At 58.7% G+C, this 68,329-nt stretch overlaps 2 protein-coding genes across 5 annotated transcripts; one reads left to right on the top strand and one right to left on the bottom strand.

Moving 5' to 3' along the window:
- The first annotated feature begins 16,355 nt into the window (after positions 1-16,355).
- Positions 16,356-33,683, top strand: LOC111152673 (WD repeat domain 61). 3 transcript variants are annotated; one of them, XM_022511231.1, is made up of 11 exons: positions 16,356-16,395; positions 19,034-19,083; positions 19,850-19,877; positions 21,451-21,556; positions 21,946-22,118; positions 27,923-28,071; positions 28,223-28,316; positions 29,104-29,197; positions 30,615-30,707; positions 31,420-31,498; positions 33,439-33,683. In XM_022511231.1, the coding sequence occupies exons 2-11, from the start codon at positions 19,072-19,074 to the stop codon at positions 33,526-33,528; spliced, it is 918 nt and encodes a 305-aa protein (XP_022366939.1). In that variant the 5' UTR covers positions 16,356-16,395; positions 19,034-19,071; the 3' UTR covers positions 33,529-33,683. The 3 variants fall into 3 exon arrangements, with proteins under 3 accessions (XP_022366939.1, XP_022366941.1, XP_022366940.1); XM_022511232.1 differs by having other exon boundaries at positions 16,380-16,463; XM_022511233.1 differs by lacking the exons at positions 21,451-21,556; positions 21,946-22,118 and having other exon boundaries at positions 16,361-16,395.
- Positions 33,684-33,756: 73 nt separating this feature from the next.
- Positions 33,757-48,933, bottom strand: LOC111152672 (DnaJ heat shock protein family (Hsp40) member A4). 2 transcript variants are annotated; one of them, XM_022511229.1, is made up of 8 exons: positions 48,623-48,933; positions 47,401-47,539; positions 42,106-42,286; positions 40,497-40,601; positions 39,279-39,506; positions 38,243-38,473; positions 36,075-36,175; positions 33,757-35,985 (listed from the first exon to the last, which is right to left on the bottom strand). In XM_022511229.1, exons 1-8 carry the CDS (start codon positions 48,700-48,702, stop codon positions 35,770-35,772), a joined length of 1,281 nt encoding a protein of 426 aa, XP_022366937.1. In that variant the 5' UTR covers positions 48,703-48,933; the 3' UTR covers positions 33,757-35,769. The 2 variants fall into 2 exon arrangements, with proteins under 2 accessions (XP_022366937.1, XP_022366938.1); XM_022511230.1 differs by lacking the exons at positions 47,401-47,539; positions 48,623-48,933 and adding an exon at positions 44,202-44,443.
- Positions 48,934-68,329: the final 19,396 nt, after the last annotated feature.

Genomic DNA, 68,329 nt, shown 5'->3' with positions numbered 1-68,329 from the left:
GCTGACTCCCCGTATGACACCCTTTTATGGGTTGCACTGGGTCGCTGACTCATGTGCTGAAGTCCCACAGGAGGTCGTTACTGTGGAACCTGGACCCCAGTGACTGACGTTCTTTAAAGAGGGAAACGCGGACACACATGCAGGTGCACGATGACAGGAAGACATGCGGGGAGGAGACGGCCATCCACACGCCCTGGAGACCAGACGCCACAGAGACCGCACGCCGCAGAGAGAAGCCCGGGAAGGGCCTTCCCTTCCAGCCCCCCGCAGGAGCCAGCCCTGCGACCTCTGATTTTGGAGTGCTGGCCTCCAGAGCTGTGAGTCGGGGCGTCTGTGTCGTCGGAGACCCCCCGGGGGTGAGGCTGTCCCACCAGCCCTGGGGTGACTGCTGGCCGAGGTGGGCCTCTGTCCCTTGGCCTGCGTGTCTGCCCCCTCCCCGCCCCGGGATGCAGGAGCTCTGGAGGCTCCTGCACAGCGTGGCCCACGGAGGGGCTGCAGGAGGGTGGAAGGACCCAGCGGGCCTGGCTGATGGTGGGCACCCCGTGCTGTCCAGCCCTGGAGGGCCGAGCTCTGAAAGGGGCTGAGCTGGAAGGGACCCCCCCACCGACTGACCGGGCCCTGCGGTCTGGGGACCAGCCATAGCAGAGTCCCCTAGGAGCTTGCTGGAAATGCACACTCCCAGGCCGGAGCCTGACCCAATGAGTCAGAGTCTGCTTTCCAACAAGATGCCCAGGCATCTGTGTTCCGCCAGAGGGTGAGAGGCCCCCATTCCTGAGGTGGACCGCATGCTGGGACCTGAGGACTGCAGGGCAATGCTGCTGTCTGGGCACTGTCCCGTGAGTTGCCAACGTAATTGTCCCCGGATGTGGCTTGGGCATCAGGTTTTTAAAAGGTTCACAGGCCCTGGTAATGTGCAGCCAGATTTGGGAACCACTGGCCTACTGTAGGCATGTACACCAACTCCCTTTTCAGTCGAACGTGTACAGAAAATACCAAACTAGAGCCGGGGAGGAGGGGTCCAGGCAGAGTCGCAGAAAGACCCAGGCCGCCCAGGGCCGGGCCCCTGCAGATGGTCCCTGACTGGTGAAGGCTGACCAGAGCCCTGTTGGGTGAGCTGACAGCAGCTCTGGTCCTTGGCCTGGGGCATTTGAGGCCTAGGAAGGGCTTGGAAACGCCGCCTAAAGCCCGACGAGGTTACACGACTGTCCTCACGCGCAGGGATCTCCGGCGGCTGTCGGGGTTCCTGCTGGAACGTTCTCCTGCTCAAAGTCATGGGAGGGGCCACGGCCCGGAAGCAGTGGCTGACGCGGCGTCCCCGTGGCGCGACCCCAGGTGTGTCCCACTCTCTTCTTTCTTCTAAGATTTGATGCTCACGCCATCTCTACCACCAACGTGGGGCTCGAGCTCCCAACCCCCATGTCAAGGGTCTCAGGCTCCCGTGGCTGAGGCGGCCAGGCAGCGTCCAGTCGATGCCATCGTAGCCAGAGCTTTCGGGGCTCCAAGGTCGGCCCTTCCGCTGACTTACGTCACTGCCCGTGGCTGTTTCTCAGGAAGGAGTTGAGACCGTAGGAAGTGAGGACACGTCCAGGAAAGAACATGGGCTCTGGGGGCCTCGGATCCAGGCCAGACACCCTCACTGTGTGACCTCGGGCCGGTGCTCAGCCTCTCTGAGCCTGGCTTCCGAGTCTGAGACCTGGAGGCGATAGGGAAGCCGGCTGAGCTCACACGGTTCCGCAGGGTCACGTGACATGGCGTGTAGGCAAGTACGCTGTGAAGGGCAGCGCCTGCGTCAGGCCGATGCCTGTGCTGTGTGTCCCGGGCGGGGCGAGGCCCAGGGGCAGGCCTGTCCTCGGGACGTCGCACCCTGCCCTGAGTGTGGACGTGCGCACGCGGGTCCGGGCGTCCTTCTCCGAAGCCCTGGGTGTGTTTCTGATTCTGCACTTCGCAGACCTCCAAAACCGGCCGGGTGCCCCGCAGCCCAGCGCCTTCCTGTCACCAGAGAGGGACGTGAGGAGCCCACAGGCTAGATGAGGAACCAACAGCCTCACATCCGTTCCCGTCTGGCTGCGCCTCTTAGTGAGAAACAGATGCTCTTGTCGGCATGTCTGGGGCTCAGAATTCGGGGAAAGGGACTGCGGGTACTGGTCAGAACCGCTCTCAAGTCCTGTGTGCCTGGCCCTGCATGCGGCTGCTCGCCGGGCCCCCGAGCCCCAGTGAGTGGAGGCGCCATCAGCGTTGGGGGGTGCGGCGTGCAGAAGGACCCCCCTCGGGTCGGCCACGCACCCACCTTAGCCCGCAGAGCCGGTCTGGAGAAGCTGCCCTCCTGGGGTGGACGTGCCCACGGGGCCGGCCACGTCCACTCGCCCCCCAGCCCCCGAAGCCCACCCGTGCCTCAAAGCAGCCACTGCATCCCAGGGGCCTGCAGACCCTGTGGCCACTTTCGCTCTTCCCAGGTTGCCTGGTCGTTGTTTCAAGGGTTACGTTCAGGCATGTCGTCGTTCGTGGTGCGTGCGTGGGCCGGCCTTTGTATGCGTGTGTCTGGGCGTGCGCTGGTGCGAGCGTGTCTCTCTGCTCCGTGGGGTCACCATGTGTCCAATGTCGTCTCAGTGTCTGGATGGTCACGCCCCGTGAGGGAGCTTTTGACGCAGGCTTCCTGCCTGTCCATCTGTCCGCAGGCTGTGCACGTGTCCGCTGTGTGTTTGCACCTGTGTGTCGGGGGTGTTCTGTCCGTGTGGCTGTCTCTCTGTGTGTCCCTGACTCCCCCGCCCCTGAGCCTGATTCTATAGGGGAAGAATGGACACTGGGCCCTTCCCGGTGGCCTGTCCGGTCGTGCCTGTCCCTGCTGTGGGCTCATTGCCAGATCAGCCCCTCCTATGCTCAGCTGCCTTCTCGCCATCCCCAGAGCCTGCGGCAGACACACCAGCCGCCGTCTCCCAGGCCAGGCCCCAGCCCTGAGCGCTCCCTGTCCCAGACCCGCCCTGTGCAGGCAGAGCAGACGGGCCCTTGCTCTGAGCTTTATACGTGGCGAATTCCCAGCTCTTCCCTCAGCACCCTGCATTGGCTGCGAGCCTGTCCTCTGTCCCCTTCCTCCCCCAGTGTCCCCGTGTCTCCCCACATTCCCTGCTCTTACAAACCCCCACTCTTGCCCAGCCCCCATTCTCCAAGTTGGACCCCTCATTGCCTGCCGGCACGTCCTTCCCTGTCCACCCCTGGTGCAGTCCAGCATCCGTCCTCTGCCTCCCATAGTCCAGGCTGGACCCAGCACAGTCAGTGGGAACAGAGGACAAAGACGGAACTCACCATCTATCTCCTCCCTGCACAGGTGCCAGGTACAGGGCTGGGTCCTGCACTACAGAGTCATTTAATCCCTACACCCATCCTGCAAGGCAGGTGTCTTCCAGGCTCCTGTTCAGGTAAAGGAACCAAAACTCAGAGGGGCTGAGGCTCTGGCCCAAAGCCACACAGGAGTTGGGGTTGCTGAGTCCAGACTCCATCCAGCAGGCAGCCTTGCATTTCGTGGGTGCTGGTGTGTGTGTCTGCAGGTCCTGCCGGCCCAGGGGTCTCACGCCGGCCGGGACCCTGTTCCGTCTGTTCTCTGGTCAGCAGAGGCCCGGGCACCATTCGGTGAAGGTTTGCCAAGTGAATGCCTGCTCCCACCAGCGACAGGCTCGGCTTTCATTAGTCTGATTTATACAAGCACTGGGATGCCCTGGGCTGCGAGGCTGGGGGACCGCGTTGTAATTCATCAGGAAATACGGCAAAGCTTCCAGCTTCCCTCTCAGTGCACAGGGAGAGGGAAATTGATGGCCAACAGCCCTGCTCCGGGGAGGGCCCCCCGCCTGGCTCACGGTGCTGGGCGGGCGCTGGAGAGGCCCTCGGGCTGTCCCCCACGTGGCCCATCCACCTGCTGCCCGGAGGTGGCCCCCGGGGGGGGGGGGAGTTCAGCGGCCGCTCATCGATCCCCCTGCTCAGGATGCCAAATGGTGCCTTTGAAAGTCCATAAAGGCAGAGACGTCCATTCATCCCTGATCGGTCGCCCCCGCCCCCCGCCTGCGGCACGTGTGGGCACAGCACAATGCCTGCCCGTCACGGGTGCTCGATCACCATCCCACAGTGGCGGTCTTGCCGACTGGAGCAGCGCCCACCCCCTTTTGCCCCGTCTCAGCCCGCCGTCTCCAGGACAATGCCGCGGGGCCTCCTTAATCGAGATTGACGGATGTGGGGGCTGCGGGTCTCCAGAGTCCCCCGGGTCCCTCCAGCTGCCCCAGCCTTCCCAGATGTCCAGGAGCTGCTGTTCTCCTCTCCCAATCAATGAGGCAGCGGGGGAGCCCTGGGAGCCCCACCTGAGGGGCCTCGGCCTCAGGCCTCGCCTGGCTGGGTCCTCAGACCATCCGGCCCCTCCTGGGAAGGCCTCCGACCTCGAGAGCTGGGCCCTGGCTGGCATCTGCGTCCTCTCCCGCCCCCACCCTCCATGAACAAGCTCGGTGCCCCCTTCCTCTGTGGTCGCCCGGGCCTGGGCGGTGAGTGATGAAGGGGCTTCCCTGGCCTACGATAGTGATTGCATTAGTGCTGATAATGCGAAATTAATCACCATAATGAGCCCTGCCAGGCTGCTGGAGGAGCCCCACGGCAGCCCCGCATTCCAGCAGCACCATACTTCCTGCCAGCAAGCTTCACCGCGGGGCTCCCCTGGGCCCTGCAGGATGTGAATATTTAATTAACGTCCCTCTCCTGCTCACTGGAGTGTTTGTAAATATGATTCATGGGCCGTATTGTTACCTCAGCTGAGCATTCCCAGCCCCCCTCCGCCTGCCAGCAGCTCCTGGGCTGAGCCCCCTCCCAGGGTTGCCCCCGCCAGGAGCCCATGCGGGATGTGGTCTCATCCCAGGGGTGCTGGGCCTGGACACCGCCCGCCTTCCCTTCCACGGAGCCTGGCTGGAAATCACAGGCCTCATTGTTGGGACCAGCAGTTGGCTAATGGGCCTTTGTGGAGTGGTCCCCCTGGAGTGCTCCCCCAGGAGCGCAGGCCCACTGGGACAGTTGTTTCCCAGAGCAGGGTGGGACCCCAAGGGGAGGCACGACTCCACCCCCACCCCCACTTGGAAACAAACATGCACAAGAAAACAGGGACACTCCCTAGGCGCCTTCCCACCAGTGTGAATGAGGCAGATAGCCGTGCTCTGAGGGGGTCTGACGAGGGCTCGGGGACCAGGGCGCTTTTCCAGGCTCTGTTGGGGGCTTGCTGACTGGGCCCGGGTCATCAGGCCTCATCAGTGTCTGCACCTGTCTTGTGCGTACCAGGGTTCGGAGAGTGTGGGGGAACCATGAAGCTTCCGGCACCACTGAGGATGTGGGGCGGATGGTCAGGGCTGGGTGGACGGGGAGCCTGATGCCCCAGGAGGGGGCAGGACTCGTTTGCAAGCCCAGCCGAAGAGGACACTGACTGCAGCAGAGTGTGGAAAGGAACCGTCCCATTCTCTCAGCCCCGTCCCCGGTTGGCTCGGGGGTCATCACAATGCGGGCCACAGGCGTATGTCCCCGCCGGCCACGGTGGGCTCACGGGGTGCTACAGCCAAGGCTGCTGGCTGCCCAGTGGGCAACAGGGGCGCTGGCTGTCTGGGCACAGCCTCCGTCTTGGATGTCGGCATGGCCCTCTGGGTGCCCCTGCACCCCAACCAGAGCCCAGGCAGGCTGACCGTGCGGGGCACCGTCCAGCACCAGGACCTGGCTCAGGGGAGCGGACGGGCCTCCCCTTCCTCACAGGACTGATCCTCGTGTCCCGCAGCTGCTGCCCTGCTGGGCCTCTCGTCCTCATTCTCCACAAGCAACCCCCCCCCGCCCGCCAGCTAACACTCCTCTGAAGCACCCCAGCCTCAGAATCGGCCCTGGCCCTGGCCCCGGCCCCGGGGCCCTCGTGATCTGGGCCCCTGCATCCCCCCTTGCTTCCTCCCCCGAAGCCGTGTGCCCTTCCCCGCATGCTCTGTGCCACTCACCCTTCTGCCTGCCTGCCAAACCCCCCTGCAATGCAAACCCAGGTCTCGTGCCCCCGGATCCGGAAGCTTCCCCACCCTGGCCTCTGGCTCCTGCGGCCCCTGTCTGTCCACTCGAGGAGCCCTCCTCCTATTCACACGCCCGCTGTCCTCCCCGGCCCAGGGCGTGCCCAGAGCAGGCCTCCCCGGTGCCCCGTGGGCCCTAGTGTGTCGGCAGGAGGGTTCTGAGGCAGTTCTCGGGCTGGTGGCACACACATGCTGGCATCGGTCACAGCTGTTCTGGGGGGTACATCGTCCCTCTGTCCCCAGGCCTTCGTCTGCCCATTTCCTCAGGCCTGGGAGCCGGGGGCCCTGACGAGGGGCTAGAAAGGCGCAGAGGAGAAGGGAGAGCTGTGGTTTCTGCAGGCCTCGGATCTAGGCAGCGGCCAGGGAGCCCGAGGTCAGGGGCAGGCAGCTAGGCAGGCTCCTTGTGGGGTGCAGCAGGGGGTCGGGGGGTCGGGGGCCTTTGTCTGAGGCTTCGGATCAGCCCATGCGTCCTACCTTCCCTGCGGGTTGGGGGGAAGAAGCAACAACGGGAGGGCGGGAGGCTCTGGGGGGCAGCGCCCAGCTTCTCCAAGATACCAGGTACCCGGGATGTGGTTCCTGCCTCCACCCAAACTGCAGGTTCCCTGGGCTGCCTGAGGAGGCCCTTCCCTGTGTCCGTCCCCTCCTCGAAAGGCCACTGTCATCTCCTCTGCCCTGACGAGGCTCTGGTGTGCTGCTCCCTGCCACGGTGGCCTGGAGATGGGAGAGTGGACCCTGTGCAGTGGGCGCGGGTCCCAGCCACTCACTCTGAGGGGCACAGATGAAGGATGGGGGGTGGGTGGCCGGTCATCAGGGTCATTAGAGCCGCCCACCCCATCCCGTGGGGGGACTCAGGCTGGCTCATCACCGATGGCCCATCCGTCTTGTCCCTGCCTGACGTATGCATCACCCCCAACGGCGGACACACGGCTTCACCCTCCATGGGGGTGGGGGTTGGGAAGGGAGAATGAAGTCCACTTGGGAAATGACAGGAGGCTGTGAGGTCACAGCCGGAGCCCAGGGGCACCCCGGGGGATGTGGGCTGCGTGGCTCTCCTGCCGTGTGGCTTTGGGCAGCCTGAGCCTCCCCTCCAGATGGTTTGGGGACCAGCCCCTCCCTTGATTGGTGTTTGAAAGGTTGGGAGGGGCAGGGAATGGAACACCAGGGCTGTTAAGCTGGAAACAGTCTCTGCCCTGCAGGTCTCTGCGGGGCCCCTTGGAGAGGGAGCCTGAGCTGGAGGCTCACCTCCCAGGATGCAAGTCCTGAGCGTGATTTCGGGGTTGGACGCGGTCAGGAGCCCATGAGCTACTGCATATGCCCCGGTTGTCTGGGGTTTGCTCACCTGGACCCCGAAGGCCTTGCGGTGCTCATCAGAGACCCTCCCACAGGCATGACCCCCCCAGGGCCCAGAAGGGTTTCTCAGCTCCGAGAAGCAGCCTCAGAGTCCCAGAGTCCCAGGCTGCGCCAGACCTGCACCCCAGGGGCGCCTCCGGAGCCCGAGCTGCTGAGGGCCAGGACACCGCCCACAAGAAGCCCCCCTTCATCCGCCTTCCCCTGCGCAGTGTGGCCGCCGGGGCCTCACCCCCTCCCCAAGGCCCCAGTCCCCAGTCGCCAGCCTCTCCTGGTGGGACATGGCCAGGTCCCTTCCGCAGCCTGGTCCCCCTTATGCTTTGTTAATGTCCTGCTCCTTAAAAATAGGTCTACGTGGTTTTTTTTAATTTCTTTAATTTTTATTTATTTAAAGATTATTTATTTATTTATTTATTTGAGAGAGAGAGAGAGAGAGAGAGAGAGATGGAGATCACAAGTAGGCAGAGCGGCAGGCAGAGGGAGAGGGAGAAGCAGGCTCCCCGCAGAGCAGGGAACCCGACGCGGGGCTCGATCCCAGGACCCCAGGAGCATGACCTGAGCTGAAGGCAGAGGCTCAACCAACTGAGCTACCCAGGGGCCCCAGACTACGTATTTTAAAAATTAATGTATTTTACAGAAATAGCAAATGCAGAGCAGAAACTAAGCCCAGAGTTTGCATCGTTAGTGTCCCCGTCCAGCCCCAGACTGGCTTTGGTGAGGTCAGATGTGCATGGTCCTGCACCACATCCTCCTCTGCCTTCCAGAGAACCCCCAGTTCCCACGCTGCCTGTCGGTGGTGCCCACTCTGCTTTTTCCTTAGTTTCCAGCACGGGTACGGGGATGGATCAGAATCACAGAGCTGTCAATTGTCTCTCAGCAAACTGTAAATTCAGTTCAAGCCCAACCTGAACACGGACAGGAGACTTTCCATATCTGACTGGTTGGCTCTAAAATTTACAGAGGAGTAAGCACACAGAGTAAGCACCGGGACTCCAAAATGGAAGGACAGCGAGGAGGAGTGCGTCCCTCCACGTACAACGCACAACCATGCAGCTGTGTTATCTTAGAACCAGGGAAAACGGCAGACGAGTAAACCAGTAGGGGCTGGCGGCTGCGGGGCCGCAGCCCGGGAAGACCTGGCCCCCCAAACCCAGGGCGCTCACTGAGCACGGGCCGCTTGGGAACGGGGCACCTGTCTTGTCCTGGCTCGGCCTCCAGCTTCCATAGCCAATGTGGAAAGCTGCATCCCCACAGCCACGTGTGTTTACCTAACAGTGCGGCCCCTCCTCCTGGGCACTGAGGACTGACCCACCTTCAACCCTATGAGGGGCGCTGGGAGGCACGCGTGCGTCTCTGCAGGCTTTTCCTTCTGTGTTTCAGATTATTTCCTGAAGACACTGTCCCAGGACAGGATTACTGTGTTAGAGGGGACAACCAGGGGAAGGCCCTTGGCAAGTGTACCTGCAATGCTCTTCTGCGGTGTTGGCCCCTTTGTGGCTCCCTCCCTCCCTCCTTCCTTCCCTCCGTTCACTGGGCACCTCCTCCTGCCTGAGGACTGGGGACGCGGGTGAGGCGCCAGTGTGTCATCCAGCGGGAGGGAGACGTGGAAGGAGGGCTTCCAGGGGCAGTGAGTCTGCAGGGGTCAGCGCTGGAGCACTGTGCCATGAGTCCGCGGCCCCTACAAAAGCCCCCAGCGGCAAGGTAGGCGTCTGCGCCAGCTGGTCTGAGACCTTGGCCCACCTGGGCTGCACGCAGAGGGAACCGCCGGCTGCACAGACTTCCTCAGCTTCAGGGGGGATGCCCGGCAAGGGCCAAGCAGGAGCCCCACCTGACCGGTACAGCAGCGCTGGGTTTCCTCGTCGCTACGCACCAGCCCCCAGCTGTCTCTGCTCAAACCTGTTTGATCTGGTTCTGTCCATGAAGGTAAGCACAAGCCACTTTCGACCCAACACCAAGCCGGAGGTCAGTCCCCGGGTCCCCGAGGTCCATCCCCAGCTCCTGATGTCCCTCAGGCAGCAAGCACCGCCTAGACAGGCCTCATTCATCTTCCCGACCATGCCTGAGACAAAGGGCCTGATGTGTGTGCAGATGGGCCTGCCCCCCACCCCCACAGCATCCCTCACAACCAGCACCGATAATGGGCCTCCAATGAGTCCCCTGTGGCCACCCATGGCCTGGGGGGGCAGGGAACACAAACACGGGGGCTAATGACAAAGCCAGCCTCTGGGGAGGGCCTGGGGGTTGGGGGAGGATTGACCGCAGCCCCGCGGAGACCCCATAACTCATTTCTGATGCGGATGTATTGCTCCTCTCAAAGACCACTTGCCCCGGACACGGAGCTGCCAAATTAATTGACAAGGGGTGTACCGAGGCAGCCACCGCCAAGCGGCAACCCCGTCCCCAGAGGTCTGGCTCAAGGAGCGGCCGGAGCTCCTCCTGCCTGCCTGGGCTCCAAGCCTTGTGGGTCGCCACGGAGGGTCCACGGACATGGGACCAAGGACACAGAGTCCCGGGGACAGAGGTGCCAGACGTACCAGCAGCCGGCCCAGGGCCCGGACCCCTCCCCTGGCACGACCATGGAGGCAGGGACAGAGCAAATGTGGACCGTGGGGAGCTGGTCAGAGCTGGCCACTGTCCAGAGGCCCCAGGACCTGCATGGGGGCGGCCAGAGGGCTGCACACAGGGCAGGGGGCCAATGCAAACCCGCCCCTGTCTCTGTCCACCCGTCCTCTCTTTCAACCTTGGTTTCCCTCTCAGCAAAATGCAAGCTGGAGACAAGAGCCGGTGATCCCACCAGCAGTTCTGCTCACGGAGGCTTCTGGGGGCCACACACAGGGCACAGTGTGGCCCACGCACCTTATTCCTTTCATCTTGATAACACCCAGGGAACCGCGTCCCTCTCGCAGTTGAGAACAGGGATGGTTTGCAGAAGGGGCTGAACCTGGTTAGGACCTGCCAAACACAAAGTGCACGTCCTGCCTTGGGATGCCTCTGGACCCGGCTCTTGCTCAGGCACGGGGTTGGGGGTGGGGGGCAGGGAACGAGGGGGGACAGACTTCCCGAGGCCGGGTTCTGGCCAGAACGGCAGGTTGGGGGGCTCCGGAGTGGGCAGGCCCACCCGCCACCGGGCCCAGGCCCTGCAGAGGGCACGTGCCCAGGGGCAATGTGTCTCCCCAGCAGCGGCTGCCCCGCCCCCCACCTACAGGGCCCCCTGAAGCCCTCTCCTGTCCCTGCCCACAACAGTCACCATCAGCCCCAGCCCGCTGTCAGCCTGGACATCACAGACTCTCTGAGCACTGGGGACAGGCGCCCTGCTTAGCTCACCACTGGCCACATCTAGATTTGTGTGCAGGGCCTGCAGGGAAGGGGCCGAGGGAGCCGGTGAGGGAGGTGGGCCTCAGGGCTCCTGTGTGGCCCCACAGGCACACAGTGACACAAGTGGACTTACAGGCAGTGGTCAGGGAGCCAGGTCTGGGTGCAGGAAGAGCCCAGAGGCCGGAGGGGTGGGGCCGCCTGGCTGCTAAGCCCTGAACGCTGGGAAGGGGGCCTGCCTCGGAGGGTTCTGCTTGCTGGGGGAGCAGGTTCGCGGATCTGTCCTGACCCTGCTCTCAATCCTCTGACTCCCCCAACTCTATAAACGAGAGGCCCTGCTTTTAGGGTCCCTTCCATGCCACCTGCTGCCACCTCCTGCAGCTCTCCAGAGGACACCTCTTCCAGGCAGCCTCCGGGAGGGACACTGCAGGGTGGGCTCACCCCTGGCATGCTGGGCTGAGGCCGACGGTCCCAGAATGTGCCGCGCCCACTGGGGATGCTGGAGCGGACACACCACCCGCCCACCAACTGCACTAGGTCCCGCGTGTCATGCTGACAATGCGGTGGCAACATCAAGCTGCCCCCAGGAGCCACGTCAACGCCTCGGAAATCAGTGAGTGCTGTCACCCAGGTTGGGCTCTTTCCCTCGAGAGCCTGCTGTTGGACCTTCCAGCACAGGGAGGGGGCAAACCCTCCGCACTCCTGGCTTTGTGGGGGCTCCTGCCCCCCGCTGGGGGGCTGCCACCCTCGCTGGTGCCTGGCTCACCTTCTTCTCCGTCTCACCCATAGCGCGCCTATAGCCCGAATTACGATCAAGGGGCGGGGCCGGCCCCCAGCTCTGCAGCGGAGCTCGAGAATCTGTTATTTTGAGCGTTTCCCGGTGGTGTCGGAACCACACTGAAACTGCAGGTAGGGTGCTGGTGTTTTGAGCCCTGTTTGCTAGGTGAGAGGACGGAGGCCTGAGAGGCCCTTGCCTGGGATCCCCTTAATGACTCAGCGGTCAGCAGTCCCAGCCTCTGGGATCTGCAGGAGCTGAGGGCGGGAGCCTGCGGAGCGACTGAGAGCAGGCGGTGACTGCCGCCCGCTGGTCAGCAGCAGGAAAGACGCGGGCTGCTGGCTCGGCTGCCTGGGCCCCTGTTCCCCAGCCCAGGACCTGCCCAGATGGGCTGCAGGGGCCTCCTGGTTCAGCCTCCCCAGACCCACTGGAGAAGGAGCCACAGGAGCCCACCGTTGGCCCCATAGCACTCCTGTCCTAGCCTGGCCACACCTTTTCTTCCTGGGATCTCCTGCTTCCCACCTTCCCCTCTCCCAACACCCTGCGATTGGGAGGGGAGTAGGAGAGGGCCATCCCCCAGCAGCCTGGGTTTCAACCCCACGGTGCACCTGCTGGCCGAACGACCCTGAAGAAGTCACTTTGCTTCTCTCAGTGTCGGGATCCTTCCCATCAGTCCCGAGAGGGGACGAACCCTGCGGATTAAGGCGGCGGGTTGAACATCACAGGCACTCTGCACACACGAGCTTCTCCGGCCACCGTAGCTCTCTGAATGTTTAAAATGAAAACAAAAATGTGGAGATTTGGGCATCTCCAATGTGGGATTTGTATGCCCCAAGGGTGAGCAAGACCATGCACTGGGGTACAGGAAGAAAATGTTAGACCTTCAGATTATACTTACTTTCATTTCATCCTTTTTTAATGCTATTTTTGTATTTGTTTTAGAATATGCGTATTAGCAGAATAGTATATACACATAGTTAATAAATAGTGTACACATGTCGAGGTGCCTGGTAAAAAATTTTAGTGATAGGTATGTGGAGTCACAGCTTTGAAGGAGAGAATCCCGATCACGTTCTAGAAGTTTCGTTGTGAAAAAGTGCTCAGAGCAGGTCATTTCTGGGTGAAGCCCGGGAGTCGTCCTGGTGGTTGGCTTCAGAGGCCCGTGCCCTTAGGTGTTCAGGGAGCCAGTGAAGGAAGGAGACCCTGGGCTTTCGGGGCCTTCCCCAACGGTAGGTTGTGTGTTTCGGACTTTCCAGAAAAACAACAGCATTGATTTCCTTGTATCAGCTGTAAAAGGAAGTTACTATCATTACATTACCCCCATTTTAGGGATGAGGAAAGAAGGCCTAGGTTAGCTGAGGCGTGCAGCAGCCTAGACTGGGCCCAGGAGCCCTGGTGCTAGAGCCCGCATCAACCCCTGGGTGCCCAGCCCAAAACAAGAAGGGCCGGGAGCCTGTCCGTGGGGGCAGGGAACACAGAAGGAGGTGCACGTCCCTCCAAGAGTGGGAGTCTTGGGGCGGAGGGAAGGGTGGAGGCCCGAGAGGGAGGGGCACCAGTGAGATACTGCAGCTTGGGGAGGGGTGCGGGGGCAGGGTGAGATCAGCCTTCGGCCAGAGGCTCCTGGGAAGAATGTGGGAAAGAACATGGGAAAGAGGGTGAGGTTCCTGACATTAGGTCTGCCAGACGGGGTTCTGAGGAGGGCCACGGAGAGCCCCACACAGGACAGACACCCAGCCCATGGAGTTCCCCTGCCCTCTGCCTGTTCTGAGCAGAAAGTAGGACCTTCCCCTGTGCCCCACGCCACACCCACGGATCCTTGTATTTTCTTGGAAGCCAGCTAAGGCTTCCTGGAACTGGAGCGAAGGCTGCTATTCCTCCTGATGTGCTGCTGAGCTCCCTGTCTTTGAAGGTGTGCAACCAGAGGCCAGATGACCTAATAATGGGTCAGGCTCAAACCTGATAAGGAAGATAGATGTGGGATAGATCTGGAAGGCTCCTTCCCCTCTGGAATGCTCAGACCTGTGACTCTGAGTGGCGAGGAGAGCTGTAGCAGGGAAAGTGCGGGAGACGGTGCCTGCTACAGCCTCCCCCTGGGTCCAGCCTGCTTAGAAAAGCAGCTGGCCTCACTCTGGGAACAACTCCATCCTACCTGTCTGTCCCACCTGTGCTTGGACCTGCCGCCCAACCTTGGCCTCCAAAGGATCTGCACCAGAGCTAATTATTTCACAATTAGCTTGGATTTTCACTTATTTCCATTCTTTCCCTCCTGACCTGCGAGACCACAACTCATTGCAAACATTTAAACGCCAGTTACACTGGCAACTCTCTCCAGATCTGCTCTGCAACAGGCATTCAGGGGATCCGTGAGAACTGGGGGATGATAAGTACATCTTTATTTTCCTTATCCTCTAACTAGAATTTAATACTTCCTGTAATTACGAATGCAAGCAAGAAACTGCAGAATTATTAGCAAAACCCATCACTTTGTTGCCAATACAAACCGTGTAGAGGTTCCTATCATAGCACAGCTGTTGCCAATTGCCTGAAGTCCTGTTTATGCTCATCCCTACCAGGTGAAGTTACAGATGTGCTTAGCCCTGCAGCACGGAGAGAGCACCCCATTCATTACCGTTCCACAAATATTTTTTTTTAAAGGTTTTATTTATTTATTTGACAGACAGAGATCACAGGCAGGCAGAGAGGCAGGCAGAGAGAGGAAGGGAAGCAGGCTCCCTGCTGAGCAGAGAGCCCGATGCGGGGCTCAATCCCAGGACCCTGGGATCATGACCTGAGCCGAAGGCAGAGGCTTTAACCCGCTGAGCCACCCAGGCGCCCCCCGTTCCACAAATATTTTGATAATGTTTTTGATATAAGTGGTTTCCTTTATAAAGGAATTATAAATTTATAAATTTCCTTTATAAAGGAATTTCATTATAAAATGAAACCCATGCATTTCATTTTATGCACTTCTAGCCATTATATTGAGACAGGATTCTTGGACTTGATGAGATGCCAAAAAAGTGATCAGTGTGCTTTTAGAATAATCTAGAGGTGGGGGATTTACAGTTAATGTGCAGAAAAAGAAAAAATAACCACATAAGCCCGAATCATACAAATTAAAATTCACCTTACTTACACAGCTGGAGGCACTTTTTTTTTTTAAGATTTTTTTAATTTACTTATATGACAGAAAGAAAGAGAGATCACAAGTAGGCAGAGAGGCAGGCAGAGAGAGAGGGGGAAGCAGGCTCCATGCCTAGCAGAGAGCCCGATGTGGGGCTCAATCCCAGGACTCTGAGATCATGACCTGAGCCAAAGGCAGAGGCTTAACCCACTGAGCCACCCAGGCACCCTGGAGGCAGTTTTGATAGCCACAATTTTATCATTCTTAAAGTGAGAGTCTTCAAAAATGCTTCTTTATATTCAAAAGCTAAAAGTCAAAGTAAAGTTGGCCCAATTATCCTGGTTTGGGAGTGGTCACATCTTTCAGTTGGTCAAATCAGTCTATTTTCAAAAACCAGAGAAACCCACAAATTTTGCCAACAAACACAAAGGGGCAGAACTAAGCGATGGGGTGTACAGAAAGGCAGCCGATTACTCACAATTTCTCTGCTAACAGCCAGTGCTCTGGCTCGATGTAAAGGCCTTTCTGCACGTTAGGAACCTCAGTTCCTTCAGGGTTACGAGTTCAGTTTTCTGTGGTTTGAGCCTGAACAGGCTCAGCATGTAGGTCAGTGTAATGGGAATTGCCCCTAGTTTGAAGGTATAATTTGTACATTCTTTCTTGGCCTTAGGAGCAAATGTCCTGTGGTCAGATATAGCCAGAATGGTTATAAGGACAGCTTGAGTTTTAGGAGGCACCACATAAGAATTTTTTTTTTAAAGATTTTATTTATTTATTTGTCAGAGAGAGAAAGGGAGAGAGAACGAACACAGGCAGACAGAGTGGCAGGCAGAGGCAGAGGGAGAAGCAGGCTCCCCACAGAACAAGGAGCCTGATGCGGGACTCGATCCCAGGACGCTGGGATCATGACCTGAGCCGAAGGCAGCAGCTTAACCAACTGAGCCACCCAGGCGTCCCACCACATAAGAATTTTGGCAATTAAGGACGTCTTGAAGCCTGCTCACTTCAACCCAAACTTCAACTAGTGACCTGCAGGGGATCCACCGGGGCTGGATGAAGTTTCCGCAGGCCAGGAGTCACCGAAGGAATTACGGAGGGCCAGACAAAGAGTCCTGGGAGACTTGTGTGTGTATTTGGCCAATTTCTGAGCAACGCGGCCTCCTCAAAGAGCCCCCAGGGGTGAACTTTGTATCGTGGTGTGAATAAACTTTATATCGTGGTGTGGTGGTGTCCTGAAATTGACGGTAGACCTGCAGACCGCCCTAACAGACTAGACCCCTGAAGCCCTAACTTCCACCGAGAAAGGACTGGGAGTCTTCTTGGCTTTACCCCAGTTTCCATCAGGAGAGACAGCAACCTGCTGACAGAGCTGGCCATTCAGGGTCAGCCCAGACAGCTGAGGCCCTGCATGTCCCTCCATCCCTGCGGGGGTCACTCCTGCGGGGAGGAGCGGCCCCCGTCTCCCTCCACCCCCAGGGGGGACACTCCAGCAGGGAGGGGCGGCCCCCATCGCCCTCCACCCCAGGGGCGCAGAAGGTCAGAGGACACACCCAAGGGAGCAGAAGCCTAGAGCCTGCAGGTGCCGAAGGGGAAACCTGCGGCGGCCCTGGGGGCCGCGTGGCGCCGCGACGGTAGGGGGCGCTGCGGCGCGCGCCTGCGCCCCGGAGAGGGGCCGGGGCTGCGAGATGCCCCGCCCCCCCGTCGCCGCTCATCGCTGCGCGACGCGGTCGCCGCGAGACGCGCGTCACAAGTGCGGCGACCGTGCAGCCGGCAGGACGGCGGTGAGTTGACGCGCGTGGACGTTGGGGATGGCGGTCTGTGGGGCCCCGGCGGACCGGCCAGAGGGCGGGTGAGCGAGGGTGCGCCGGAGGCGGCCTCCAAGCTAGTGTGCTCAGGGATGCTCCGGGCCACGGGCCCGGCGGGGGCCTCCTGGGCGTCCCCTCGCCCTGGCTTCCTGTGGGGGCGCGGGGCCCGAGAGGAGGAGGAGGGATCGCGTCTGGCCTGAGAAGGCCCTGGGCAGCGGCGGGGCGGGGGCCGGCGTCTCCCCGGGAGAGGCCTCTGACCGTAAATGGAAGTTTCCCCCGGGTCGGCCGCGCTGCCTTCCTCGGTAGCGAGCTTCCCGTCGCCGGACAGGGGCAGGCGCGGGCCGGGTTCCCTGGACTTGCCGTCCTGGGGGTTCCTGACCCGCCTGGGTAATAGGGCGCGTATGGCGCTCTTCGGAAGCCGTGAGGAGCGAGCGATGACTTCGGCTGGGGAAAGCAGGGAGACTAACGTACGGAAAGGGAGGAGGAGGGCTCCGGGGCTCTTCAGCTCTGAAATCACTTGTCATGGGGAGTAATGTCGCCTGGTCACCTGTGCTCTGGCGTGTGTGCACCGTCTACCGTTACAGCGATCCCGGGGAGGCCTCCTTGAGCTGTGAGGTCGTGCGGAGGGTGGAGGCGCTCGCAGGGGTGCCTGCAGGGTGGGGGTGGGCGGTTCAGAGAGCCGGTGCGCGAGCTCGCGTGGACCCAAGCCTTGGTTTGAGGATGCCGCTTCCTGCCAGCCTTCCTGCTCCCCGCTGGTTCCCTCCGCGGCGAAGTACAGATCCGGACTGGAAGGGGGGCCGGCAAACCTGGCGCGAGCTCTTCCCTGCCCTCCCTGCCCCGTTCTTGGGTCGCAGATGAGCTAACCCCGCCACCTTCATCAAGATCTTCACGGACGGGTTATTCAGAAGTTGTTCTTCCCCTTATCCTTGGAAAGTCTTCGTGGTGGCCTTTTGGGGTTTGCAGATTTAAAGCAAGTAACCTGAACCTGGGTGCCTTCGTTGTGTGGTCTCTTCTCTCCCTGGATGGAATTGGGGGGCAAGAATGTGGGTGAGAAGAACGGCACTTGCAGGTTCTCTAATCTCCAGTGGAAATTCAGCATTTCCTCCTGTCGTGAGTGCAGGCAGCAAACCCGGTGTCGGCAGCGTGACTCTGTCAGCGACAGAAGTCACAGCTGCGTCGGCGGCTCCGGAGACTGCGTGAGCGCAGCGCCCCCTGAAAGGGCAGCGCTGAGACACGCTGCCAGGCCCTGTTCTGTAGGGATCGCAACGCAGCTTCACCTCCGTTTGGGCGGCGTTCTGCTTCGGCGTGCGGTCCGTCTGTCTTGTGTCGGGCCCCGTATTGGCAGGTTTGCCTGCACGCTGAGGTGTACCTGCGGCCCCGAATCAACACTCGCAGCGCTTTCGTGGTCTCGCACGGATACGTGCACGGTGGCGAAAACTTGGGGTCCCCTGACACATGTCAGCTGCAGCAGAACAAGGGGGCGCCCTGCCTTCTTTGTCACCTCTCATGTAAACTAGGGTCCTTTTTCCGGTCTATTTAGTGTCATGAGTTTTTCATTTTTGTGCTTTTTGTTTGCAGTATCAGCGTTAAAATGGCCCCCAAACCTGGTGCGAAAGTTTGTGTTCCTCGGTGCGCCTCCTGTGAGGGGCCTGCGGGGAGATCGTGTGTGCAGTCAGCTTGTTAGGCTTAGGGAATGCTGTATTGGTCGGGACCCTGCCCCAGTATCTCTCCTGCAGCCGTGGGGTCCGTATGCGCTAGTTTGGTGTCCTGGTGACTTCACTGACAGAAGAGCCTTGAGTAACAAGCGTTGGTTCCCTTTCTAGTCCCGTGCATTTACGAAATCCTGAGAAGGGGTTTACAGGCATGACAGGGCTGCCGGAGGGTCTAGGGCACACACACGAGATACGAAGAACCCTTACAGCCTGAGAAGATATGACTGTTCTTTTTTTTTTTTTTTAAAGATTTTATTTATTTATTTGACAGACAGAGATCACAAGTAGGCAGAGAGGCAGGCAGAGAGAGAGGGGGAAGCAGACTCCCTGCTGAGCAGACAGCCCGATGCGGGGCTCGATCCCAGGACCCCGAGACCATGACCTGAGCCAAAGGCTTTAACCCGCTGAGGCCGCCAGGCGCCCCCGTACGTCTGTTCTTAAAGGAAGTTTGTGTTTGGCTGAGCCCAGTCCTTGAAGACCCCGGGAGCTGTGTGTCTCATTCACATGCCTGTTGGCTCTCGTGGGCATATTTGGCCGACATCCCTCCGGAGACTATAACCACTTTGCTCCCACATACTTGCTTCTTGAGTTTTGACTAAATAATATTTGCAATTAAAAGGACCTGTGGTTTTGTCTCTCTGAAGAGCAGCAAGGGCTGCAGACTGGTGCTTCCCGATAGTCAGATCTGAGGAGAGGAACACGTGGCAAGGGGTAGGTGTAAGTTGAGTCCCTGGGCTCCGAGAGAGAAAGGAGACCTTGCTGCCCTATAGGGCTTGTGAAGGGGGCCGCTGGGGCCGACCTCTGCTCTGGCAGAGGGTTGCCTTGTTTTCTTGATGAGGGGACCTCCTGTATCGCTCTCCGTCCTGATGACGCCGCTCACTGAAGGTCTGATGTTTCCACAGAACCGTCTGGCCTGTAGCCTTCGTCCTCAGTTAAGGAAATGACCAACCAGGTAAGGCCTGTGGTGAGGCACAGAACAGCATCTGGTCTCCCTGGCAGGCTGGAGGCCAGTACGAGGGCTGGGTGTCTTTGCAGGAGACCATCATCTCCTTCCTGCTCTGCTCGGGAGTGCTGGGGGACCCTGGGAACCTAGTGTCTGGAGGGTTAGGTGCCGCACAGCACGCACGGGAGGAGGCTATCTAAGTCTTCTCCAGGTTGACGGAGGGATTGCGGAAAAGAATTTGTTCTCAGGGGTGCCTGGCTGGCTCGGTCACTAGAGTGCGTGACTGTTGATCTCAAGGCTTGAGTTCAAGCCCCACGTTGGGCATAGAGCTTACTTAATTAAAAAAAAAAAAAAAGCTTATATTCCAAAACGAGAAGAAAACAAAAATCAGAAAGGGAGAGATCTTTGCAGTAAGATTGGGGACAATGGGAACAGATTAGGCAGGCCGTTCGTTTTATACAACTACAAAACTTGGGCTGGAAGCTGGATGCAGAGCCTCCTATGATCCAACCAGGGAGTGCACAGAATTTATCTGTCCCCTCGGGATGGGGGAGAGAGAGAACAGTTTCTGCAAGAACTGATTTTCTTCTGGTGTGGTCAGCTCTGCAAGTGTTGGGTGAGAAGGAATCAGGGAGCTTGCAGGATGGGCATGGTGAGGACGGGGGAGTCGCTCACGCACTGGGGGTGGGGGGTGAGGTGGGTGCCAGGGGGTGTTTTCGGGAGGGGATTCTCTGAATCTGACCACTGGTTTGATGAGGCGTCCGTTCTTTTTTAGTACAGTATTCTCTTCAAGCAAGAGCAAGGTAAGCAGCCTGCCAGCAGAGTCACCTGTGGGAACTCTGTCATCGTGGCGTCTCGGGTGTGCTGACCGGACAGGCTGGCCCCAAGTGACTCACTTTGCGGACCAATCAGCAGACGCAGCTGAAAACAGATGCTTACAAGCAAACTGCAGCAGAAGCCCCAAACAACTAACTGGGAGGAAAAAGCAGGAGTCACATGAGAGACGCTCGGGCTGAGGGGTGTTTTCCCACCTGAGAAAGATGCCGCTCGAGCTTCCCAGCTACCAGGGTGAAAGAGGGAAACATGAGAGCCTCAGCACTTGCCCTGGGGTCTTCGCAACAGCTCCCCAGCTCGGACAAGGGCAGGGGCTCCCGCAGCGACCATGACCTTGCTGAAAGTAGGGGACGCAGCAGTGTGGGGAGGGCTGGGGCTGTCCCGTCTCGGGGTGCAGCTTGCCTGGGGCACGGGGCTTCACGCGAGCCTCATTTCTTCACACCTGGAAGAGCTGGGCAGAGCCTGGGGGATTTGTGGGAGCACCGCCTAAAAGCTCTTGCGGTCTGAGCAGCCGCCACTTAGGTAGTGGCTAGAAGTTTAAGCCAGAAGCTTTCTTCCAGGTTAGCTCAGAGGGGTAACTGGCTAGTCGGGCGTGCCAGTTGGCACCCCGGCCAGCAGCTCATGCCATCCCTGTGGCGCGCTGGCGGACGTGGCTCGGGTGGGCGTCGTCCTTGAAGCCACCGTGCTGCGCGTGAGTCACGGCTGCTCAGTGCCCAGTAGTCACCGCTTGGAAAGCTGGTCCTCGACTGTTGCTACGCGGCGTGAATAGAGCCTCCGTGTGCACTTGGCACGTGTGTGGACCTGTGCCAGGTCTGCGGACCCCACGGTGAGGCCTCCGCATTTACGGTGCACTTTAGTTCTTAAAGAGTTTGGCTTTGAACCCCAGTTCTGCTCCTTAGCTTTTGACTCTGGGTGAGTTACTTGGCTTCGCTAAGCTTCTGATTCCTTGTCTGTAAATGTTAACGGTACCTCTTTCATAGGGTTGTTGTGATTAATTGAGATAATATTTACTTAAAAAATGTAGTAATGGACTCATCAAGCATAGTAGACATTTGTGACAAAAGACAAATCAGGTGTGGAGATACTTATTTTCATCCTGTGCTACTTGCTTTTGAACTGCCTGCTGGTTCCTAAGCATCCCTAAGAGATGAGTCTTACCAAATTTAGGTCTTTTATGGGGAGGGGAGGCAGGGGAGATCCTGCTGGTTTGCCTAGTTTTAACCAGGTGATGGCATTCCAGACTGAGCACACAGGCAGCATGCTAAAGTGGGAAAGACTCGGATTATTCTGGAACTCCCTCCCTCCCTGGGACACCTGAGATCTGGGGCGTGTGTGTGTGCGTGTGTGCGCATGCGTGCGTGCGCTCCTGCCTCTGCGGTTGAGAGAAGCAGGAGGGAAAGCTCTGGGCCAGACAGTAAGCCGGGTGGCCGGTTTACCAGCGGCGTGAACTCATAACTGTTGGAGCAGCATTTCAGCTTCATTGGAGCCCATGAAGTGTAGACATTGCGTGAAGATTTTTACGTGAGGTGCTTTCCATTCTAGCCCATGATGATGCCATTTGGTCAGTCGCCTGGGGGACAAACAAGAAAGAAAACTCTGAGACAGTGGTCACGGGATCCCTGGATGACCTGGTGAAGGTCTGGAAATGGTGAGCACCCTCTCCCCAACAGCCTTGAAGACTGGGGTTTAGGGTTTTTCTTCTGGACTCCGAGCGGCAATCAGGAAAGTGTTAAATGCAGTCCAGGTAAGGAAGCAGTAGCAGTATGGAGGTCGAAAAAGGCAGCCAGTTTTTTCTCATTTGTTTTACTCTTACGCAGTATAAAGGCCTATAGCTTAAGAGAAAAAAAAAAAGTCCCACAGTTAAAACCTGGCTGATTTCGGTGTTCTGTGCTCTCTGTGCTCGTGGGTTCTCTCTGATTCTGCATTTCACAGACCGCGGGTGATGGGAGCAGGGGTGGGTCACAGGGGCCCAGAATTTCAGATGCTGGTACAGCGTGTTGCGTGTGAAGAAACCCATCTCTCTGTCCCCCACCGAAGGTCTGATGAGAGGCTGGACCTGCAGTGGAGCCTGGAGGGACACCAGCTGGGTGTGGTGTCTGTGGACATCAGCCACACGCTGCCCATTGCCGCATCCAGTTCGCTCGATGCTCACATCCGCCTCTGGGACTTGGAGAACGGCAAACAGATAAAGTCTATAGATGCAGGACCTGGTAAGACGCTTAGGGAAGGTAAACTCTCACTGTCCCTTTCCAGACCTCTAGGGATAGAAGTTCGACAGGTCAGGAGGGTTTGGTTGCGGGGGTACCGTGGTGCATGGACCGTGTGTTAGGTACTGCCTTTGGTAGGGTGGTGGCAGTCCTCCAGCTAGCAGAGTCTCAGCAGCTAAGCGGGGGCTTTGTGGGTCAGGTTTTACTGCCAGGTAACTTTTGGTGCTTTCAAAACTCAACGGTTTTCAGAGGCTTTCAATTTTAGAATTGCCAGTTTGGGGTTGTGGACCGGAATTCAGATGGCCCAGAGCTGCGGTTTGCCATATTCTGATTTGTTACTTGCAGTGACTGATAGACATCTTGAAGGTAAGGTGCTGTGTCCTTCTGGAACCGTATTGTGGTCCTCTCTGCTCATCATGATTACAGGGCCTGATTCCCAGCATTTGACAGATAGGACGCTTGTAGAGTAGCACTTTTTCACCTACCGTAGGACAGCAGAATCTTGTCTCTCAGCCTGGGTGCATGTCTGGGGTAATAAGAGTTAATGATTTCGGTGGGCTGCATTAATGTGGAACGAGCAACACAACATCTCAGGCTTCCTGGGAGCCTTCGATCCCCTGCGAATGACTGCATCGCATTCTCCGCTAGAGGCTGTCCTGCTGGGATGAGCGACGAGCCCTCAAGAACCGCCTGCCTCTCTGGTGCCCCTGCGTGGATGGGTGACACAGGCGGTGTTTAGGGGTTTCCTCAACGTGGTCCCCTTGATCAGAGCCCCCGGTGGGTTGGCCTCCCACTGGTGATGCTCTGTGGCCACTACACTGGAAAGGGTAATAGCCCCGTGGTTCACAGGGAAGCGAGGCTGTCAGAAACAGAGTGTGTTTCCCCTTGGAAGCAATACCTCCGTCTGTGATTCTTACTCTGGAGATTTTTTTTTTTTTTTTTTTTAAGAGAATGGAGAGTTTATTATTTTTTTTTAAGATTTTATTTATTTATTTGACAGAGATCACAAGTAGGCAGAGAGGCAGGCAGAGAGAGAGGAGGAAGCAGGCTCCCTACTGAGCAGAGAGCCCGATGCGGGGCTCAATCCCAGGACCCTGGGATCATGACCTGAGCCGAAGGCAGCGGCTTAAACCACTTAGCCACCCAGGCGCCCCTCTTACTCTGGAGATTTTTAAAGAATATGCATGCCTAGGCCCTCTTTTGTATCCACTGAGGCACTGTTTTCAGGGCGTGTGGGGTGGGATAAGTCTGGAAAAAGCTACCCAGACGCTGACTCCCCAGACGATGGTCTTCACCTGTATCCCCACCTGCTGACATCACTCTCCGAGGACTTGGGGCCCCAGACCAGCCCCCAAAGTCTACAAAGATACAGAGCTGGGGAGAGGAGGAAAAGGCAGATCTCTTGCTGCTTTTTTACCGTGGGCACCTAAGCCTTCCCCAGACCCGTGTCGCTGAGGTCACTGCGGGGCTCTGCGGCCCTGGGCACGCTGCAGTTGAGAGGAGCACTGGAGTGCTTCCAGCGAAGAGGACTGGTCTGCACCCAGCTTGCTGTCCCCGACAGTGCCCTGAGCATCCGGTATCGGTTCCCTGTTGGCAAGCGCTTGTGGAAAGGAACAGGTACAGGGAGTCGACAAGGGGTCGGATGTCCTTTCTCTTTGGACAAGAGTCTGGTCATTACAGAGCAGGTGCTGGGGTAGTGAGAGCAGGTGCTGCTGTTGACAGCCGAAGAGCGGCTGAGCCGCCCGAAGGTCACACTGCTCGGGTCCTGAGCGCAGGGACACCGGCGGTCATCAGAATGTGCACGGGGGATGTGGGTCACCACGAGCAACAGGGAGAAGGGAAAGAGAACACCCCCGATCCCGAAGAAGGAAGTGAGCGCAGTGGAAGGCCGTGGAGACGCAGGGGAGGGCCTCGTGGGCACAGCAGCCAAGCTCCCCGGCGCTCGGGAAGGGCGTCCGCGCCGTCAGATGGGCAGCACGCCTGTGAGTGGAAAGCTGACCCGGCGGTGAGGTGCAGCTTGGGGACTGCGTCAAGTTGCTGTTGTGCGAGTAGCAGGAGTCTTAGCGCGTGGGACAAAAACGCCCTGAATTCCAAGCATCGGGGTCTGTGATGCGAAAAGTTCTCCATTGTAAACCAGCTAGCGGGGAAATAGAATAATTTAGGAATGTTATTTTATTAAACTGCAAGGAATTCAAAACAGATTTTCTAATAACCATTATTCCTGTAAACAGTCATGGTAGGAATAAGAAGCACAATCGTGTTAGAGTACATGTTAGCCGTTAGTAAGGAGAGGTTAAAAAGCAGCTGTTTGAGAGATTGGTTATAAAAGCTTTTTCAGATCTTCTCGGTTAATTGAGCATTCTTGCAGTCAATCTCCCTTTTTAAAACAGACATTTCTTGAGAAAAGTGATAGAGCTAAATTACTTATTACTCCTTTGAATACGTGTGTTGAAATTTGCAAGAGACTGTTGTTTAAGACACCTCGGGAGACGGTGCTGACCCGCCTGTGCTGGGACGTGCTGGGACCTGCCGTCTGCCGTGTGTCATCGGCAGCGGCCTCTCTTCAGTCCCACCGGCTGGGAAGGGGCTGTCCTCTGCGAGCCCTTCCTGGGAATGAGGACGGTGTCTTGGGAGGGAGCCTTTCTCTGTTTTCCCTTTGATCTGGCAAGCACTGTCCTGTCGGGGCAGGGTGGTAAGACTTGGGGCGTGTTCCCCTACAAGAGTGCGTATGGCTAACGGGACAGGCAGGCAGCGGGCAACTGGATGACTCCGTGGCCTCGGCCCTGATCCCAGAGAACCCCAGAGCGCTTTGGGATGTCCTCCCAAGAGGTTCCGAGCAGCCCAGGAAATAGTGGCGTGTTCCCAGATAGAACTCTAGAGCACGTGGCTTGCCCCAGTGGCGCAGGAGTCTGGAGACCCCTCCATCGGGCCGAGCAGCACTGTGACGCTGCTGGACCGATCCAGATGACACGAACAGAGCTGGGTTTTGCCGTGTAACTGAGAAACAGGTGATTTTTCTAAAAACAATAGTGCCTCCTTCCAGTCCTTGTTAATCTGTGGTAAATACTTGGTCATATTAGAGTTCACCTGGGGAGCGTTCGGGGTAGTACATCTCCATTTATTTCCAGCTCCAGCAAGGGGAGCTTTCGCTTCTGTGTGCTGTAAGGTTTGCCTGTTTTAAGTGTTGAGTGAGTTTTAGTCAGTCGCGGGTTGTATGGGCACCACCGTAGTTGCAGGCCTCAGGAAGCCCCCTCATGTCCGAGGAGAGTCTGTCCGCGCTCTGCCCTCAGCTCAGGCAGCCCCCGATCTGCTCTCCATCCACGTAGTCCGTGTCGGTGGACTGTGTATGTCCTTTCTGTCCACGCCGCAGCTGTGAGCACTCCCTCCCCTCTGTTTTGTTCTGCTGCCCACCGTGTGAACACGTGCATTCTTTCTGCTTAGTCTCTAGCAAGTTTCTTCTACTTACTACATGGTTCCTACTGTGTAGACGCCGTAGTGCTGTGAACACCTGTGCCCAAGTCTGTGTGGATGCACACTTTCATTTTTGCTGGGTACACACCCAGGGATGGACTTGCAAGGTGTTTCTTAAGTTTGTTTTCACTTAAGAAACTGTCAGACTGTTAAGAAAACAATCCCATTTACAATCGCACCCTAACCAGTAAGGTACCTCTGCACCAACCTAACCGAAGATGTAAAGGATCTGCACTCTGGAAACTATAAAACACTGATGAAAGAAACTGAGGAAGGCACAAAGAAATGGAAAAACGTTCCATGCTCATGGATTGGAAGAACAAAATTGTTAAAGTGTCTATTCTGCCCAGAGTTATCTATACATTCAATGCAATCCCTGTCAAAATACCATCAGCGTTCCTCACAGAGCTGGAACAAATCATCCTAAAATTTGTGTGGAACCAGAAATCACCGAAGAAATGTTGAAAAAGAAAGCCATAGTTGGTGGCATCACAATTGCGGACTTAAAGCTCTAGTACAAAGCTGTCAGCATCAAGACAGTGTGGTACTGGCCCAAAAACAGACACATAGATCAGTGGAACAGAATAGAGAGCCCAGAAATAGACCCTCAACTCTATGGTCAACCAATTTTTGACAAAGCAGGAAAGAATGTCCAATGGAAAAAAGACAGCCTCTTCAATAAATGGTGCTGGGAAAATTGGATGGTCACATGCAGAAGCATGACACTGGACCGTTTCCTTACAGCACACACGAAAATAGACTCAAAATGGATGTAAGACCTCAATGTGAGAAAGGAATCCATCAAAATCCTTGAGGAGAACACAGGCAGCAACCTCTTCGACCTCAGCCGCAGCAACATATTCCTAGGAACATCGCCAAAGGCGAGGGAAGCAAGGGCAAAAATGAACTACTGGGACTTCATCAAGATCAAAAGCTTTTGCGAAGCAAAGGAAACAGTCAACAAAACCAAAAGACAACTGACAGAACGGGAGAAGATATTTGCAAACGACATATCAGATAAAGGGCTAGTGTCCAGAATCTATAAGGAACTTAGCAAACTCAACACCCAAAGAACAAATAATCCAATCAAGAAATGGGCAGAGGACATGAACAGACATTTCTGCAAAGAAGACATCCAGGTGGCCAACGGACACATGAAAAAGTGCTCCGCATCACTCGGCATCAGGGAAATACAAATCAAAACCACAGTGAGATGTCACCTCACACCAGTCAGAATGGCTAAAATTAACAAGTCAGGAAACGACAGGTGCTGGCAAGGATGCGGAGAAAGGGGAACCTCCTACACTGTTGGTGGGAATGCGAGCTGGTGCAGCCACTCTGGAAAACAGTGTGGAGGTTCCTCAAAAAGTTGAAAATAGAGCTACCCTATAACCCAGCAATTGCACTACTGGGTATTTACCCCAAAGTATACAAAAATAGTAATTCGAAGGGATACACACAGCCCAATGTTTACAGCAGCAGTGTCCACAACAGCCAAACTGGAAAGAGCCCAGATGTCCGTCGACAGACGACTGGATAAAGAAGGTGTGGTGTGTATAATGGAGCATTGACTCAGCCGTCGGAAAGGATGAACACTTACAACAGCATGGACAGAACCGGAGAGTACTGTGCTACGTGGACTAAGTCAGTCAGAGCAAGAGTTATCACACGGTCTTACTGATGTGTGGAATTTAAGAAACAAAGCAAACAAGCAAAGGGGGAAAACAGGCAAAGCAAGAAACAATGTTCTCAGCTTCAGAGAACACACTGCTTGTCCCCAGGGAGGCCGTGGGGGGGCGAGGGCATGTGTCCTGATGAGCGCCAGGTGGTTAAAAGTTTTAAAAGAGAGGAAAACTGTTTACCCGTTTTTCGGAGCGGCTGCACTGTTTTATGTTCCCACCCGTATGTGAGGATTTGGGTTTTTCCGTATCCTTGTTAACACTTGGTATTGTCATATTTTTATTGAAAATTTAAGTCCTTAAACTAAATTGGTAAAGGATTAGCATCTTTACACATGGGTTTTTGAGTCAGGACATTGTTTCTAATTTTTAAAAAATCATCTTTTGATAAAACTTTAAGTCTTAAAAATTAGGACTTTTGGGGGAGGGGGTTGGGGGGGTGGGGTTATGGACATTGGGGAGGGTATGTGCTATGGTGAGTGCTGTGAAGTGTGTAAACCTGGCGATTCACAGACCTGTACCCCTGGGGATAAAAAGATATTACATGTTTAAAAAAATAAAATTAAAAAAAAAATTAGGACTTTTTCTCACTGTATTTTTTTTTTTTTTTTTGCACCTTTTGTCACTGTATTTTTTTTCCCTTTTTTTTCTGTTTAGTGGATGCCTGGACTTTGGCCTTTTCTCCTGATTCCCAGTATCTGGCCACAGGAACTCATGTGGGGAAAGTGAACATTTTTGGTGTGGAAAGTGGAAAAAAGGAATATTCTTTGGACACAAGAGGAAAATTCATTCTTAGTATTGCATATGTAAGGAAACACGGCGGTCTTTTCTCTCCCAACTCTGCCATGTGCGCTGTCAGCCAGTGGTGCTCCAAGTGGGCAGCTGCCTTGTACTGGGGGGGAGGTGATGGCTGGACCTCACGGGGTCTCAGATGTCCTCCACGTGTTCTCTACACAGAGCCCAGATGGGAAGTACCTGGCCAGTGGAGCCATTGACGGGATCATCAACATTTTTGATATTGCAACTGGAAAGCTCCTGCACACACTGGAAGGTACAGCTCATTTTGTGCAGACTGGGCTATCAGGTCACAAAGGACGAGTCAGTCTTTTAGTAATTGCTGCTAAATGACAAATGAGCTTTAGATTTGCAAAACAGTGATCTCAGTCAGAAATCTGAAATGCCTCCAAGTCTGAGTTTTGCGTGGTTTGGGACTAGTCAAAGAGCGGGTTCCTGTGAAGGGGCTTATCTTTTCATGTGTTAATGTGGCTTGGCCTGAGGAGGAGGAGGAGGAGTGCTTGTCTCCATCCTGATCCACGCCTCAGAACTTTACCATTAGGAAATGACTTCTTGTCAAGAAGTCAAGGTGGATGACAACAGCCAGGCCCACCCCAGGGGCCCGTGGCCCGGCCTCGGGGCATGGGTAGGAGGGCGTCTCCCACTCTGGGCTCTTCCTGCTGGTGTGAATTCTGACCCAGTGAATACATTGCCTCCTCAGTTTACCGCTAACCCGACAGCACAGGACGTGGTAGGAAACAGCACCCTGTTGTGCATCCGTGCAGATCAGAGCGTGTATTTCCTTGTTTGTCCGCGTCTGTAGCAGAGGAGTTTTTCCCAAGCCGTGTGTGCTAAGGTCCAGCTCGTGAGGGAAGGGAACCGAGGAGAAATGGCTCCTAGAGGAGGGGCCTGGGTTGTGTGGATATTTCTAGAACACTGGGAGGAGGGGTCCATGCAGTCATTCCCTGCGTCTCTGACAGAGGCACCTGGGCAGTCACTACTAGGGACACTGTCAGTGGGGAGCCCATGATTTGCTACATTAACAAGGGCTTTGTGAATTTCAGGCCACGCTATGCCCATCCGCTCCCTGACCTTCTCCCCGGACTCCCAGCTCCTTGTCACTGCTTCAGATGACGGCTACATCAAGATCTATGACGTGTAAGTTTCCGTGCGGACTCGGGCTTCTCTCCCGGGACCAGTGCCCTCCCGGTCTTCCGCTGCTTGGAGGAGCCCCGGGTCTGGCAGAGACTTGTGTGCAGGGTCCAGGCATTGCTCCCCCTTCCACATCCCTGTCCTTGAACTTGGAATGTCACGGGCTGCCCGCTAGGATCAGTACTTCCTGCCTGTTTCCAGCCATTCCATCTCTTGTGGGTCTCATGGATTTTAAGTTCCATCAGGGCAGTCAGCCGTGTATGAGGAGGCGGAACCACAGGTGGTCGCGGGCCCGGGGTGACGGCTAAAACATGGCCCTCCCGCAGGCTGTCCTCTGCTCTGCCAGGGCGGCTCTCAGTTCACCCACCACCTCACTGCAGGTCTAGATGAGGGATGCTCTTTGTGGGTGGTTTGGGCCGCAGGTGTAGGAGCAAGGGGTCATTCTCTTCAGGTCCTAGCCATCTTTGGTTGTAAGCCTGTACAAGGCCCCTTCCTCCTGGAATTTCCTGCTCAAGTCTCCCCTGGAAGGGGATTAACTGTGTCGTTGACCCTTCTGCTCAGTACCAGGCATGCCTCCGGTTCACGCCTCCCAAATGTGGCCTCCTGGTGCCCCGGGTACACACGGCCCGCTCGTCCGTGCCCCCGCAGGAGTGGGCACCGGGATCGACCGGGATTGCCCCAGTCCTGGCTGTCCGTGTGCACACCCTCCTGTGCGCCTGTGAGGGCTTTCCCGGGGTCTGCGCAGGGAGCAGGGACACTGAGGACAGGAGGCGGTCAGCAGGGCAGCGAGCAAGAGCCGGCTGGGTGCTGCAGCTCGGGAGGGGCGCCCCTGCCCAGCTGTGCCGCTCGTGGGTCCCAGAGCCCCAGGCCGCTGTGGCCGGCGCTTCAGCGCCTGACTCTGCGCTCGAGGCCGTCATGACTACAGTTCCGGCCTCCTGACTAAGGGGGATGCGTGTCCCCGAAGTGCAGAGGACAAGCCCAGCCTAAGGCGGGTTCCTCTGAGGCCCCCTCCCCCTCCAACCCCCTGTAGTGCGCTCTGTGCTGCCCGAGGGGCTGCACCTCAGTCGGGCCGCGGGGTTGTCCTCCCGCCCCTGCTGTCGGGCTTGCGCTTACGTGGAAGTAAAAATGCCTTTTGTCGTTAGACCTGCCTTGTTCTCGATTCGATTAAAAATGGGCTCTCTGAGCCCCATCCGTTCTAAGGAGTGAGTGTGGACGGCTCCAGGGACAGGAGCCCTGGCCCCGCGTGGAGAGGGCGCCGGCAGCGTGGCGGGCGCGGAGCCAGCCGGCTCGCCCTGCGGCTTCGCGTTCCCCACTCAGCAGTCGTCTCGCCTCGCGCCCCACTCTCTGCTGCGGGGCAGCCACTGTTCTAATGTGCGGGAGGCTCGATGTCTGCTCGGTCTTGTCTGACGCTCTCCCGTTGCAGACAACATGCCAGCCTGGCCGGCACACTGAGCGGCCACGCGTCGTGGGTGCTGAACGTCGCCTTTTGTCCCGATGACACACACTTCGTTTCCAGGTACGTGTGGTTCTCAGCAGCTCCCTACATGCTAAGAAGGTGAAAGTCATCGTTTATGTATCGCCTTAAGATCTGAACGGTCTGGCCCTTTGTTATTCAGGTAGACTTTGTTTTCTGCGTTGGTTTTGTCGGTGGTTGGGGGTTTTTTTAAGTTATGTAGGTAGTTAATTGTCTTTCGCCAGAACAAAGATCGATTCTTTGGAACAGTTCAACTTTGAGTGTTTTCTTATAAATCTAGGCTTCCTCATGTAGGGACTTTAGGGATCTCTGCGGTCCAGTAGTCACGTACACTGCGTACCTCTGTGTGCAGAAGTCGTGCCTTTGGAGCCTGTGTCGCTCAGGCCGAGGACGGCCAGCTTCTAGCATCACACAGCTACAGAAGCCTCTTCCTTTAGAAGTAGCCTTCAGTGGGGGCTTTCCCAGCCCTGCCCCCACCGACCTGGAAACAGGCTCACGTGTCTGAGACTCCTGATGGGAACCCAAGGATAAGGACTGGGCAGATGAGAACTTGAGGGACGTGGCCGCTTCGCACGTAGGAAAAGCCACCAGAGAGGCCAGCACCCAGAGCTCCCTGGGGCCCCTGCTGGCCAGGAGGCACACAGGTGGGCAGAGTGTAGATGAGCGAAGGAGGATGGAGTTTCTGGTCAGATTCCTTCCAACTTAAAACCAGAATACAAACTGTTTTGATACTAATGTTCCCTTCTGCACATAGTTCATCCGACAAAAGTGTGAAAGTTTGGGACGTTGGAACGAGAACGTGTGTGCACACCTTCTTCGACCACCAGGATCAGGTACGGCAAGAGTTCACATTCGCGTTCCTTTGTCTTTGGTTCCTGGCGTTGTCTGAGTGCCGCCGACGACACCCGTCCCCGTTCTCGGCCTGCTGCTGGGCTGCACTCCCTGCGTGGGTGGTCCGACAGCCAGCGTCCCCGTGCACCGTCTGCACCCTTGGCCTGGAGAGCTGTGAGGTGTGATGTCCCCTCAGGGGCCAGAACACACAGCGCTAGCCACATGGCCGTCCAGTGCGGGTGCCCGGAGCGTGCCAGGAGCACTCTTCCTGGTGCCACCTGCCGTGGCTGGCTCGGGAAGGGCCTCCCTCAGAAGTGCCTGGTGCTCTGGGGCACCTGGTGGCTCAGTCGGTTAGGAGTCCGCCTTCGGCTCAGGTCATGATCCCAGGGTGCTGGGATCGAGTCCTGCATCAGGCTCCCTGCTCAGCGGGGAGTCTGTTTCTTCCTCTCCTCTCTGCTCATGCATGTGCCCTCTCTCTCAAATAATTTTTTTTAAGTGCCCGTTGCTCAGACACACAGCACTTGTTATTCTTAGAGGTGTCCACAGAAGTGGTGTGATGTTTTCTTTTTTATAACATACCCAAAGCCATAAATTCTTATAGGTTGTTTCGCTTTAAGCAACATTGGTAACTTTTGCTTCAGTCTTTAAATGAGGAGGAAGGGGCTCTGTGCTCCCACAACCTTTTTGTCTTTGCCAGCGTGGATGTGAAAGGAGCTAGGGCTCCAGGGAAAGGCAGGAGTCCGCACAGCGCCTGCTCCTACATTTCTAAGCAGCTCCAAGTGAGGCCCATGTTGCTGGTCCCAAGTAGCAAGTCTCAGGAAACTGGTCACTTTAGGGAACAAAATGCCTATGGCGGTAAAAAGGTGGCTTCTAATATTTTTAATGAAGATTCTGGGGGTTTTATTTTTCATTTTTTCTTTTTTTTTTTTTTTAAAGTAACTGGGGGCTTGAACTCACAACCCCAAGATCAAGTTCGCACGTTCTGCCGACTGAGCCAGCCAGGCGCCCTGATGGGCTCTTTGGAACGTAGCTTAACGCTGACTTTGCTGTTCCTGTGCTCTCGCGTCTGATCCGAAATCATTGCTGATGAAGTTGGGGGGTTCATCTTGATAGTTCACCGCGAGGGTAAAGCCTCCCTGCGGGCTTGTTTCCCAGCACGTGAGGCTCCGCGTGCTGTCGTCTCAGAAGCGCTGCTGGGTAGAAGGGAGGCCATCGGCCCACCCAGTGACAACACTGGGCTCAGGGCTGGAACCCCCACGTGGGGTCAGAGTGACAGGCTGACCCGGTCCACCTGCAGCCACATCACCTTTGTCAAACCACTGCCCCGTGCTGGTTGCTGGCTCAGCTCCGGGGCCTGGCAGGCTCCAAAGGCTTAGAGATCATCCCTGGCTGGGGGCGGGGCACGGGACTGAGGGGACGCCCCAGGGTAGTCGTGGGCCACCTTCTTTCTGGAGATGTGAATGAGAGCCCATGCTGGTCCCTTGCAGATGCCCGCTTCATGGCATGAGGTCGGGACTCCCCAGAATCTGAAACTCTGAACGTCTGTGGAGTGCGGGAGGGGTGCGGGAGGTGAGGGAGTGATAAACAGTAGCAACGCAGGTGCCGGGTCAGGGGAGGCCCCATTCCCGCTGGCTCAGCACCAGAACCGTCTGTCTCGATTCAGTCTAGTGAGAGGACACAAGCGTGTTTGTTTGTAAAGAATAAAGGCATTAGAGGGGCGCCTGAGTGGCTCAGTGGGTTACAGCGTCTGCCTTCAGCTCAGGTCCTGATCCCAAGGTCTTGGGATCAAGCCCCGCATTGGGTTCTTTACTCAGCAGGGAGCCTGCTTCCCCCCCCCACCCCTGCCTGTCTGCCTGCTTGTGATCTCTGTCAAATAAATAAAAAAAATTTTAATTTTTTTAAAAAGGATACAGGCATTAGAACTTTTATTTTTGATTTACAGGTCTGGGGAGTAAAATACAATGGAAATGGCTCAAAAATTGTGTCCGTGGGCGATGACCAGGAAATCCATGTCTACGATTGCCCTGTGTAAACGCCACTCTCAGACCGGTGTGTACATCATGACATTCCTTAACCTTTCTAGCATTTATTGGAGCAGAAACCTAAATTTTGTAGATACAGATCAGTCTTTTCATGTTCTATTAGAAATGCTGTTCGTGCTCGAACATAAAGTGTTCATAACACAAACCCCGTGTTCGTGAACAGGCTTTTTCAGCTGCCCTGGTGTGGGTGGGAGAGCGGGAGGGGTGTCTGCCCCAGAGATGGCGGGATCCGGCGCTCACCGGCCCTCCCAGCCAAGAAGCCCAGGCTTGCTCTCCAGAGGGTTGAGCCCCACACACTGCCGGTCTCAGAGTGGGGTCCTGAAGGGAACGGGGGTTTGCCCCACTAGGGATGCTCTGGAGTCCTGCCTGTCTGGGCATCTACTGAGAGCCTGAGCACGTCACCTACCACACTGTGCACCTGATGGCTGCACAGAGGGCTGTGGCCTGTGGTGGACCCTACTGCCTCTGCGATGTCCTCAGGCTCCGGCCCCGCCTCCAGCACGCCAGAGACCGGTGCCCCTTCAGCGGGGCCCGTGTGAAAATGGCTCACTCTGAAGATGATTGCTTATTAATGACTTCATATGCCTGTGAGATTGCATGCTTGTCCCCCAGTCCCATCACCCTCCAGATGAAGCCCGTGCCCCTCTCCTGCTCCTTGGCCGCCCTCCTGTAAGCACAGCCGTGGACGCTTCCCCCGCCCAGCATCGGCACTCGCCCCACCTCGGGTCCGAGCTCCCGTCCGCTGGTGCGAGGCAGGCTGGCCCGTTAACACCCGTGGGGGAGCTCCCGAAAACATAAACAGCCAAAGCCACTTGTCTCTCATCCCAGCTCAGGTTTAATTTTGCAGTGATGGGTGTACAGGGGGGGTGAGTTTTAGGCGACACCCTCCAGATCCCATCCCCACGACCGGGGATCGGGAGCCGAACGTAGTTCCGCCCCCCAGCAGTCGCTTGGTGGGGAAGACCAGGGAGTTGTGGTCCATTTGTGGACGGGTTTTCACACGGGCTCGGTTGGAAGAGTAGCTTTAAGGTCTGTCCTGATCGATGGTCAAAGCAGGGACCATTCTGAGCAAGTGGCACCCACCCACCCGGTCCTGCTGGAGCCTGGTCCCCTCCACACGAGCCAGCTCAGCCCAACTGCGTGGGCCTGATGGACCCTCCACCCCCCTGCGGCGGCCCCTGGCGTCAGACTCTGCTTCTCCAGAACCAGGGGCAGGCGGTCTGGTGCGCGAGCGGCTTCTGCCCTCACCCAGCCACATCTAAAGCATTTTCTGACCCCAACGGCCATGGGAGGGAAGGGACCGGTGATGGCTGGGGCTGCAGCAACTCCACGTGAGCTGTGGCCGCCTGCTGGGAGTGAAGCAGTGAGGACAGTCCGTCGGGGCAGGCGGCCCACGCCACCATGCACAACAGAGCCCTGCCCGAGCAGGAAGCCGTGTCCCGTGGCCGCGCAGCCAGAGGAACAACCTCGGAGGGGGTGCGGACGGACGTCTGTGCCTTCCCAGCCTGGGCTGCTGCTCCCGTGGCCACTGCCGAGGCTGCAGGGTGTGTGGGAGTGTCCTTTTCTTCACGGTAAGCACTCAGGTGGGAGAGCACTGCAGAGGCTGCCGGTAGGAAGTCCTCACGACCACAAACAAGGTGCAGGGCCCCAGCAAACAGTTATGTCAGCCTGGTGTGTCCTCACAAGGTACCAGGAAGCTTCCAGAAATTTCCGAGAGAGATGATCACACACCCACTGCAGCCCCAGAGCAGCAGCAAGGCTGGTGGCCCCGCAGCCCTCGCCCTGTGAACCAGGCCCCGGGGCTGAGCGCAGGCCACAGACGTGCTTCTGTTCTGGAGCAGGATCGTCTAGAATCTAGACGCAGCAGCCCTGGGGCAGGGCAGGGAAGCCGCGCCTGGGGCACTGCCCAGGGCCCTGCTGGGGGCTGCCCTGGCGGACAGGACACAGCAGAGCCCCCAGGAGCAAGTGTCAGTGCCGTCCCTGGCATCTCAGAAGTGTCCTGAAAACGTGAATAAGCAGATCCGTGTGCAGACTGGGAGTCACACTTGAAACATTTCAATATAAATTAAGCTATAACTTAAGTGACAACCAAAGGAAAACAAAAGAAAAACCAAGAAGACACTCAGCACCTGAGAAGGTGAACACATACACAGGACACCCCAGACACGAGGCCGTGAGGCGATGCCATTTTCATTGTGCCAACGTTACACTCAGGGTGCTCGCGCGGCCGCTCACGCCGTCTGGCACTGCACCCCGGCCCGCGGCCCGTCATCGTCCTCCTCGTAGGCCTCCCGCTGCTGCCGCCAGTTCTGCTCGCCGGGGCTGAACTCCTTCAGCTCCACCTGGTCCATATCGTCCGTGACCCTCACCTTCTGCCTTGGGGGCAGCAGGGCCTCCAGCTGCGGGAGCTTGTCCTGAGGCAGCCAGTGTTTCTCGGGAAAGACGACCTGCGGGGGCGAGGAGCGAGCTGTGGCGGCGGCCCTGGCGCGGAGGCCCGCCCGGACCCCGCCCGCGGCGGCCACACTCGGGAACTTACGAGGAACTGGATGATCAGGGTCCCCTTCTCCGGGGCCGCTTTGTAGACGGGCATCCCTTCGTTGCGCACACACCTCAGGTCCCCGTGCCGGATCACCTCGCCTGCCGCAGAGAAGGCTCAGTCAGGAGCGGGAAGGCCCTGCCCGGGCTGGGGGTGGGGACACGCCGGGTTGGCGCCCGGCCCCTCCAGCGCAAGGTGAACGAGTGTGAAAAGCCAACCAGGAACCAGAACCCTGGGGTCGGGGCTGGAGGCGGTCCAGCCCACGGTGGGGTCTGCCGCGACAACTTTCAAAAGGCACCACAGGGTTCAGGCCCCAGGACTGCAGAGCTGCACATCTGAAAATCCCATCTCCCCCAACAGAAAGAAAGGGCCCAAGAGTCCCCCTGGAGATAAGCTGTTCAGCCCGGCAGTGACGACACAGACAAGGGCGTGAACCTGCAGAGGAGTGGGGGAGGGGCTGCCAAACGCTGATTGTGGGGCAGCCTGCTCCCCACCGCGGACTCGGCAAGGGAGAGGCACCGAGGACCTTCTCCGGGGGCATGCAGGGGGCGCGGGGCCTTCAGCCGCAGGTCCTTCAGTGGTCCTGTGTGCTAGAAAGTTCTGTCTCCGCTCCTACCCCTCACGCTCCTGCCTCTGACTGACGGGGCCAGGAAGCCACCTGCGGAAGGCGCCCCCCCCCCCCCCCCCCCCCCCCTGCCCCCCCCCCGGGGGGGGGCGGCGCCCCCCGGGGGGGCGCCCCCCCCCCCCCCCCCGTCCCTGTCGGCTGCCAGGGCACCTTCCCCACCCTTCCCGAGTCTCTGTGCCTTGACAGCAGAAAGAGGAGACAGCAGCAGCGAAGGGACGAGAAGTAAGGCGCAGCTACAAGACGGTGCGGGAGGACAGGACACGGAGCAGCGTCAGCGAGCAAGACGGACAAGAGAGGTCTCCGGCAGAAGGTTCTCCCAAGCCCCGGCCCCTCCCGTCACCACGCTAGGAACAGCGTCTCTCCTCTGCCCCAGGCCACCAGCAGGGTACTGCCCGTGCGCAGTGGGACGCCGGGAGCCCTGCGACCGTGAGGCTTCCCACGACTCCCTGCGGACGCTGGCCTGTCACACCCTCGGTGCCACAGTCAGGCCTGGGGCCACACAAGCAGACCCTGAACCCACACCTGCTTGCGACCTTCTCCCTTCGAGCAGGGGGGACTAGGGCCCCGGGGGGGCCGCGGCTTGCGGCTTCACACGGGCATTGCCTTACAGCACAGTGCCCAAATGGGCTTCAGTCGACAGGAGGGAGTGACCTTGGTACTGTTTATTTTTACAACTTTCTGTGAGTTTGAAGTTTCCAAATAAAAAGTTTTTTTAAAAAAGAAAAAACTCTGATCGAGGCTTGGATATAGAATCCATACCCTTTTACGTACAGAAAAGGAGAAAACAGTGCAGAAGGAAGCAGCAGAAAAACCGAACGAGGCCAATGGGAAGGAAGCAAGCACACGGAGGCCGGGCCCCTCTACGGTCTGCGCACCTGGCACCAGCCACGGCCACGCGGGGACAGGCAGGTCACGACCCACCCAGCCCCAACGGAGGCCGCTGCAAGCTATTCCCTGACCTGGCAGGGAGGGCGTGGGCGTGGCAAGGGGACCAGAGAAGCTCCACTCGTGGCCAGAGTGTCAGCCAGCACCACCCCCACCCAGACGCACTCTGACACACGAGCGGCCTCCGTGTTGCCAGAGGCGGCTTCGTGTGTGCTGGGTGCACGCGCCCTGGAGGACACTGGCAGTCCTCGGTGCTGCCCCCCAGGCCTGTGTGTGTGAGCAGCCAAGGCCAAGATGACGGGCAAGGTCTTCTCAGGAAAACTGGACCGGACGGTGTCTCCCATGTGCCACAGCACAGAAGCTGGAGGGGCGCGCGCAGGACAGTCCACCGCCATCTGCTTCCCACACCAAGTTTTTAAAGCTTGAGGTATGGGGCTTGGCCCCAAGATTCCTGCTGGGGGCCCTCCCCCCGACTTGGAATACTTTCTAGGAGCATATTTAAAGAGCTCATAAAGTTCTCCAGTCATTAGCAGTGACCCTAAACTTGAGAGCAAAGGACATGGTGCTGACATCAGGGGTGAAGCGGGGCTAGCGGCCAGCAGCGTCCCAGACGCACCCACCCAGCCCAGCACTCAGAGACGCGCCTCTGAAACCTTACCCGACTTGGACGTGATCATGAGGATTCGATCATCCAGCGTTTTTAGCGTCTTCTTGAAGCCACAGAGGGCTTCAGAAAGCTGAATTTTCATTTTCATGATCAAGTCGTGGCCGCGCCTCTGAAAGACACTATGATCCTTCTGATCAAGCACAATTATGACATCGCCAGGCTCCAGCTCAGGCTCCTGGTCTCCTTCTCCATGAAACAGAATCTTTTGCCCATCTTTCATACCTGTGAGACATCGTCCTTTCTGATTAGCATTTCTCTTAAAAAACCATGCACTCTACAAAGCTCTGAAGATGGCACACAGCCCGTTGGGGACTTTGACTCATCAGACCTCCTGAGCTCGTGGGCACGAGCATCCGAGCAGTGGCTGGGATCGCCACGCCTCCCCCCGCACACCCACCACCGCGCGCCCGGGTCACCATCCACTTCCTGCTGCGCCCCGGGGCCTGGCTCTGGGGGCACGCACAGTCACGTGCTTCAGCAGAAGTCCTGGAAAAACACCCTCCTGGTGTTAATTTGTACACTTTGGTCTCATCTCTCATTAGTTCATATTCACCGGATTAGGAGCTCACAGAGTAACGCGAAAGTACCTGGAGAGCAGCTGACCACAAGAAAAGCCGTACAATGACGGTGAAAGGCGCACGGAGATGTGGGGGGCATACCTGGGAGCATCTGGGCAGTGGGGCGACTAGGTGCAGGAAGGAGCCCTCTGGCCAGCAATCGGCCAAGACGGTCACGAATGATTCCAAGGGAATGGTTTGAGAAGGGGAGGGTAGTTAACCAAACTCAAGGTCAAGCACCTTTCAGAGCACATGAAAACCTTCAAAAGGGGTTGTTTTGACCTGGAAGAAGCCAGCTACAGCATACAGACTGGCTGGTGACCGGCACTGCAGTGAAGCCGGGAGGGCGGGGTGGCGGGACCAGCGTCTGCGGCGCTGCGCTCCAGGTCCCAGACGCCTGACCTGTGCGCCCCACGGTCAGCCACCAGCAGCACACCGAGCGGGGGGAGCGCCTAGCTGTGCGGCCTCACCTTTCTCCACGTGCACCTCGATAATCTTCTTCTCGCGGATCACCTTGGAGCCACTGCAGCTGTCGCAGCGGTCCTTGGGGCTGATGCGCTCGCCCTGGCCCTTGCACTCGATGCACACGGTCTGGATCTGCTGCACCATGCCTGGCCCGATCTGCTGGATGTGAATCTGCATGCCGCGGCCCTTGCACAAGGGGCACTTCTCCACAGACCCCTTCTTCCCACCGACGCCTGCGGGGGACACGGGACTGAGAGCCGGGTTCCTCCACACGCGGCCCGTGCCCCTGCCAACAAGGGCGGTCAGCAGCCCTTACACGGGACACCGGGGTTGGAACTCTGTCTACAGTCTTGGTCGGCAGTATATAGTCTGGAGGATTCTAACCCAGCAAGGAACATGCAGACATTCCAGACATTAACACATGACTGTGAGTATCCACGGCTTTGGCCGAGCCGGCCACGTTCATTACGTGAGTTTCACGAGCTGGGCCTCCCGGTGGCCAAGGGGGCTGGGCTGAGAGACTGGAGGGCAGCAGCCCCACTCGGCCAGCTCAAGACCATTTGCATCTGAGGTCACCAATACGACTTTTCTTTAAAAATCCCAGTTTTGGGGGCACCTGGGTGGCTCAGTGGGTTAAAAGCCTCTGCCTTCAGCTCAGGTCACAATCTCAGGGTCCTGGGATCGAGCCCTGCATTGGGCTCTCTGCTCAGCAGGGAGCCTGCTTCCTCCTCTCTCTCTGCCTGCCTCTCTGCCTGCTTGTGATCTCTGCCAAATAAATAGATAAAATATTTTTTAAAAAATCCTTGTTTTTAAAAATTGTGTTCATTAAATTTACGTGTGAGTCAAGGGGCTGTAAACCACAGCCACCGTCCCTGGGTCACAGGGTGCTCTGCCCGTTTCTGCCCACGCTACTGGGGACCTGAAGCACTTCCTGCCCAACCCTGTCACAGGACAGGTTTGCTGACCCCTAAGTGGGGTGAGCCCTCTGCACTTTTACGTGTTTAAAATAATGATCTACATGTTAAATAAACGTCAGTCCGAATAAAGAACATACATGGCGCAATAAAACAGACCTGGCCCTTAGGCCACCGGTTTGCAGTCTGTTGGACCCTTAGATTTGAAAAGACAAAAAAATGACTTTTCTCCACATTATGGAACAATCAGAACTGTTTCCAGGTCTAAGGGATCACAACCGTGGGACTCATTCAAACATTCCCATTTACCTTCACATTTCTCACAAATTACGTTTTTCTGGAGGGCCAACTTCTTTGTGACTCCATTATACAAATCTTCGAGAGTTACAGACAGCTGATGGACAACGTTCTTGCCTTAGGGGGAGAGCAGGAACAGAGCAATGAGTACCACGGCAGGAGACGCAGCTGCCATGAGCTCCGGCTGCAGAGCCGTGCGGGGCGCTCACTCCCCTCCCTCGGGACAGGGTGCATCGGCCACACCCCCCCACCCCAGCCAGCCATGAGAACGAACACCCTTTGTAGCTAAGAGCCAATCCCTCAATCGTTTACAGACATCAACCAAAAGACCTTCCATCTTTATTTCCTAAAAACAAACCTGAGGCCAGTGCCCCACGAAGGAGCCCTTCCTCCCCTCCCTGAGGAGGGCATGAACGCTGTCTGCACACCTTTAACTGAAACTCCTCCCCGGGCTGTCTGCTCTTTCCTCTTTGAGCCCTTCTGTAATCTGTGGCCAAGTGGGAACTCTCTCCTCTGCTGAACTCTTATCTGTGGGCCCCGCGTCTTTGGGGAGGGAGTCTGTCCACCCAGGGCCAGGCCAGGGTCGGACGGTCGACGGCTCCCAGGGGCTCCCTCGGAGCTCCCTCGGTCGTGGAGACACACTGTCCCTGTTCACTGGCTGGCAACATGGACACGGGAGCTATTCACCATGAGACAGGGAGAGCGCTAGGCAGGAGGGGCCCGCACTTTCCATCGTGTCCGTTGTCAAGTACACGAGCCAGCAGCCCTGACGTGGCGCCAGGGCTCTTCCTGACGGACTCGGGACTCTAAGCATCCTGTGTTTGAGAGCGGGTGGCCAAGCTTCTGAAGCTCGAAGTCGATTGTAACGTGAAACAGATACCACCTTATCCCTCCAGGGCCTCTTGCTGTGGCAACCCACCCTTCGTAAACCCCTGGCGGAGCTCATTCCTCATTTTACGCAGGAGCTCAGTAAGCTAGGCTATCTGGACTCAAAGCAGAGTATCCACAGTCAACTGGACAGAAAGGGGCAACTGGGGACCATGGCTAACAGCCAGTGGCGGCAGCGCGTGGCCTGGCAAGAGGGAAGAGGTAGAAAAGCACAGCCCACAGCACAGCAGGCTGGGGCCCCCGTTCACCTCCTGGGGATGAAGCCGTGAACCATGACACACAGCAGAGCGCGAGGCGGGCAGGCTCTTACCGACCTGTTCGCACCTGTGCACCTGCGGGGGGGCGGGGCCCGAGCAGCCTGACAAAGTGAGACAGCCCACAGAGCGTCGGCCGGAAATAGAGCGCACGGACCGGGTCGGGGGGCAAGGACAGGAGGTGCTGCGATGTCCTGTAGGACACCCCATGGCCTGAACCCCATGAGCGAGACGCAGACAGCAAAAGGAATGTCCTTCCCCCTCCCCACTCACACCCACGGGCTCCCTGTTGGGTAGTGTCCGCAGGTGTCAGGCACGTGTCCAGGTGCGAAGAGGCTGGGGGCAGTCTGGACACTGGGGGGGTGGGGGGAGCTATTTAAGGGTAATGATCCCTTTTAAGGCATGACCTGCCCCGATTCCCATGACCGGTAGCATTTGAAAACTATGAAACTTGGTTAGTGTCCTTAAAAGGCACTCACCTCTCCTCTCTCGAGCCATCCGTCCCCCGCCCCCGAAGAACATGTCGAAGATGTCCATGGGCGAAGAGAAGCTGGGGCTGCCCGAGCCTCCTTCCTTGATGGCCTGCTCGCCGCCCTGGTCATAAATGTCTCTCTTCTTTGGGTCTGAAAGCACTTCATAAGCCTGGGATATGAGCTTGAACTTGAAAGTAGAGAGAGAGAGAGAAGGTGCAAGTCATTAGGCAGACCACGACTCTGAGGCGCTGACGGAGGTGTTCTGCACACAGTCGCGCTCCCCAGCAGGCCACGCTCCCTCTGGAACCCGGCTGCTCAGGAGCGGGGAGCCACGGGGCCTGCCGGGAGTGGTCGCTCCTCCCAGCCTCGCCTGCACACCGCTTGAAGCAAAGACAGTGAGGTCAGGCTGGGTGTAACCCGGTGCCCAGCAAGGGCCCGGCTCCCAGCCGCCAGCCTCCCCAGCCCCCCGTGCGCTAGTCCATCCGCACAAGGACGCAGCGGCAGACGCCTCGGGGGCACCTGTCCGCGCGAGCTGCAGACACCGTGTGACCCCGTCCTCCGGGCCCGGCCCGGTCCCCCCATCTCAGGTACCGCCAGCGCCAAAACCGTGCTTCCCTCCCCTCACACCTCATCTGGCAGCAAACTCTCTGCTCCAGTCCCTAAGATACCGCGCTCCTGCCCCCAGGAGCAGGGATCCGGCTGTAAACAAAAGTATCAGAAGACCCAGACTGAAAGACGCTCCGCAAGACAGACCAGCAAACAAGTGCACGTGTGACCGCAGGTCGGGGTGGGGGGACCACGAGTGGTCCCGGAGCAACTGCAGAAAGGCGAGTCTTTCCTCAGGGTCCAAGCTCTCCGGCGAGGTGGGCGCGCACAGGCCGTGCGTCTGGAGCCGCGCGGGAGCATCAGGGCCGGGAGGGAAGCAGGCGCCGCTACGTTTGTGGGGGTGGGAGGGGGCCAGCGCTCACTGCCACGCTCCTCTGGGTACATAGGTTTGTTTTTTTTTTTAACCAAAGGGCAGGGGGGCATGGATTTTTTTTTTTAAATAAAATTAGAACACTATGAAATATCTGCGCTCTGTCCTCACCACAGGGCACGCCCACACCCCAGAGGCCACCACTTGCACCCGGGGCCGCGCCGGAGCTCCTCAGTGGCCTGCACCTGTCCGCGTGCCGGCCTCTGTGTAGCCCACGGCACCCAGAGCGGGCCGGCACCCAGCCCACTGCCCCAGCTCTTCGGGGCAGCCTGTGGCCCTGGAGTCCAAGCCAGGCCTCGCTCTGGGCCACCCGGCCAGCTGCTGCCTTGCGCTCCCTACAGCCCCCCGCCCCCCACCACAGCGGCCAGTCCGAGAGCACAGGGCACACGCTCAGCCACATCCACTGCCGGACCCGGGACCCAGAGCCACGTCTGCGTGTTTGATGAATGGCCTGAGGCCAGGAGTTCAGAAATGAGTACAGGACGTAGGGTGCCCTCCAGAGTCCTCTCCAGTCTGTCAGACGGGGTCCCTGTCAACAGCCTACAGCACGGCCGGCTCCATAGCCAGCGAAGAGAACGTGCTAGAAGCAACCGAACATGGAAGTAAACAGAGAAGCTGGGTTTCCTCAGATCGCTGAGCAAGATCCACTCTAATTAACCAACAATAAGCACCAACTAACAAATAACGAGCTAATTTAACAGACCCAGTCCTCGAGGGACATCAGGCTTGCTCTCAAGGCAGCCATGTCTTGTGCTCCCTTGTTTCTGTTTCTGCAAAGCAGCAGGCCTCCCTCGCCCCTACCCCCTCCACGACAGGAAGACTGCGGCGTGGGGCACAGGAGCCCCGACCTTCCGGGCCCGGCCGCCGGTCAGGGACCAGATGAATACGCTGCCCGAGAACTTTCACAAGGACCACTTCCAAGTCCTCCCAACACCTGAAAGTCACCCCATGACCAACCTAAGAAGCGGAAATGCCCTGTCCCTTGGGCAGTTAACAATGGGCCATGTCTCCGGCAGGGTGCAGGCACCCACAACCCCGAGCAGGCCCGCCGCACCCCTGCGGCTCCAGCCCCCTGTTCCGGTCGTCCCACCCCCTCAGCTGGAGCTCAGTGCTCTCACCAGCTCACCTCTCCTGACTGTGGTCATGTCGCAGGACTGAGAACACCACGCGGCTAGACAAACGGGACTTCGGGATGACGTCACAAGTTGGAAGCGTGTGTGTGACATGAGCTGGCAAGCAAACCACCATCACCCCGCGGGAGGCCGCGTGCGCAGCGGCTCGGGAACGGAGGCAGGATGCCATGTGTGGCGGGCTCTCCTCTACGTGCTCGTGCTTCTCGTACTGCTACGCTCTTGTGTGATTTTTTAATATTTTATTTATTTATTTACTTATCTGACAGAGAGAGGGAGAGAGATCACAGCAGGCGGAGAGGCAGGGGAAGCAGGCTCCCCAGTGAGCGGAGAGCCTGATGTAGGCTCGATCCCAGGACCCTGAGATCATGACCTGAACCAAAAGCAGAGGCTTAACCCACTGAGCCACCCAGGCGCTCCTCTTGTACGATTTTTTTAACTTGAAAATCTATTATTCCAATGAAAAGCTACAGTGAAATTGGCCAAAAGCCCGAATTCCTCTCCAGGTGTGGAAGGGGAGAGCCCTGACCTGCGAAGGGGGGCCGAGCGCCCCATGGACAAGCCGCCACAGGGGCCCCACACACCCCAGGAGGGGCCGGTGGCCAGCACAGCTGCCCGATGCTTAGCAACACAGGACAACAGGGCACAAAACAAGGCCACCCCCTCCATCCCCGCTGGCTGGCTCACTCGCCTCCCCACGGGGTGAAAGGACCGGCTTAATCTATTTTTGAAGAGACATGAACAACACAGCGACAAACTCAGGAGGAACAACAAAGGTTCTACCAGTTCTTCCCACACAGAGAAGGTAGACAGGACCCGCACACAGACTTGCATGAGAAAGACAATGTCTATGTCTACACCGCGAGCCCAGCACACAGTAGGACAAAAACAGGGATCTGTGAATGAATGAGGAGGCTCCCCTCAGGGAACCTCACCCCCTTTGATCTCCAACCCCACTTCCATGGCAACTGCCGTCCCAGACCGTGTCTGTACGGGGTGTGCTGATTCCCTCCACCAGCCCGACCACCTTCCAGCCCCTGCACGGGATAGCAGGCCAGGGAGCGGGTGTGGGGGCCAGGGGGCGGGGGTGGCTGCAGGAATCCCACAAAAATTATCACCAGGGCAGGAGGAGGACGAGGCCAGGGGCTCAGGGCAGGGCTCAGCCTGCTGGGACCACAGAACTGAAGGTTCATGAGCGGTGGGGACATCACAGGACCCCCACGCCCTAGGCCCGCCAGCAGAAGCCTCACATGGGACACCCGTTCGGTGCCTGGCTCTGAGTACCAGCTTGGAGCAAACCAGACGGTCTACTGAGAGAGGGACGCACAGGCAGCACCCCTGGGAACATCGTGGAGGTCAAGTGAAAGTTTTCGAGCAGACTTGCTCCAAGGGCACACACACAGCCTTGAGCATGCTCCTGGACGCTGCTCCGAGCCCTGACCAAAGCCAGCTTCCGAGCTGTCCGCCGAGAAGCCTGGATCTGCTCCCCCCCGCCCGCCCCTCGAGAGGTGGCTCTCCCCGACAGGCTCCAGTGAGGCCACGAGCACGTCTGTGACTCCCCACACTACAGACGAAGCCAGGCCCTCAAACAGCCACAGTGATCTCTAAATATAGACGAGAACGCGAGTGAGTAGCAACGGTCTTGCGGGAAGCACGGTAAACTTGGGACAGCCGCACTCGGCACATGTGCCTAAATATAACCTCCCAGCTCCACCACCAGCCGCCAGCATGGGAGCGGGCACACACGGTGGCATCCTGGGGCTCCCGCCTCTAGATGCCTGATCAGCGGCTTCGGCCGCCAGCTGGGGGTCACTGCTGTCCCTACCGCAGGAGACCCTCCCCCACGCCACCTGAGACCGCAGTTTTTTCTAAGAAAGAGGCAAACTGTGGAAGGAGGAACCCCTAAGCAGCCTTCCCAAGAACCAGCAGGCGGTCCTGCCAGTCACCTGCTCAGTGGGTAACGGGCCTCCTGGGACAGAGCAGGGCGGCTGTTCCCAAACAGGGAATTCATTCCGGTCGCCACCACGCACAGCATTCCCTGCTGCGGGTCCTTAGGATCGACTCTGGGTCATTCGTCACAAAAAACCTGGACTATTCCTGTAAAGTGATGCGTCAGGGTAGAGATCTCCCATCCCCGCTTAACAAATGAGATTATTCAGTGTCTCATGACCTTGACCAGGTGGGAGACAGGCCAAATCCACGGGGTTCCCGGTGCTGATGCACCAACAAGGAAGAAACACAAACCATTCCACCCACCGGCAAGTGCACAACTTCTGGTGTTGCCTCCGTTTCCTGGGGTTGCCAGTAGCCCCTCCTACAGGGCTGCCCTCTGCGGCTGTGCCAACCACACTCCCCTGGGGAGCTGGACACATTGGGTGGCATGCTGGCTTGCCCTGGCAACGGAGGAGTGGGGGGCTCCGGGGCTCCCAGTGCTTGTTGCAGCCTCAACCCCCACCCCCACCCCCGCCATCTGCCCTCTCACCCCAATGCCCACAACAGCCACAACCCCGTGGCCTGCCCCCACCCCAGCCCCCTGACCCCCACCACCTGTCCTGAACCTGTCCTGAACCTGAATCCAACCCCAGTCCCCCAACCACAGCCCTGCTGCCAGCCCAGGACCCCAGCCCCTCAACCCCAGTCCCCTGACCCAAGCCCCATCCCAGCAGGATGGACCTTAGTCTCCCAACCCCCGCTGCCTGCCCCCACCCCAGTTCCTCAACCCCAGCCCCACTGCCTGCCCCTGACCCCAGCTCCCAACTCTAGTCCCCAGCCCCAGTTCCTCCACTGGCCCTGACCCCAGTCTCCCAACTCCCACTGCCTGTCCCCAACCTAGCAACCCCAGCCTCACACCTGCCCCAGACCCCCCAGCCCCACTGCCAGGTCCTGCGACCCCAGCCCCCTGACCCCCACCGCCTGCCCCCAACCTCATTCTCCCAACTCCAGGCCCCCAACCCCCGCTGCCTGCCCTCCGCACCAGCCCCTCAACCCCAGCCCGGCCACCTGCCCCCACACCCCGTTCCCTCAACCCCATTCCCCCCACCCCTGCCCCTCCACTGCCCGACCAGAGTTTCCCAACCCCCGCAGCCTGCCCCCAACCCCGCGACCCCAGCCCCGCCGCCAGGCCCCTGACCCCAAGCCCGCGACCCCCGCCACCAGCCCCCCCCAGCCCCGACCCCAGGCCCCCGACCCCCGCACCTTCTCGCCCTCATCCGGGTTCTTGTCCGGGTGGAACTTGAGCGCCAGCTTCCGGTAGGCCTTCTTGATCTCCTCCGGGGACGCGCTGGGCTTCACCCCCAGGATGTCATAGTACTGGGTCTCCTTCACCATCTTGTCCCTGCGGGCGGGCGGGGCGGGCGAGGCCGGTCAGCGCCCCCCGGACCTCCCGCCGCCCGCCCGCGCGTCCCGCTCCGGCTCCGGCTCCCGCTCCCGCTCCCGCCGCCCTGGGCTCCCGCCGCCCGCCGCCCGCCGCCCGGGGCCGCCGCACTCGGCCTCCGGCTCCTCCGCCGCGGGTTTTATTCGGCGCCGGCGGAAGGTTCCGCGAGGAGACGGTGACGCCACAAAGGCCCAGAACCTTCGCGGAGGTTCCGGCGGCGCGCGGGCTGGCGGCGGGCGGGGCGGCGGGGGCGCGGCGGGCACCGGAACCCCCGACCCCGGACCCCGGACCCCGGACCCCGGACCCCCGACGGCGACGCGCCTGGCTGCGGAACCCCGTCCCCCGGACCCCGACCCCCTACCCCGACGGCCGGCTCGCCTGGCTGCGGACCCCTGCCCCCCAGACCCCGACCCCCTACCCCGGACCCCGACGGCCGGCTCGCCTGGCTGCGGACCCCCGCCCGCCAGAGCCCTAGACCCCGGACCCCCGACCCGCGACGGTGACGCGCCTGGCTGCGGACCCCCGACCCCCGACACCGGACCCCCTACCCTGGACCCCAACGGCCGGCTCGCCTGGGTGCGGACCCCCGCCCCCCAGACCCCGACCCCCACCCCGGACCCCGACGGCCGACTCGCCTGGGTGCGGACCCCAGCCCGCCAGAGCTCTAGACCCAGACCCCCGACCTGCGACGGCGACGCGCCTGGCTGCGGACCCCCGACCCCCAGACCCTGACCCCGGACCCCTGATCCCGAGCCCCGGACCCCGACCCTCAGAGCCCCACCCAGACACCCTGGACTCCCGACCCCGACGGCCGGCTCGCCTGGCTGCGGACCCCCGACCCCGGACCCGCGACGGCGACGGCGACGCGCCTGGCTGCGGACCCCCGACCCCAAGAGCCCTAGACCCCGGACCCCCGACCCCAGACCCGCGACGGCGACGCGCCTGGCTGCAGACCCCAAACCCCGACCTGCCTGGCCCCCGATCCGGGACCTGTCCCTGCCCCCCGCCCCTGACGCGGGGCCTGATGCGACCCCGTCGGCTCACCCGGTCTCCTCTGCCGCGCGCTCCTCCGGCTGCCGGTCAGACTCCCCCGAACTCCAGCTCTGACCGCCGCCCCGGGCCATGTCGTGGGAGCTGGGAAAGGGGCTTCGGCGCGGATGCCGCCCTCCGACGACCGTCCCGCTGCCCAGGGTCCGCCGCCTTGCCCTTCCGTGGGTCCCTGGGGCCCCCTGGCCCGAGGACAGGTCGGCTCGAGGGGTCGCGCTGGCGGAAACCCTGCCCGGAGGGGTGGGACTGGGCCCGCTGAGTCCTGCGCTCCGCGCCAGCGCCAGGCCGCGCCCGAGGGGTGTGGCCGCCCTCGGTGCGGTGACGGCCCCGGGCGTGGGAGGCCTGCAGCGCATGGCTGCACCCTTGAGGGGCTGAGGGTGGGCGGGGGTCCGCGGCCATGGCGGGACCCTGGTTCCCGGGGCCCTGCCGCTGCTGGCACCCCCCGGGGTCATCTTCAAGGCTGGCAGGAGCGTAAGCCCTTCCAGTATCGGTCTGTGGTGCTCTGCCTGCCCCAGCTGTGGACCAGGGCCTCCCCGCTCACACGTGGGATTCCCCCCAGTCCCCCACAGGTAAGCAGTGATGTCGGGCGCGCGTGGGCAGTGACGCACTTCAGGGGTGAGTAGACACGTGTCCAGGTCTCCCAAGAGTGGGCAGCAGCCCCTCCTGTCCTGCTGGGGGGAAACCAGAACCACTAAGTTGGGGGCGCCTGGGTGGCTCAGTGGGTTAAAGCCTCTGCCTTCAGCTCAGGTCATGGTCCCAGGGTCCTGGGATCGAGCCCCGCATCGGGCTCTCTGCTCAGCAGGGAGCCTGCTTCCTCCTCTCTCTCTTTGCCTGCCTCTCTGCCTGCTTGTGATGTCTGTCAAATAAATAAATAAAATCTTTAAAAAAAAAAAAAAACTACTAAGGTGGGCCCAGCGATGTGCACTTGAGAGTGGGGGTTGGCACTGGAGCTGGGCCTTGCCTGGGAGGCTGCAGTCACAGGTCTCCCAGCCACCTGGGCTGTGGCCTGCCCTGCCCCGCAGCAGAAACGGGCCTAGGAGTGTTATCAGTAAACTGCAGGCTCCCCGCTCCAGCCCAGCCTTAGATATTGTCAGGGAGGGGAAGCCACCGCTCTCTTCTAGGATCCCCTGGTCTTGTTTGGGGTCCTGTGGCTGAGGCAGGCTCCATGTCCTCTTCCAGGTCTGCAAGAGAGTGATGTGACTTTGAACATCCAAGCAAAATTCAAGCAAAGTTTTTCTGGTTGGGGAGACGCTATTCTCCCCATCCATCAGGCTGCTCTAGAACAGAGCTCTAGGTCTAGCTGCAGGTCAGGGAGCAAATTTCCGTAGCCGCCATCAGAAGCCACCGAGCTTTCGTCTGAGCTCGTCTGCAGGACCTGGTCACAGCCACCTGCCGCCCTTGACATCAGATGGGATGTAACAGCACAGGCTTGCGGCACCGTGGGTCTCCGACCCGGTGCTTCTAGGGGTCCCTGGGTCTGGCTGCACTGCAGACCCATGCCCTTCTGGGGTGTCGCCGAAGCGTCCGTGTTTGCAAAGCTTCCGGTGACTCCAGGAACAGCCAGGGCTGAGAGCTGCTGCCCAGCGCCCGTGCCCACCAGCTTCAGTGCTCCAGATCAGGGACACCGGCATGACAGCCATCCAGGGTGGCCACAGCCTCCAAATGCAGAATAGGGCGATGAACTTGGAAACCATGAGACATGGGTTCACATCCCCACAGGGTTACTTCTGGCTGTGTGACCTTGGGGAGGTGACTAGCCTTTCTGAGCCTTAAATTCCTGGAATTTCCATGGGGATAATAGTAGTAGTGTTTGCTTCCTGACTGTGAGAAGGCCCTGGCCGGCTCCAGACGCTGGTGTACTTTTTGTCTTTCTGCTTTCGTCTAAGTTAAAGCAGCTGACAGAGATCTCTCCTTTGTGAAATCTACCTAGGCTCTTCTTAACTAGGCCCAACCTTGGTCTCTAAAGGCTCGAACACTGACGTGATTTCCAGCAGCTCACGGCCGCATCCCTGAGATGCCCCCCCCCCCCCCCCCCCCCCCCCGGAAGTGCCCTCGTGAGTAACTCAGGGCTGCCGCGACTTGTTGCTGTCTGTTCCGCCCAACACCTGAAGCTGGGGCCTCCATCTCCAGCGTCTGTGAGAGGGTGGAATCGCTGTCAGCGCCAGCAGGCAGACCCAGCCGGTGTTGTGCCTGCGTCTACACTGGCTCCTTGTGAGGGCCTGCCCCTCCCCAGCCGCCCCCCGCCCCTGCTCCCACATCCTTTCTTGGGAACACCGAGTTACTTCTGGACACCTAGAAGCAGACTCTCTTCTCCGCAGCGATATTTAAACCTGCCATCCTCTGACGAACATGACTGGGTGGGGGGGGCAGGAAGAACCTTGCAGAGGAAGGCATGCGCCGTGCACCAGAAGCGATGCCGCCGTCTTGGGCCGAGGGGAAGGGGGCTCGTGCTGCAGCGACGGCAGAACCAAGGCGGAGAGCACAGGGCCAGGGTGGAGGGAGGCTCTGAACTGTGAGAAAAGTGCCTCCTGAGAAGTGTCTGCTTCTCCTCTGACCGACCCTGGGAGCCACTGAATGTCTAAGAGCAGGAGCTGCGTTCCGGGAAGGACACCCAGCGGCAGCCAGCAGCGGCAGTGGGTCCAGACCCGCTGGGAGGGCTTTGAGCAGGGCATGCAGACTCCAGAGGCCAGAGGGCTGACGGGCTGGCCCGAGGGGGTACAGCAGGAGGAAGAGGGCTCCGAGGTGAAGCTGTGGGGAAACCTGCCTCAGAAAGCGGAGGAGGAAGAGCGGCTGTTTGAGACGCCAGGACAGGTGCCGGGCTGTGGAGAGGAGCTGAACCCACGGGAGGCCGGAGTGGTGAAGGAGCAGACAGGCCGGCACCCAGGCAGCAGGGGTCAGAGAGAACAGAGCCTGTGCTCTGGGAGGCAGCCACAGGGGTTCTCGAAGGAGAGGATGCTAATTCGTTGGCTCCCAAAATAGCACTTGTCGCTCCAGGCCTTTGTCAATATCTCAAGGGACTTATGCTTCCCACCTCTCTCTGGGTGTGTGCAACATTGGGCAGATGGCCTCTCCATGAGCCTCAGTTTCCCCTTCTGTACAATGTGGGCAAGAACACCAACCTCACGGGGTTATAAAAAGATGAGTGGAGACTGCCTCAGGGGCTTAATATGGACATGCCCCCAAGACAGAATTTGTGGCTTTCGTCAACAGGTGGTGGGTCCACTCCTGCCAGCTCCCGGGCTCAGTCCAGGGCAGCGGTCTGCCCTTGAGGAGCCCATGGACTGGCTGTGCCAGAGCCCCTGAGTCTAACCACTCCGGGTAGCCCCCAGCGTGGCCCATGTGGCCTGCATGCCAGCCCCAGGACTCATTACAGTCAATATCTCTGTGTTGCTTGAACAGCAAAACCCATGGTTTTGATGCTGTTTCTGTGGACGACCATCTCCAAGAGCCCACTTCCTCCCCAGAGCAGCTGCCCCCAGAAGGGGGGGTGTCTGTTTCAGGAGAAAGGACTTGGGAGTGGGGGAGGAGCCTCCCTGGTGCACATTGGTGGTTCACACGCTGCAGTTCTGAGGTCTTCCCGCCAGGAAGGCTGTGGGCCCACGGGGAACAGACCGTGCGTGCTGGTCCCCTGCCTGTAGGGAGCTCCCAGGGGCCAGCAAGGGAGTGAACCTCTAACTGTGCGATATGAAGAGAGCCAGGAAGGAAAAGCAGAGGCAGACCCCGTCCTCCCCCAACTGCATTTATTACAAAGGGAAGGTCCAAGGCGGCCAGGTCCCGCGCGTCTCCAGGCTGCACTGCTCCAACAGCACTCCCCGCTGTGTGTCTCTGTGCCACAGTCTCATAATTCTCCCAGTATTTCCAGCAGTTTTCTCCTATTTGTTATGGAGATTAGTGACCTGCGATGTTACTACTGTCGCTGTCTAGGGGCCCCAGGAACAGCACCTGCAGGAGACGGTGAACTTGCTGAGAAAAGCTGGGTATGTTCCCACTGCCCCTCCTGCCCGCCGCTGGCCGCCCTGTCCTCTCTCCCCCAAGACACACCACGGTTGAAATTAGGCCACTTAATACCCCGACAGCGGCCTCGAAGTGTCCACACGAAAGGGAACAGTCACCCGTGTCTCACTTTAAGTCAAATCTAGAAAAGATTAAGCTTAGTGAGGAAGGTACGTCAAACGCCAAAATGGGCCAGAAGCTGCCCTTTTACACCCGTTAGCCAAGGCGGGGGGGAGCGGAATACAGGGAAAAGTTCTTGAAGGGGAATTAAAGGACCATGCCTGCGAAGGCGGGAACGACGAAGGGAAAGAGGCGTATTGCTGATACGGAGAACGTCCACGCGGTCTGGACAGAAGGTCCGACAGCCACAGCACGTGCTTCCGCCGGAGCCCAGCCCAGAGCCGGGCCCTCGCGCGCTTCGGGTCCGCGAAGGCAGGGGCAGGGCAGGAGCTGGCAGAGATGGTCCGTGAGGTGTGAGGGGGGACACCGCCTCCAGAACGCAGAAGTGCCGGGTGAGGGCGCGCGTTCCCCGGCAGATCCCACTGCGATCGTTCGGGAAGTGGCTCCCTGAGCAGCACAGCTTGTCAGAGCGGCGGAGACAGCCTTCCACTGAAGATGCTGCCGGCTCGCCCCGCAGCCGCAGAGGGGAAGTCAGCGCCCGGCTTCACTGCTTCAAAGGGCCAGGTGGACTCGTGCAGGGGCTCGGGCTGCTGCTCGCTCGAGGGTGACCCGATGCTCGCGAACCACGCGGGACATCCCTGGGCCACCAGGAGCCGCACTCCGTCCGCTCTGGCCATGCTCTGTCAGTGGCCAAAGCCTGGATGACGGCACGCGTGTTCACAGCACGGTCGACTGGCTCTTTTAAGTCCTCTGCTAGGCAGGCCGCTCAGGAGAAAGGTCCCTGGGAAGGTGCATGCGCTCGCTGACACCGCACCGGCTCGCCCAGGAGCTGTGATGGAGATGGACAAGATTCGTGTTGTCCTCACACCTGTGGATGGTCTGCGGCCTGTGGATGGAGTCATCTCAACTTTCAAGTCTTGTTCTTTAAGAAATACACTTTGCAAGGCTGTGGCTGCTCTAGACAGGGAATTATCTGAGGATCTGGGCACGGTAAGTGGAAAGCCTTCTGGAAAGGGTTCACATCCTAGATGCCATTAAGAACATCCATGATTGGGGCGCCTGGGTGGCTCAGTGGGTTAAGCCTCTGCCTTCGGCTCAGGTCATGATCCCAGGGTCCTGGAATCGAGCCCCGCATCGGGCTCTCTGCTCATCGGGGAGCCTGCTTCCTCCTCTCTCTCTGCCTGCCTCTCTACCTACTTGTGATCTCGTGCTTTCTGTTAAATAAATAAACAAAATCTTTAAAAAAAAAAAAAAAAAAGAACATCCATGATCTGTGGGAAGAGGACAAAACAACAAACAGGAGTTTGGAAGCCGTGGGTTCCATCCCTCATGGACGACTTTGAGGGGTTCCAGACTGAGGGGAAGATATCACCGCCGACATGGGAAAGCAAAACGACCAGAATCAGAAGAACTGCCAAAATCCCATGATGATGCTTGAATGGACAGGTTGCTGCTTCTGGACTAACAGAGAAACTGGATTCTTGAGATGGAATCTACTCCTGGGGGAGATGCTGTGAAGACTGTTGGGAGGACACGAAGGGTCTAGAATATTCCATAAGCTAAGTTGGGGAGGCAGTAGGATTTCAGAGGCCTGATTCATCTTGAGAGAAGTTTAGACAGCATCACCCCCTACAGAGAAATCCTTTATGAAAGGAAGAGTCTCTCCATGCATCCAACATTGTCATCTTACTTTAAGAAGCTGCCAGTGGCCCTCTGGCTGGTGCAGCTGGTTAAGCATCTGACTCTCGGTTTTGGCTCAGGGTCATGAGATCGAGCCCCGATCCAGCCCCACGTCGGGCTCAGGGGTCAGCGGGGAGTGGGCTTGAGATTCTCTCCCTCTCCTTCAGCCCCTCCACCTCAAAGAAATGAATTCAATCCTGAGAAAGAACTTGCCCCAACCGCCAACCCCCACCTTCAGCAACCACCACCCAAGTCAATTAGCAGCCCTCCGCTCGAGACAAGACCTTCCACCAGCATCAGAAGATGGTTCGCATTTCTTTTAGCAACAAAGCCTTTTTGCAGTATGTACATTGTAGCCTTTGCACTTAGGCTGTGGCGCAGCTGGTCGGCTACAGTGTAGCGCGAACGCAGCAGCGGGAGCCTCACACTCGGGTCCGCGCAGTGAGACCCACTCAGCTGCGCTGTCTGGAGCTGGGCGGCAGCTTCTCCCACTCATGCCTGCAGCCTGCTGGGTTCCGGGTGGGCGGGGGGTCTAACAGGCTTCCCAGAGCTGTTACACGTTTATAGTCCATACTTGTATTGTTGCATGATCTCAGAAAAATCACTCTCGTTATAAACAGGTTTTCTGCACCCGTTGTCTTCTATTTTTGCTTAGTCCAGAACGTTTCCGGAGTCCCTGCCGCTCTCATCTTTGATCTGCAGACACTTTGCTCTTCTGAGGCATTGCCAAATTCTCAATGCTTAGATTCAGAAAAGAATCGTGAAGTTTTTACGCACCATGTTCGGAACATTGCAGTGGGCTCACATAAGGTAAATAACAGTTACTGTAAAAATGTTGCAAATGGGGCACCTGGATGGCTCAGTCAGTTAAGTGTCTGCCTTCAGCTCAGGTCATGATCCCAGGTCCTGGGATGGAGTCCTTGCATCGGGCTCCCTGTCCAGTGGGGAGTCTGGTTTTTTCTCTCCCTGTCCCCCTGTTTGTGTTCCCTCTTTTGCTGTCTCTCTGTCAAATAAATAAAATCTAAAAAAAAAAAAAAGTTGCAAATATTTTCATCTCATCATATACTTGGTACCGGTTTTTTAACAGCTTTGTTGGGGTAGCACTGACATACAACATGTTGCCCATGTTTAAAGTGTACCGTGTTGGGCGCCTGGGGGGCTCAGTTGGTTGGGCAACTGCCTTCAGCTCAGGTCATGATCCTGGAGTCTGGGACCAAGTCCCGTGTCAGGATCCCGGCTCCATGGGGAGTCTGCTTCTCTCTCTGACCTTCTCCCCTCTCACGCTCTCTCTCTCTCAAATTAATAAATAAAAAAATTTTTTTAAAGTGTACCATTTTGGTAATGAAAGCTGGTAAAGCCACTCTGGAAAACAGAATGGAATTTCCTCAAAAAGTTGAAAATAGAGCTACCATATGACCCAGCAATCACACTACTGGGTATTTACCCTAAAGATACAAATGTAGGGATCCAAAGGGGCACGTGCACCCGAAAGTTTATAGCAGCAACATCCACAGGAGCCGAACTGTGGAAGAGTAGATGTCCATCGACAGATGAATGGATAAAAAAGTGTATACCTGCGTGACCACCACCCGGATCCAGAGAGAGGACGTTTCCTTCACCCCAGAAAGTCTCCTCTGTATGCTGAGCTCTGGCCCCACAGGACGGCTGTGCCCTCTGCAGCCCCCTGTGCGGCCATGACGTTCACGTTCCCCCCATGCAGCTGCCATTACATCCATGTGCGCTCCCGCGGCAGTGTGTGCGAGTCCCTGCGGCCGCCCAGCGTGCCAACACCGGTGTCACCAGCCTGGTCAACTGTCATTCCCGGTGACTATCGTCCTAGTGGAAGGCTTCCGTCAGCTTCCCTGAGAACCCAGCATGCTGGGCATCTGTTACCCGCTGTCGAATGCCAGCTGGGGTATGTCAAGGACCCAAGGCGTCATGGGGGGGGTCCCCCAAAGACGGCTCAGCTCCACAACGTGGGGTGGGCGGGGAAATATACGCCTGTCGTCCTCCTTTCCCAAACCCTCTTGCCGCCTCCTGTGGGCTGGCAATGGGAGGACTGGGGAAGCTGACCTTGTGTATTTGGGGCCCAAATACAGAAACCATGGGGAGACGCGGCCTGCGCTGAGCCACCGCGTGAGGCTCCTGGGCAGTTCCATGGACCAGATCGGCTCTGACTTCCCTCCGCTGCCATAGCCGCCGTGGGGGGCTGTGGGCTCTGGGCCGGTGGGGAGAGGCCCAAGGAGCGGCCCCGCCCAGCAGCCCGGCGCAGTGAAGCGTGTCCTATCGAACATGTTATGCGACTGCCCAGCGCCGGTCTTCTGTCCCAGAAGCCCTCCGGAGAGCAGTTTCTCCCTGGGGAGGGGCTGAGTGACCCCGGCAGAGCCCGCCTCCCCTCCTGGGGGCCAGGGATGAGGTCATGACCTGGAATTGGCCACCAGATGCTCCTTTCTAAGACACCGGGTCCCACGAGACTGGCCCAGGCGGAGGAAGGCCTCCAGGCAGCTGTAGCGGGGCTGGCCCAGCTCCCGGGCGTTTGGCCTGTTTCTTGCTCCTGGCTTCACGGCCCCCAGAGCACCTGGAGGGACGTAGCCCATAAAGCTGGAGTCTGGCCTCCTGCCAGTTCTGCAGGTCCTCCCACTGCCCTCGGGTAGGTGGTCCCGGGTCTGAATGCGGCTAATGGAAAGTGAGGGGAGGGTTCAGAGCCCAGGCCCCGGGAGCCCTCCTGCACCATCTCCTCTGCCCGTGGCTGCGTGTGGGCAGGTGACCCGGGAAGTCATGTGCTGTGCGGCAGAGCCGCCTTTTGCCTCCAAGTCTGACCCGTCAGGAAGAGCTATCCTAGTTCTGGGGTTTTCCCAGGGCATCAGCCAAGTATGCCCTAGCTCACAGAGCTGGCCAGAGCCAGTTTCTGGTGCCCACTGCCAAAAACGCTCACCGACGAGACCTATGGGGCACTCGACACCTACATCAGGAAGACATGTGCAAAAATGCCAACAACCACCATTTCTGGATGACGAAATTCTGGGTAATTTTTATTTTCTTACTCTGCTTTTCTTTGTGTGTGTGTATCTCTCTTTTTTTTTTGCATGAGCATTTATATAAAATACACTTAGGAAAAAGTCATTAAAAATAAGCAGGTTTAGGGGCGCCTGGGTTGCTCAGTGGGTTAAAGCTTCTGCCTTCGGCTCAGGTCATGATCCCAGGGTCCTGGGATCGAGCCCCGTGTCGGGCTCTCTGCTCAGTGGGGAGCCTGCTTCCTCCTCTCTCTCTCTGCCTGCTTCTCTGCCTACTTGTGACCTCTGTCTGTCAAATAAATAAATAAAATCTTAAAACACACACACACACACACACACACACACACACACACAGGTTTGGATCCTCTGAGACAAGGCCAGGGCAACACCAGTGTCCACCCAGAAGGCTGCTGGGTTTGCAGAGGTGCTGACACGGGGCCCCTCGAAAGTTCTCAGAGCCACGGCGTCCAGCCCAGCAGCCTCCCCAGCTGTCCCTCCCATGTCAGGACCCTCCCCGAAGTCCTATTTACCTCACAGAGCGGGGCCCGGAGCTGAGCACGGGAAGAGAGGCTGGATTGCCATCCAGTGAGGTGTCTCTGGGCCTGGGGTCAGCAAGCCCACAGGCCCTGGGAGGGCCACACAGGCAGTGAGGACAGGGCCCCAGAACACCAGCACGTACTCCTCCCCATTCTCTGACCCTCCCAGGGCTGTGGGCTGGCAAGGGAAGGCCCTCGAGGCACTTGGTCAGCCCTAGGAGGCCTCCATATCTTTGCGTAGTTTGCATGAACACGTTGTCAGGAGGACCAGACGTTGGCTTTGGGCTGGTCCCCACAGGAGACCTAGCTCACCAGCTGGAGGGAAGGCACCATGGCTGGCCCCTCCTCGCCGAGCTTCACGCCCGCCCAGCAGCGCAGGCATGATTGTCCTCATTTCCCCAGTGAGGAGACAGACCCACGGCTTACAGCAGGTCACAGACTGCGAAGATAGGGACACTGCCAGGACCCCAGCCCCATCCGAAGGATCCCAGCGCCCTCCGCATTCTTCCCAGTCCGCCACACCTGCCTGTGGCGGAGGTCGGAGAAGGGCCGGTAACGGTACAGCCGAACCCTCACGTGACCAGCACAAGGACGCAGAAAACCTCTTCAGCTCCCACAAAGTCTTGACCTCTTTCTTGTCTTTTATGAGGAGGCCGGTTAGCTACAGGGCAAACATTTTGCTCAGTTTCTGCAAAAATCGTATAATCCACCTACACACCCAATATTTGGATGAGGAAATGAAGACCGAAGTGGGCTCCAGCTTGCCCAGGGTCACACGGCATCTTAGTCCTGAGCCCCCTCGCTCCCAGACAACGAGCCCCATACCACAGCCAACAAAACGCCCTGACCACTGTCCTCTACTCACTCATTTTACTCTGTTGTATTTTACATTCCAGGACAGTTAACATAATTATATTAGTCTCACCCAGCGCTCACGGCAAGTGTAGGCTCAGGGATCTGAAAAATAAACTTCTTACTACGCGATAACGTCCCCACCAAAAACACACCAACCCCAAGTACAGGGCTCATCCAATCACCACAAAGTGAACACTCCTAAGTAACCCCAGTTGGGGGTTGGAGCAGCCCCCTCGGCCCCCCAGCACCGCACAACCCCGCCCGGGGAGCCGCCCCGACTTCTAGTGCGCGGAGTCGCGGTCCCTCTTCGTGAGCGTGGTCTGAGTGGGTCCGGTAACACGTGTCCTTCTGTACGTCGGCTGCTTTTGCTTGGTGTGAGCTCGGTGAGAATCACCCGTGTCGGGTCTGACAATAACTCGCATTTTCACTGCCACTGGGTGCCCTGGGTGCGTATGTCTCCCATTCTGCTCGCTGAGCATTCAGGGTGCTCTGGGTTTGGGGCTAGTGTGGCCACAGACCATGCGTGTCTGCAGGCCACGTGTGTCCACGTCTGTAGGTCCACCCCTAGGGGTGGGATCGACGCATGGGTGGGGGTGGCTCTTCTTCGCCCCCTCCCTGTGCCTTCACCCCATGAAGACCTCAGCTTGGTGTGTGGAGACGTCCCTGTGGGGCGTGCGCAGAATGGGCCGAGGGCCGCAGTGGGCACAGACCCGCTCCAGCCGAGCACTCCCCCCGCCCCGCCCCCCCCCGGCTCCCACCTGTCCACAGAGAAGGGCTCCCCGAAGAACGCTCCAGATAACCCTTAACAGATAAACAGAGGCCCCACCTGCAGGTCGGGCCCTGGCTCTGTTCAGGCTGCCGCTTGGTGATAACCTGCTGGGCCTGCACGGCTTCACGGGGGCTTTGGAATGCCCTCCCTGCCTTTGCGGCAGCGTCCCCCTTGCCCCGTGTTCCCCAAGCCCCACGCATTGCCCGCTACAGGGAAGGCACTCAGTGAGTATTTGTGGGATTGAATTTAGCTTTCTGAAATGCAAACACACTGGACATGGTCAGCAGCCCCCGTCTTTCCCCGTGTCTGTCCCCGTGACTGCTGCACTCACGGCCCTTCCCCCGTCTCCAGCCTCTGCCTGACTCTGTGTCCATAGTCACATCTCCCCTCCTGTGGGCCCTGCTGCCTCCCTCTTATATGGACCCCTGTGACCACATTGGGACCCCCGATAATCCAGGATAGGCTCCCATCCTGAGGTCCTTAACTTGAGCACACCGGCCAGGTCCCTTCTGACGTGGATATTAACATATTCGCAGGTTGTGTTAGGACATGGAGATCTTCGGGCCACCGTAATCCTGCCCCAAACCCAGGAACTGCCTGGTGGGTCCACACACACGCTCTCCTCTCCCAGCCCACATGCCCCCAGGTTCTCTGAGCAGCACCTCTCTATTCCCACAGCCTGGTTCCTGGAATTCTCAGACTCAGTGCCCCCGACCCCCTGAAGAACCCCCTTCACCAGGGAGCCCCGGAGCCATGTGCACAGATAATGGCTCAGACAGGTGGCACTTATGGGCTCAAAGTCTGGCTCCGTCCTGTGCTGTGTGACCCCAGGCCAGGGTCCTCATGTATAAAATTATAGTAATAACACAGTTTTTTAAGGTTGTATAAGACCTAAACAAGAGAATGTGCATAAAATGCTGTAGCATAGAGCGTGGTAAAGAACAGCTTGATTCGAACAGTGGTCCTGTTCCCACGGTTACTGATGTCCAAGGCCCCCTTCCCAGCCAGGCTGGACTCCACGCCGTCAGACCTGTGTTCCTCGTCCCCGAGCCGGGTGGCCAGTCCTTGGAGCCACCAGGAAAAGCAGAGGAGCCCCAGGCTGAGCAGAGGGACAGGCGTAGCTGTGTATGGCAGGGAGCAAGTCTCCATGGAATGTACCAGAAGAAGCGGGAGTATATAGGGGTATCTGGGAAGGCTTCCCAGAGGAGGTGAATGTGGGAAGCCTGGAGTGAGGGGAGGCAGCCCTTCCCGCTTTGTGCCCCTTTCCGTCACCTCTCCAGCCTCCCATGGCCCTGCGGCGTGAATGCTCGCTCGGAACGGGGATAAGCCCAAGGGAAGACAGTTACAGATGCTGAGGTCCCTGGGGGGTGACTGGGCTCCTCTCTGACCTGGGTCCTCAGGAAGGGCTGATGGAAGCCGGTCCCGAGCCCCCAGCTCCCTCCTGGGGCTCCACTCAGTCTTCTTGGGGGTTGGGGGCTCAGAGTCTGACTCTGTTCTGCCCCAGGGAGAACTCCATAAAGGCTGGATCTCCTGAAGTCCTCCACGGCAAAAACGGTCTATTGGGGTGATCAGATTCTTATCTGGGGGGGAAGAAAGCTTTTCAGACTCCTGGGCAACATGTGCTTAGGTGCAGCTGTACCTGCCCTGAGCTCCATCCAGGGGGCTCCCTGAGCACAACCGACACTCACCCTACCCCCCACCCCCGTCAGGGAACCTCCCTGGAGCTCCCACCACATTCGGCAAGCCCTCCCTGTGAGCTCGGGTGCGTCGGGATGTGGCTCCAATCAGAGGGCCGAAAGCCGTCAGTGGAAGGGCCAGGAAGGAAGCCCAAGTAGGGGTCTCACCTGGCAGCCCCTTCCGTGAGCCGGTCTGGGCCGGGCGTGACGGCCCCTGAGCTGTCTCCAAGTGAGCTCCAGCTCCTTACAACACCAGGAGGGCCTGCGGTGGGGCTTTCTACCGCTTCTGGACCGCCAGCTTGTGCAGCGGCACGTTGGAGCACACGGGCCCACGACCGAACCCGAGTGCTCGTGCAAGCTCCGTGCCCGGTCCGAGTGGGCTTCCTGCTGTAACCCCACAGGAGATGGCGCTGGGAGCTGTCTCCCGGGCTCCCTACTTGTAACAAGGCATTGCCACATGTCCTTGGCTTGCGTTCCATGTTCCATGTGTCCCACACCGAAGGCAACCACCTCCGAGCTACACCAGCCCTGCAGAGCCAGGCCTGGCTGGGAGGTCAGACTACCCGGGTTCTCTCAGAGTATCCCTGTCTGCACGGCGGGGTTACACGAATGCCTCCTGGCAGGGCCATCCTGACACACACGCGAGCCTCGGGCATGAACACATGGCACGGTTCTGGGCACGTGGGACACCAGCATGACCCCGCTCCCCTCTCCTGTGTTAGGGGGCCAGGCTGCTGGACCCAGTAGGCCAGGATGTGGCCACTCACACCTGAGCACTGGGGCACCTCATTGCTTCCCAGCTGGTGCTCTCTGGACATCAAGGAGCAGGGGCTGGACAGGAAATGGTCAGAACTCGAAAGGCCCCAGCCTGACTCTGCTAGAGACGCTCCTCTGTCACACCCTGCTACCTCGCCTTGGACATTAAGTAGGACACAGGGTTCGAGCAAAGGGCACCCACTCCGTGCCTGTGTGTTCAGTCCCAGCAGTGACCAGTGCTGGCCTTCCCCAGGGCCTCGGGCCCTTCTCCTGGCTGCCCAGGCCATGTGCCAGGACTCCAAGGCCTTGGTGGGTCATCTGCTGGAGAGGCCACAGACAGGAAGCCAGAGGGTCCCCAGACCCTGCCCCCTGCTCCCTGACATTGGGGTTCTGCGCTAGGACCTGGGGGGGAGGGGGGCGTGCCCAGGGCCTTTCCCCACGTGGCCCAGCTTGCGTCCTCTCTCTGGGCCTCAGTTCCCACAGGTGTATCACAGAGGCCAAGGTGTCCAGGCCTAGCATGCACACGCCTCGCCTGGGGCAAAGACTCACTAAATTTTCAGTCAGTGACGCCCTTGGAGCTCCATGGGCCCAGCTGCGGGGGAGGCCCCAAGAGAGGTGCGCGCATAAATGTTGCTTCATAAGTGGGGGACCTGAGGTTCTGGGCCACAAAGACCTCTCCCAGGGTGGTGCAGGCTGGCGCTGAGGCCTGTGGACCCTCGTCTGGGGCTCCCTCCCAGCCCCAGCCCTGCCCCAGCTCCAAAGGCAGCTGGCGTGGGCTGCGTTGGGGACCGGAGACACAAGCCGCACACCCCCCAACCCCTCCAGGAGGACCTGCCTCCGTGCCAGTCTGGAGCTTGCTCGGGACCCAGGGTAATAAAAATAATGAACACTGACTCCTGCTGAAAGTTCCCACGGCTCTCGGCGCTTTCTGTGCGATCAGCTCACTGTGAGCCGTGAGACGGGTTATTAGGGCTCCATTTTTCAGATGAGAAAACTGAAGCGCAGAGAGGTCACATAAGGTCACACAGCTTGTGAGCAGCTGTGTCCTACCAGGTTCCCCAGAAAACAGAGCCCGAGGCAAAGCTTCTGCCCTGAGGCTTTGTTGGGGCTGCACTTTGCGGGGGGGCGGGGGGTGAGGCGGAAAATGGTGGAAAGCAAATGCAAGGTAGTGAGCTAGTGGCCCATTGCGGCTCAGGGAAACAGCTCTTGGTCTCAAGCCTGTGGGATCCCCAGGCTCCTCCCGGTCTCGTCTGTCTCCACGTGAGGGACCTGGTGCGGACAGTGTCTGGGAGGACAGGGTCAGCCAGGAGGCGCGGGGCCGGGGGGCAGAACGGCCGGTCCAGCCTGTAGCCTCCCCACCCCATCCCCCATGATGACTTGTTAACCCCGCCTTGGAGTACATCACTGTGTTGTCCTTGTTCCTTAAGCTGGTTTCTGCCCCTGGCCACCAAGAGTCCCCATTTTATAAATGAAGAAACAGACTCGGCGAGGGGTGATTTGTCCTGGGCTGGGTCGTAATCCTACGCCTATCATAATCCTATGTAATCCTATACGTAATCCTACGTAATCCAGAGGCTCAGCCTCTGGCCCGAAAACCCCAGCCCTGTGCCGCCCCCCCCCCCGTCTGGGCCTTCCAGGTGAGGGCAGAAGGGAAGGGGTCTCCTCTGCGGACGGGCAGGCCTCCGCAGATGCCCACCTGCTCCTCGCCCACCAGTCTCCTCCCTCAAAGGGCTTGTTCCCAGGCAGACCCCTGCCCCCACCTGGCCATGCGCTCACTCGTCAGAACCCACCGCATCCCGTTCCTCGGCCCCTGCGCCAGGGAAGCTCTGCCCTGGTGAGTCTGTGAGACCCTGAGGCCCTGGGAGAGGGGTCTGAACCTCAGGGACCCCCCCGAACCCCTCTGATTCTGTCCGGAGCTGGAGGAAACGCAGCTCGGAACGGGGGACCCAAAGCCCTCCTGACCACGGGACACAGGCACAGCCCTCGCCACAGGACCCTCGGGTGCACAGGGGCCTGGAAGCTGGGCTCTGGGCCCCAAAGGCCTGCTAGGGGCCGGGGCAAGAAGGTAGTTCCTGGGGGCGGAGGTGGTTCTTGGAGATCGGGCACGTGGGAGCTGCGACTGTTCTCCTGAGCCCACAGCTAAGACCAGGCAGCCTAAGTCAGGGCCCCAGAGCGCAGCATGTCAAGATTTAAAACACAGAAACGACGCCCTAGGAACACAGACACATGGCATCAGAAAACAGCCCAGAGGAGTCGATGCTGAAAAAGACAGCAAGGCTCCCCCGGCCCGAGCTGCAGACGCGCCCGTGTGCTGTTCTGTTTCTTGACCGTTTCTGTTTGTAACCCCTATGTCTTGAGAGGGCTCCGCGGGGTTAAAGCCTACGTCATCTCCCGTGGTTCATCAGCCGTGAGGGACACCCAGTACGACGACTTAGCTCCCCTGGCCTCCTGCCCATGCTCCGGCACTGTACTCCGAGCGCCGGCTCTGTGATCTGCTCCGACAGCTCTGAGCAGCGCCCTTATGCCTCCAGCCGCGCTCCAGCCGCGTCCATGGAACCCGGGAGTCCTCCACGTCGCTGTGGGTCTGAAGCCCCCCACTCACCCACGCGAGGCTCCGGGCAGCCGCTCCCTGACACTGGCGTGCTTCAAAGGAAGAACATGTACAGCCTTCCGCGAAAATTAAACTAGATTTCCCCGGCTTTTTCTATAGCAGATTCCAAAAGTGTCCCCTGACCAAACGGTATGTGTGGAATGGACATTTTTTGGCAGTTTCCTGGGAATTTCGGCGTGCCTTGGGAAACACGTGTGTGGAACCAGTCCTGCTGTTGGTGACGTCACTGCCAGAAAGGCTTAGGACGGAACCAGCATCAGGCTCTAGATTTTAAAAGTGGGTCAAAGTCAAGAGGAACATTTAAGGGTGTAGGAGGCCAGAGGTGTGCAGACCTGGCAGACTGCGATGGTCTGGAACGAACCGGAAAGTTGGCCTCAGTCCTCCAGGCAGGGGATACGTAGGGACATGTAGACTTGATTTTCTCCCAACTGTTCACAACGTTGCCACATTCACATTTGTGCCGGGATTTGTCTTTGCAGGTTGTTTTCTTGGCCCTCCAAACCGCCTATCCTGCTGCTCTGTGTCTGCCCTGACCAGTCGGCAGCTCTCTGGGTGCAGTCACTGAGTCGGGAGCAGGGCCTGTCCCAGGGACTGCCCCTTGTGCCGGGAGACGTCCTCTTTCCTAAAGGAGCTACGATGCCACAGTGGCCAGGGTCACTCAGAAACATCCACCTTCCAGGAGCGCGCATTCTGGCGCACTGGTAGAAGATAAAAACCAGAGCATCCCAGAATTTGGTGATGGTAAGGCGCACACAGGAAATAAACAGGAAGGGGGCGGGGCGTGCTGGGAGGAGCTAGGTTCCAGCCCAGTGGCTGGAGAAGGCGTCCTGAGAAGGCAACATCTGGGCAGGGCTGAGGGAGGTGAAGGAGAGACAGCCAATATTTGCGGAAGGTGTGTTCCACACGAGGGAAAACCGTGCAAAGGCCCTGAGGCAGTGGGAACGGCAAAGAGGCTGGTGTGGCTGGGGGCCCAGTGCTTGTAGGAGGTGCTGGGACTGTGGCTTTTATTCTGACAAGGGAAGCTTTCAGAAGGGTCTGGCACAAGAGCAATGCACTCTCAGCTATAACCGAACCTGTGTGGCCACACCCCTGCACGGGGCTCCAAGACTCCCCTCTTCTCCCTCAGGTCCAGGCCTGGGAAGGCCAGTCGTCCACAGCTGGTGGGGGCAGGGGCTCCACCCGCAGTCAGCACACCCAGTCCGCTGGATCCCTTCCAGGACTCCTCCTTCCCGCACCCCTCCCTCAGCCCCACAGCCCCACCCCCTCATTCCCTCAGTCCCGCGCCCTCCCCCTCATTGCCCTTTCCCTCTTCTTTCCCAAACCCGCCTGATCTAATCTCCCAGAGAGGGAAGTGCCCATGGTCTTGTTCCAGGTCAGTTGGGTGGGACCAGTGGGGGACCATTGTCCCCCAGGCCCCGGTGCAGGGAAAGGGGCAGACACCAGGCTATTCCCGCAAATGCAGTGGTGCCACAAGGAAGCCCCATCAGCTGCCCTTCCATGCCGGGCACCTCCCCACCTTGTGGTTCGCTCCTCCCCCACGACTCTCAGAAGTCGCCACTCCTAACCCACCCCTCTGCGGCCATGCTCAGGCTCCCCGGGCTGGGGTCCCTTCCCCAAGGTCGCTCGGCCCCGGAGGACAAGAACGGGGAGCTGAACCGCGGTCTGTTAACCCCAAAGCTTGGGGCTTTCCTCCTGCTGTGGTTGCTCACTGTCCGATCACCTGGGGATCTGCTAAGGGCTAGAGCCCTGTCCCTAGAAAGACGGGGACAAGTGGGGACACATAGAGCCTGTAATTTCAGGAACTTCCCACACCCCCAGCTAGGAACACACCTGTACCACCCACAACCCCCTCTTACCGCTGGGCCCGGAGCATCCTGGAGACACCCTACTTCCACTCAGCAAGCCCTCCCCACCCCACCCTGTGCCCCAAGTACCGAGCAGAGGGGGCCTCCAGCTGCTGCAGAGCGAGGAGGGAGCTCCCAGCCCGCACACTCGGGCAGCAAACTGCGGCGTTCTTTCTCTGTAAGTCGGTGAAAAGAATTATAACCCTCTCCCCTTCTTCCTCCTAATGGCAGAATGTTCAGTCTGTCCCTGTCCCAAAAACTGTCATTTCTAACTTTAACCTGAGTCCCACCCCAGCAGCGCCACCGTGGGAGCTTGTCCTGGGCTGAAGTGCCCATGGTCCAGGCACCGCCACTCGCTGCAGCAAACAACCTCGGTGGTTCTCCCATGACAGGGGGTGGGAGAGCCTGACCTCTGGTGGCCGAGGAGCCCGGAGGGGCGGCCCTACCCCGGGCCACGCAGGGCCACGTACAGGAGCGAGGACGCTGCTGCAGACCACGCCGGCCACCGGTGGGTGAGAGGACGCAGCCCCCAGCCTCTCCCTCACCCCGTGTCCCCCTGCATGGGCCTAACTCAATCTTGCGGACGTCCACAGCTCAGCTAAACCAGGCTTGGCTGCTCCCTGTCCTTCCCTTCAGCCCTGAGCCCAGCACCAACCCTCTGCACGGCCTGTGCCCTTGGTCCTGGGGCCCAGCACAGGGGCCAGCAGCCTTTCGTGCCAGCCCCCAGCTCTGCCATCTCCCCAGGGGGGCCTCTGGTCCGTGGCCTGCTCTGAGGAGGGGGCCGCCCAGACCCTCCCGTCTCTGGGGCCCTGACCCCCCCTCGGGGGCCTTGTCATCTCCACCTCAGAAATGGCCCAGGGAAGCCCCTCCCCACACCCCTCCCTAGGGCGGCTCCCTTCCTAGGACCCCTGAAAATCTGGAGGAGAGGGGCAGGGTGTCCTGGCTAGGCCCGTGCACACCTCCTTCCAAACCCTTCTAGGCCTTCATCTTAGCCAAGAACGGGACATCGTTCTCTGACTGGGCTGCGCATAGCTGCAGGCTCCCCGACCCACCACTCCAGGCGCGGTCCCGTGGCACGCCCGAGCTCAGAAACAGGGTCCCCCACCCGGTCACCGTTCCTGTCCAGGTGGCCAGTTTCAGGCCTTTACCCACATGATTCACTCAGTCCAGCGGAGGCCCAGAGAGGGACGGTGACCCACACAAGGTCCCAGGGGAGGGGGCAGGAGTGAGGGTTCCGGCCTCAAAGCCAAGCTCTGGGGCCCTGACCTGTGTACGGCAAACAGCACCGGGTGGCAGCACCCCGAGGCCGGAGGCCGATGTCGAGTTTCCCCGCAGACTGCCCAGCTCCTCCTCGTCCTGCTGCCGCCGCCTGCCAGGAAGCATCCCAGCGACCCCGCGGACCCCACCGCCCCTTTCAGGGATCACCACACAGGGATCGCCACCAACAGCTCCTGCATGGAATTCCCACTCGTGTCCCCAGAGCTCACGCCCACTCAGAGCCCTGGAATGTGTCCTCACTTAGAAGGACGGCCTTTGCGGACGGGCCCATGAGGACGACGTGGTATGGGGTCAGGTGGGCCCCAGTCCCGGGACGGCCGACCTCATGGCAAGGACAGGGTGAGGGGCGTAGGCACAGACTGGGGTGCGGCACCTCCAAGCCTGGGCTGCCGAGGGCACCAGCAGAGCGGGGAGAGGCCAGGGAAAGGCTCTCCTGGAGTCCCGGAGGGGGCGCGGCGCTGCTGATGCCCGACCTCCCGCGGCCGACCTCCAGAATGTGAGACGATGACCTTGGGCGTTTCACGCCCCCCATTCTGTGGCGCTTTGCTCCAGCCTGTTTCAGGGACCTCTAC

The sequence above is a fragment of the Enhydra lutris genome, unplaced genomic scaffold (genome assembly GCF_002288905.1).
Source record: "Enhydra lutris kenyoni isolate GAN:26980312 unplaced genomic scaffold, ASM228890v2 scaffoldscaffold29, whole genome shotgun sequence".
NCBI classification, from domain to species: Eukaryota; Metazoa; Chordata; class Mammalia; order Carnivora; family Mustelidae; genus Enhydra; species Enhydra lutris.
The sequence above is the reverse complement of the archived record's forward strand: the minus strand, read 5'-3'. Positions and strand labels throughout refer to the sequence as shown.

What these genes read in the sequence shown, in the direction of transcription:
- LOC111152672 (XM_022511229.1), bottom strand. Translation starts at nt 48,702, where the DNA reads ATGGCCCGGGGCGGCGGTCAGAGCTGGAGTTCGGGGGAGTCTGACCGG. An exon ending in CGCGCGGCAGAGGAGACCGG is followed by an intron (nt 47,540 to 48,622) that starts GTGAGCCGACGG and finishes GCCCGCCCGCAG; the next exon opens with GGACAAGATGGTGAAGGAGA. An exon ending in CGAGGTGCACGTGGAGAAAG is followed by an intron (nt 38,474 to 39,278) that starts GTGAGGCCGCAC and finishes GATGTCTCACAG; the next exon opens with GTATGAAAGATGGGCAAAAG.
- LOC111152673 (XM_022511231.1), top strand. An exon ending in TCATTCTTAGTATTGCATAT is followed by an intron (nt 28,072 to 28,222) that starts GTAAGGAAACAC and finishes TTCTCTACACAG; the next exon opens with AGCCCAGATGGGAAGTACCT. An exon ending in GACACACACTTCGTTTCCAG is followed by an intron (nt 30,708 to 31,419) that starts GTACGTGTGGTT and finishes TTCTGCACATAG; the next exon opens with TTCATCCGACAAAAGTGTGA.